The sequence below is a fragment of the Colletotrichum tamarilloi genome, assembly GCF_030869305.1.
Source record: "Colletotrichum tamarilloi strain Tom-12 chromosome Unknown Scaffold_38.1, whole genome shotgun sequence".
Taxonomy (NCBI): Eukaryota; Fungi; Ascomycota; class Sordariomycetes; order Glomerellales; family Glomerellaceae; genus Colletotrichum; species Colletotrichum tamarilloi.
Window position 1 is genome coordinate 43,582 of NW_026849421.1, and position 55,903 is coordinate 99,484.

General features: G+C 49.1%; 11 protein-coding genes across 11 annotated transcripts; 6 read left to right on the plus strand and 5 right to left on the minus strand.

Moving 5' to 3' along the window:
- Positions 1–10,406: 10,406 nt before the first annotated feature.
- Positions 10,407–12,329, plus strand: CTAM01_09503 (calcineurin-like phosphoesterase; the record flags this gene model as incomplete). Its single annotated transcript, XM_060525522.1, has 1 exon — positions 10,407–12,329. One exon carries the CDS (start codon positions 10,407–10,409, stop codon positions 12,327–12,329), a length of 1,923 nt encoding a protein of 640 aa, XP_060379768.1.
- A 3,683-nt stretch (positions 12,330–16,012) lies between these two features.
- Positions 16,013–17,884, plus strand: CTAM01_09504 (uncharacterized protein; the record flags this gene model as incomplete). Its single annotated transcript, XM_060525523.1, has 2 exons — positions 16,013–16,056; positions 16,105–17,884. The coding sequence occupies 2 exons, from the start codon at positions 16,013–16,015 to the stop codon at positions 17,882–17,884; spliced, it is 1,824 nt and encodes a 607-aa protein (XP_060379769.1).
- A 2,277-nt stretch (positions 17,885–20,161) lies between these two features.
- On the plus strand, positions 20,162–20,756 carry CTAM01_09505 (uncharacterized protein; the record flags this gene model as incomplete). The annotated part of the gene is made up of 2 exons (XM_060525524.1): positions 20,162–20,222; positions 20,302–20,756. The coding sequence occupies 2 exons, from the start codon at positions 20,162–20,164 to the stop codon at positions 20,754–20,756; spliced, it is 516 nt and encodes a 171-aa protein (XP_060379770.1).
- Positions 20,757–21,388: 632 nt separating this feature from the next.
- CTAM01_09506 (uncharacterized protein) lies at positions 21,389–22,407 on the minus strand (the record flags this gene model as incomplete). Its single annotated transcript, XM_060525525.1, has 2 exons — positions 21,389–22,291; positions 22,372–22,407. 2 exons carry the CDS (start codon positions 22,405–22,407, stop codon positions 21,389–21,391), a joined length of 939 nt encoding a protein of 312 aa, XP_060379771.1.
- Positions 22,408–23,402: 995 nt separating this feature from the next.
- On the plus strand, positions 23,403–23,963 carry CTAM01_09507 (uncharacterized protein; the record flags this gene model as incomplete). The annotated part of the gene is made up of 2 exons (XM_060525526.1): positions 23,403–23,591; positions 23,649–23,963. 2 exons carry the CDS (start codon positions 23,403–23,405, stop codon positions 23,961–23,963), a joined length of 504 nt encoding a protein of 167 aa, XP_060379772.1.
- A 1,567-nt stretch (positions 23,964–25,530) lies between these two features.
- CTAM01_09508 (short chain dehydrogenase) lies at positions 25,531–26,340 on the plus strand (the record flags this gene model as incomplete). The annotated part of the gene is made up of 1 exon (XM_060525527.1): positions 25,531–26,340. One exon carries the CDS (start codon positions 25,531–25,533, stop codon positions 26,338–26,340), a length of 810 nt encoding a protein of 269 aa, XP_060379773.1.
- A 1,148-nt stretch (positions 26,341–27,488) lies between these two features.
- On the minus strand, positions 27,489–30,636 carry CTAM01_09509 (uncharacterized protein; the record flags this gene model as incomplete). The annotated part of the gene is made up of 2 exons (XM_060525528.1): positions 27,489–30,311; positions 30,505–30,636. 2 exons carry the CDS (start codon positions 30,634–30,636, stop codon positions 27,489–27,491), a joined length of 2,955 nt encoding a protein of 984 aa, XP_060379774.1.
- A 1,703-nt stretch (positions 30,637–32,339) lies between these two features.
- Positions 32,340–36,505, minus strand: CTAM01_09510 (uncharacterized protein; the record flags this gene model as incomplete). Its single annotated transcript, XM_060525529.1, has 4 exons — positions 32,340–35,044; positions 35,097–35,315; positions 35,378–35,449; positions 35,512–36,505. The coding sequence occupies 4 exons, from the start codon at positions 36,503–36,505 to the stop codon at positions 32,340–32,342; spliced, it is 3,990 nt and encodes a 1,329-aa protein (XP_060379775.1).
- Positions 36,506–45,662: 9,157 nt separating this feature from the next.
- CTAM01_09511 (uncharacterized protein) lies at positions 45,663–46,715 on the plus strand (the record flags this gene model as incomplete). Its single annotated transcript, XM_060525530.1, has 2 exons — positions 45,663–46,020; positions 46,144–46,715. 2 exons carry the CDS (start codon positions 45,663–45,665, stop codon positions 46,713–46,715), a joined length of 930 nt encoding a protein of 309 aa, XP_060379776.1.
- A 2,688-nt stretch (positions 46,716–49,403) lies between these two features.
- CTAM01_09512 (uncharacterized protein) lies at positions 49,404–49,946 on the minus strand (the record flags this gene model as incomplete). The annotated part of the gene is made up of 1 exon (XM_060525531.1): positions 49,404–49,946. The coding sequence occupies one exon, from the start codon at positions 49,944–49,946 to the stop codon at positions 49,404–49,406; it is 543 nt and encodes a 180-aa protein (XP_060379777.1).
- A 299-nt stretch (positions 49,947–50,245) lies between these two features.
- On the minus strand, positions 50,246–51,928 carry CTAM01_09513 (uncharacterized protein; the record flags this gene model as incomplete). Its single annotated transcript, XM_060525532.1, has 4 exons — positions 50,246–50,889; positions 51,115–51,348; positions 51,413–51,586; positions 51,715–51,928. The coding sequence occupies 4 exons, from the start codon at positions 51,926–51,928 to the stop codon at positions 50,246–50,248; spliced, it is 1,266 nt and encodes a 421-aa protein (XP_060379778.1).
- Positions 51,929–55,903: the final 3,975 nt, after the last annotated feature.

The window sequence follows — 55,903 nt, forward strand, 5'->3', positions numbered from 1 at the left end:
AACGCCGAAGATAGGGTGAAATGTTGCTGAGGAAGGGAACGTGGAATTGAATACGAAGTATTGAGCTAGCCCAGGTAAAATGGGGGAAACGCGCCGTTGTTCAAGCTGCTGCGAATGTACAGGTGAGGCAACAACTCGCCGAAACGTAACTCAAGGGGCTATTCCACAGCTCGAGAGTCCGCTTGGATTAACGTTAATGCTACAGGGGGTCTTCGCCTTTCTTGAGGACTAAAAGCGCTATAATAGGTATAAGCGGAATGGTCGAACCTGGCCAAGACGTCGAGGAGGTATTTTCGGGAACTAGACCTATGGCATCACAGCATTTCCGGTAAGAAGATTGCGACACAGAGTGAGAAATGCAAGGGTGTCACATATGCCGTGTGGGGTTCTCGTATATTAGAGCATTACCCCAGATGGTTCGCATCAAACTACCCCGACTTCGGGTTATTAATCGAGCATAGAGAAATGACATGAGTGCCGAACCCAAAAGTACGTGCGCGCGCAAAGTTGAGAGGCCCCTCGACTACCTAAGTAGGAGGCAAGGCAGTGAAGAATCCTTAGTGAAAGCCAAGGGAGAAATCGACTAACTTTAGACCGAGATACTCACACTTCCCGAGTTAGACCTACTACTTTTCTCGTTTGTCTAAGAACCCCACTGCTGGAGACTCTTCGTACTGTCTATATTAATACCTGCACTAAGCCTAGCAGTATACGGCTTAAGAAACTCGCGTATACTAAAGTATTATAGCTAACTAGTTATGATAAAGTGTATCAATAAAAGTCAGGACTACGAAGCTAATAATAATATTGTTATTCTAGATAACTTTTTTGAACTATATTTTTTTGTTATTAAAAAAAAAGCTTTAATAATTAACTACAATTTTATTAAAAAGACTTTTCAATAAAAATAATTAAAAGTAATTATAAAATTTAATATAAAGTTAATTATTTTAAAAGGAGGTTATAAAAAGTATATTCTTAGAATTAATTTAAAATAACTTTAGATTTAATTTTATTCTAACAATAATTTTATTAGTCATTGTATATACTTATAAAAGTATTAATTAAGATGATTTTTAGGTACTTAGATTATAAAATATAAAGCTTTTTATATAGAGTAGGTTATTTACTAAGACGAATAACTTAATTAATTAATTTAATATAAAATAAAATAATTAGTATTTAGAAATATTAAATTAAGCTTTATAAATAGGTTAAATAATTATATTAATATAGTAGATTATTACGGCCTAACTAGTTGGGTACTAGCTAGCGTACTTATATAGTGTAGAATAGGGGATAATAATGCCGGAGTTATTATTATTGAAGTTTTGCTTTGTGCTATAGTTAGTTGCCCTGACCTGCTCGTAATATAGACTGTTAATATAGCTCGTAGTTATTATAATAGTAAATATAAAAATGAAAAAAATATTAATAGTATTTTATTTTAAAAGTATTAATTTAAATTAGTTAAGTTATTAATTATAAATATTATAAAAAGAAACTCGAGGTAGATCGGAACGCTATTATATTAGCCTAATTAACTAAAGACTTAATATAAAAAGAAAAAAAATAGAATAGTAAGTAAAAGTTAGCGAGCTAGCTTTTTAGGCCTAGTAGTTTAGCTTATTATATAATTACTAAGAGCTTAGTTTTATAGCCTAAAGCTAAGTTACGGGGTTTATAAGGCCCTAATACTTATTATTATAATATTACCCCCCCCTCTATACTAAAGGGCGCTATTTATAATATTAAAAAATAAATTTTTAAATTATTTTTTAATTTAGTAAATCTATAGCCGTAATTATTATTATTATATTATTATTATTTTATAGTAGCGGCGAGTTATTAATTATAGTAGTTTTTATTTATAAGTCTAAGTTTTATAGCGGGCCCTTAGTAATTAAGTATTAGTAATAAAACGCTTAGAGCGCTATTAATACGTATTAAAAGCTCTTTATATTATACCAAGTTAGATCTATATTATACCCTTTTTAATTTACTTAGTATTATAGCTTTCTTTTATATAAGTATAACTTAATAATTTTAGAGACTTTATACTTTAGTTTATTATTATTATTAATAATTAGTAATAGTAAGTTTTAGTTCTACTTAAGTAATAAGTTATTAGCGGCCTTCTTTAGCTTATTTAAGTAAAAGACCGGGTATACTTAGCTATTTATTAGTAATTTTATAATTTATATACTTCTTTAACTAACGCTAACGATAAGCTATAATCCGGCTTACGGTTATTATAACTTATTTATATTAGTAAACTTTTAGTACGAAATATTAATAAAAACCCGATTTCTTAGCTTTAGGTCGTTTAGGTATTAGTAATAGTTAGTATATTTTTTATATTATACTTAAGTAACTTTTATATTACCTTTAATAGTCTCTTAGGCCTCGTATATTTTTTAAATTATATACTATACGTCGGTACGGTTTAGTTTTTTTTTTATAAAGCTAAATTAGTAAGTTTATTTAAATTAGTTAAAAAAAAGCCGTAACTAACGGCTAAATTCTATTTTATATAGTAATAGCTCCGTAGTTTTACTAGGCTAAGTAATATAAATAAAATTAACTATAAGTAGTATATTACTTTAGTTATCTTAGTACTAGTTAACTAGTAATCTTAATTACTATAAGATATACTAATTTAGTGCTTTTATTTAGCCGTTTATTTATAGGTAGTTTATTATTAATAGTTATAGCTTAATTTTATAGATCTTATAAAGCTCCCCTTAGAAATTAGAGATAAATTAGGGGCCTCGGTCTAATATAATAGTCTTTAGTAAGCTAAAAATAGGTAGTACTTACTTATAAAATATTTAGTTTATATTTTTTATTATAGTAGTTTTATAATAAAGAACTAATATTACTTTTTTACTTAAGCGGTTTATTACTATTTAGATATTATTAAATCCTTTTTAATTAGTAAGGATAGTTATAAAGTTTATAGAAATATATTATTATAGGTAGTTAGGTACTAGGAGCGGTCTTAGCTCCCCTAGGGGCTTATTGCGCGGTTTTTATAATTAGTAATAACGTATATAATAAGCGAGCTACTTAGATAAGCGAGCTACCCACCTAACCGTAACTATATTATATTCATAATTAAAAAGTAGTACTTAAAAAAATAATTTAATTAAAACTATTTAGTATCCTCTTTTTTAGATATTTTTTTAGCGATTTAATATATTTATGTATTATAATTAGTATTTTTATAAATATTATATCGTTATTAACCTATTTTAGTCCTTAGCTAACGACTACTACTCTAATACGTTTTTTTTTTAATCTAGGTTATTACCTCTCTCTATAACTAAAAGTCTTTTTTATTAGCTACTATAAGACTTCTTCTTTATTTAAAACGTATTTTTTTAGCCCTCTTATATTAACTAAGTAGGTTATTCTTTTTTTAAAAGATTTAGTTCTCCGATTTTAATAAAATAATCTTATATATAAAACCTTGTGCCCTTTTTAATAAATATTTAATAGTTTCGATAATCGAAATTAGGGAGCTATTTTAATAATAAGCAATTCGATTTTTAATAAGTTACAACTATAATAATATTTTTATTAGGTTATTTAGTATTTAAAAAGTCTAGGCTAGTAGTATTATTAAGAGGGATCTTGGAGGCGTTAGAGTATATAACTTTATATTAAGCTTAAATAGTATACTTTTTATATTTAAAAATATAAGTCCGGCTCTTTTAAATCCTCTTTAAATATTTTTTTTTATAATCGCTTATATAAATACTTTATAAAACGTAAAGAAGAAGTCCTTTTTTATAATATAAGTATTATCCTATTATATCTTTTTTTTAATTTTTTAGCTATATACCGTTTTTAAAAGTTTAAAATATTTAATATTTAAGGGCTATAATAAATAAGACGAATGAGCCGGTATATAAAGGGTAACGATATTATTCTTTTTATAATATAACTTAAAATCCGTAGAGTAATAACTTTCGTATTTATTAATAATAAGGAGGCGATATCGACTTTTTATACGTAGTTTTATATATTATTTAAAGTGTTTTACCTAATCTAGGCCTTTTTTATTTATTATCTATCTATTTTTAAATATTACGATAACCTAATTACGTAGTAAACCGGATTCCGTATACTAAGTAAAGAAGTAATATTTACTTATAACGATAATATATAGCGGGATATTATAGCCCAACGAGCTAATAGCTTAGATAATTATAACTTATTTATAATTACTAGGCTATATTATTTTCGTATTTAAATACCTTTTAGTACTCGTTATAACTATTTTAAACATAATTTAGCTTATTATAAAACTAATCTTATTAAAGTTATAAATATCTAAGTTTATAATACTATATTTCGTAACTATATTTATTATAAACTAAAACTATACGTTTATCGCGTCTAAGTCTTCGTATTAGGCCCTTTTATAATTATACTTATAAAAAAACTATATCTAGAGCTATAGTTAGCGCTTAATAAAGTTAAAAACCTAGCGCTTTTTAATAGGGGGCGCGTTATAGTTAATAAGTAGTTAATTAGCTATATTTTTTATATTATTAAAGTAAGGAGGAAACGATTAGGAATCTAGGTCGAGAATATACTTAATTAGCTTCTTTTTTTTAAGCGTAGTTAATTTTTATAAGTTTAATATAATATCTTATTATATGAGTATACTTTTTAAATAGGTACTTAAGGTCCTAAGAGGGACTAAGTAGATCTTAGCTATTACTTAAATACTTAGTTTTAGGGTTTTTTTAATAGCTTAGATCGCTAAGTTTAACTAAGCTTTTTTAGTTTATAATATTATAATTATATTATAGCGTTGCGTAAAGTAGAAAGTAGAAAATAAGATAGTTGTAGTTAGGTAGGTAGCTTACTTATTTAAGCAGCTCGCTTATTATATACGTTAAGTATAATAGTTTTATATATATTAATAAGTATTTACTATTAGGCCCGGCTAGTAGTATTACTATTTAATTATTTTTATAACTTTATTATACCCTAGGTGGGCGAGGAGCTTTTATTTATAAACTTTATAGATAATTATAATATAGAGGTTCTTTTTTTTAGGTATTACGAGCTTCTTATTTATTATTAATAATCCGTTATTTTAAATAAATTAGCGCTTATGCCCTTTAGTAACTAGTACTTATATTAATATAAGGGACGCTATAATAGGGTTTTTATTAAGTTTTAAAATCTTTTTTATTAATAAGTACCTTTAGAGTTCGTTTTTAGCATAAGTAAGCCGATTATAAATTATAGTTAACTAACGGTAGTACTTAATAGTATTTATAGCTTTATTATAATATTAAGAAATAGTAATCTTAGTAATAAGAGGACTTAGGTTTTATTAGCCTTTTTTAATACTTATTAAGTACGAATATCCTCTATTTTTTATAATAGGGCGTTAGTTAGTACGTTTTTTTTTTTTAAGTAGTAATAAATTTAAAAGTTAAAATCTATTAGTATACTAACTTAGCGGGCTTATTATAGGTTAAATAGGCGCTTAGTTATAAAAAATAGTAGTAGTTAGTAATTTATAATAATATCGAACTTATATTTATAACTTATAAGCTTTGCGCGCTATTTTTTAAAGTATAATACTATTATTAGTATTTTTTATTATAAATAGTATAATTAAGCTCTACGCTACTTATAGTTTTTAAATAAAAAGTTACTAAGTATTATAGTTTATTATTTTCTTATTATTATAGTAATACTTCGGTATATACTAAATTAAAAATATTAGTTTCTAACTACGTTAGTAGCTTTAGCTTAAAGTAGTAAAAAATAGGCGCCGATATTAGTATTAGTTTTATAACTTTAAAAGCCGTTTTATAATTAGTACTAAAATTAAAAAGAACTTTTTTACTTATTAGTCTCATAAGGGGCCTAGCTAAGTAGCTATAATTTTTTATAAACCTCTTATAAAAGTTATAGAACCTAAAAAAGAACTAGATATTTTTAAGTAATATAAGTAGTTTTTAGTTTCTAACTATAAAGACCTTCTTTTTATTAAGCTATATACCCTTTATAAAAACTATAAAGCCTAGGTACTTCGTAGAAGTAATACTAAACTCGTACTTTTTAATATTTATTTATAAACTTACTTTTTATAAGCGGTTTAGTACTTTGATAACGTGCTCTTAGTACTAGAGGGGGTTATTAAAAAAGATTAGGATATTATTTATATACGCTATATAGAAGTTATTTAGGTATTTTATTAATATTTTATTTATATATTATTAATACGTAACTAGCCCATTATAAAGCCCGAAGGGTACTACTTTATACTTATATACCCCGTAATAAGTTTTAAACGTCGTTAAGTCTTTAGAAATTAGGTTAAAATAAATATTATAAAAAGCCTACTTAATATCTAGTTTAGTAAATACTTTTACCCTATTTAATTATACGAGGGTTTTATTAATAAGTAGTAATAAGTAGCGGTTTTTTTTTATAACCTTATTAAGTTTATAAAAGTCGATATAAAAGCGTAAATTACTATCGTACTTTTTTATAAATAACGTTAATAATATAAAAGGAGTATTACTTAGCTTAATAAATCCTTTTTATAAATATTTTAATAAATAAGCTCTTATAGCCTCTAGCTTTAGTATTAATTACTTATATAGAGGGTAGTAAGTTAGCTTCTTTTTATTATTATTTAAGAGTTCGATTTTATAATTTTATAGTTTATAAAGCGCTAGTATATCGCTAGTTATTTTATTAAAAATATCGGTCTAGGGCCGTAGGTATTTTAATAGGTTCGTTATTATAAAGTTATAAATAACTTAGTTATCGTTATATAGGGGGTCCGCTTCTTTTTTTTTATTTTTTATAATATAGTCTAATTTATAAAATAATATAGAGTTTATTTTAACGTCGTTTTATTATAGGTTCTTTTTAAATATAGGAGCGTTAATAAAGGTAATATTTATTTATATTATTACTAAGTATAGTTATTACTACTTAGCCCTCTTTACGGGGGTAATAATAATATTATTAAGGGCGCGTTCTATTTTTTTTATATTCTTAGCTTTATTTAACTACTATATTTAATAAGCTATCGTTTTTAATAGGCGTAGTAATATCTTAGTTAATATACCTTTTATTTATTATTATTAAAGCTTTTAGTTATAATAAGTTATATTTATTTTAAATAGGTTTTATTACTAATTAGCGTTAATTTAGTATTATATGTTAATAACTTTTAGGGTATATAGGTCTTTAATATTCTTAATGATAATAAAGGGCGTTTTTTATAATAATAGGTCCTTAAGCTATATTAGCTATTAGTAATAAATATTAGGGTTTACTTTATAGTATTTAAACTATTTTTACCCTAGGATTAGGTTATAGCGGCCCGTATTAAGCTAAAAAAGGGGTACTTTTAAAAAGACCCGTTAATTAATATATAAGTTAGTAGTTTATATTACGCTAGTATTATTTAATTACTCTTTATTAAACTTAGTAATAAGGATTAGGTATAGTAATTTATAAAATAGGGCTACGCAGAACTATTATAATAAAAAGGTTACGTAGTTATTTATAAATCCGTACTTATTAGCTCCCGTATTAAATAAAGCTTTTAAATAAATTTTATATTTATTAAATACTAATATAAGCTCTATTTTAAGGGGCTAGCCCCTTATAAGAGTTTATAAGTTTATTAAATTAATTACTAATTTTTTATTTTTTTTATATATATCCCCTAGTTAGGAGTTTATTTTTATTAAGGGGTTTAGTTTTCTAAACTTAACTTTATTTTAATAGAGCCCGCGGTAGTATTAATAATAGCTATAATAGTTTTTAGCTTTTTAAAGTAATTTTTAAAAATATATCCGGTATTATTATAAATAAAATAAATATTATTATTTTTAAGCTTTTAGTATAGGGCTTTAGGGATCGTTTTATAAGTAGAAGTACGACCTCGGTTTTATTTAGTATTACTAATACTTCTATTATTTTTATTATTTTTATTATTTTTACTTAAAGTTTAGTAAGTTTAGTTAGAAGTTTTAACTATATAGTCCTCTATAAAAAGAGGCTATATTACGTTAACTAACTACGTAACGTACTTAGTATATTTTTAAAAAGTAGCCGTATTATTTAAGTATTTTAATATAGCTTAATTATAAAAATATATAAATAGCTTATTATAAAAACAGCGCTTTTATTAAGATTTCAAAAGCTTATTAATACGTACGAACTTAGTAAATATAAAACGTTTTTAATAAACGTTTTTAAGCGTAATTATAAATACGTTTAGTTTATAATTAATATTATTTATAGTAATTAGGTTAGTATAAGCCGACTTAAGCTCGTAAAGTAATTACTTAGTTATAATAATCTTATTAAAAGTTAGTATTAGGTATATAAACTCCGTAGCGCTATTTTTAATTTTATTAATAATATATTTTAAATAGTACTTATTAATACTATAATTAGTATTTTTTAAGTATTTTATAATATACTAGAGCTAGTAATTAAACTTAAAGCTAGTATTATTATTAATAAAAATAAGTATATTAAGTATTTTTTAAAAACTATAGGGAACGGGATAAAACGAGGTTAGGGTAGTTTTGTAGCTACTCTACGTCTCTAAGTATACTAACTACTATTTTAGGGTACTAAGAGTAGTAGTATTTTAAATAGAGCTAGTTTAAAAGCCGTTTTTTAATTATTTTAGTTTCTTAGCTATAGCTATATTATTAACGTATATTTAAATAAGGGCTTTTTTTATAATACGGAGCTTTATAGTAATAATACATATAAAGTCGAGGTTTTTATAAGTTATTATATATAAGCACTTAGTATTATTACTTAGCTAGTTAATAATAAAAACTAAGACCTACTTTAATTAGTACTAAGTAATACGTATTTTTAGCTACTATTTAATCTATTTAAATAAGGTCTTTCTATTATTTTTAAAATATAGTTCCTAAATAAAGTTAATATTAACGTATTACTTAATATTTTTTTTAAAGAGGATATTATTATAAATATAAATAAGTAAAGTAAGCTAGTTAGCTACGTTATTAAGGTACGTTAGGTAATCGGCCTAAATAATAAAGAGTAAGAAGTGCTTTATTAACTAGTTAAATAACGTAACTTTAGGGTTAATTATTAAAAACTTAGTACCTTTATTAGGGCTTATAACGCTCTATTAGGACTCGTAAAAGTAGTAACTTTATTAAAAGCTGTTAATATAGAGAGAAATCTAGCTATTTTAGCTATATTTTTTAATTATTACGTTTAGTAAAGGGGGTATATATTTAGGGGGTATTAATTATATTACTTATATATAATTAATTTAGTTAGCTATTACTTAGCTCTCTCGTACGCTTTTTTAATAAGAATAACTAATTAATATAATAAGTAGTTAATTAATTAAAATATTATCGTTCTATTTTTAAAAAATAGTTAATTAAATAATATTAAGTAGTATTATAAAAAAAAAATTTAAAATAAATTAGAACGCTATTATATTAGTTTAATTAACTAAAGACTTAATATAAAAAAGAAAAAAATAGAATAATAAGTAAAAGCTAGCGAGCTAGCCCTTTAGGCCTAGTAGTCTAGCTCGTTACGTAATTACTAAGAGCTTAGCCTCGTAGCCTAAAGCTAAGCTACGGGGCCTATAGGGCCCTAATACCCACTACTATAATATAAACTTTATTATATTAATATATTATATAAAGGCTAAATATATAATAGAAACTAATTTTTTATAATTTATCTATTTATATAGCTATAAGGCTATTAATATAGTATGTAGTATAGTTTTATCTATGTGGCTATGCCCCTGCCTGTGGCTGTGGCTGTGGCTGTGGCTGTGGCTAGCCGCGGCTCACAGAATGAGGGAATGTCATCCGGACGGCGGACCTAACGTTAGCCGACGGGTACCTACTGGCCCAAGCTCAACTCCCATTCAGCCAGGTACGCACCTATGCAGGCCCGGGGATCGTTCCGGGCGCGTGAACCCGCACCCCCAGCTCTGCCATCTGGTACCATGACAGTTTCAGATACCTCCCAGCTCGTATCTGTTAGTCTTCTACCCCCCATTTCGCGCTCATCACTCCAGATAAGCGAGTGGCATCCTAACAAGAACCTTGAGAGATCGTCGCTGACGTAGCGGGTCAGGTTGTCTGGGGCACTCATCGGAGACAGCTTCAGGAAGCTCTCTATCTATCCGCAGCCGCACCTTCAGGCACCCGTGACCGTGACTCGCCAACGCATTACGTCAAACCGGTCTGGCCTCTCAGCATTCCCAGTCTCCTCTCCCGCAAGAAGGCGAAGCGAACGGGTTGTGGTTTTCTATCTCCCCGAGTTCCTCAGCTTCTTTCATTCTTCCTCCCATCAACCAAACCCGCCAACCATATACAAACACCACAGCCATGGCGAAACACCGATCATCACCACCCTCAGTCTTCACGGCCGCGGCCGCAGCGGCAGCCCTCTACCTCCCCCTCGCCTCAGCCGCCCAACCTGGCGCCGCCTCCCCTGTCCCCGCCCCGATGCGCGACCTAACCTGGGGCCAAATCAACTTCCTCCACACCACCGACATCCACGGCTGGCTCGGCGGCCACCTCCTCGAACCACAATACTCTGCCGACTGGGGCGACTATGTCTCCTTTGCCGAGCACATGCGCCGCAAGGCCGACGAGCAAGGCGTTGACCTCCTTGTCATCGATACGGGCGACCGCGTAGAGGGCAACGGCCTCTACGACGCCTCCTCCCCGAAAGGCCTCTTCACCTACGACATCTTCAAGGAGCAGACCGTCGACGTCATCTGCACGGGTAACCACGAGCTCTACCAGGCCGACGCCGCCCAGCGCGAGCACGACATCACGGTGCCGAATTACAGAGAAAACTACATTGCGAGTAACCTCGACTACATCGACCCAAAAACGGGCGACCGAGTCCCGCAGGCCAAGCGCTACCGCAAGTTCAAGACGAAGAATCAGGGGCTCAACGTTGTCGCTCTCGGCTTCCTTTTCGACTTCACGGGTAACGCCAACAACACGGTCGTCCAGCCGGTCGAGGACACGGTCAAGGAGGAATGGTTCAAGACGATGCTGCGCGAGGAGAAGCCCGACCTCTTTGTCGTCATCGGCCACGTTGGCCTGCGCATGCCCGAGTTCAAGGCCATCTTCACCGCCCTGCGCAAGGAGGCCTGGTTTGCGCCCATCGCCTTCTTTGGCGGCCACGCCCACGTCCGCGACGCGCTTTCCTTTGACAGAGAGGCGTACGCCATCGCCAGCGGTCGGTACGGCGAGACCATTGGGTGGATGTCCGTCAACAACGTCAAGAAGAAGTCAAAGTCGGCAGACGAGGTCTCGGACGAGGCGGCGGCATCAGTCTCCTTTACGAGAAAGTACATCGACAACAACCTGCTAGGCCTCTACCACCATACCGGCCTCAACGAGACAACCTTCCCGACAGAGCACGGCAAGAACGTCAGCAAGCTCATCACCAAAGCTCGCAAGGCCCTCGATCTGGACTACAAGTACGGCTGCGCGCCTCAGGACCTGTGGGTCAACCGCGCCGCCTATCCTGGCGATGACAGCATCTTCACCTGGCTCGAGACGCAGGTCCTCCCGGACGTGATCCACAAGGACGACAGGAAAGACGTGCCGCGCCTGGCCATCGTCAACACGGGCGGCCTCCGCTTCGACATCTTCAAGGGCGCCTTCACAAAGGACAGCACCTACATTGTCTCCCCCTTCACGAGCACCTTCAAGTACATCCCCGACGTGCCCTACCCCGTCGCCAAGCGCGTCATCGACCTCCTCAACAAGGCCGGCAAGATTTTCCAGGAGACGGCGGGCACGAGCGACGTCCGATTCATGAACATACCCGAGATGATGTACCCCAAGAACGACATGGTCATGCTTAAAACGGAGAAGAGCGCACAAACGGACGGCGAACCCCGCCGCCTGGAACTCCGCCACACGCCCGCCGACAACCAGCAACCTCTTTCCGACAGTGACGATGACGACAAGTCCAAGAAGCCGGACCTCATTGGCGGCTACACCACAAAGGACGACATCGGCACCGACGGCGACGACACGGAACACTCCCCCATCACCTTCTACGAGGTCCCCAACTGCATCCAGACGGAGATCGGCTTCCCCAAAGAGGGCGAGCCGGACAAGGTGGACCTCGTCTTCATCGACTTCATCCTGCAGTGGATCATTGTCGCGCTCAAGTTCAGCGGGGGCGAGTATAGCGAGAATGACGTGCTGAGCTGGTCCGACGAGACTCTGACGTACAAGATGGGCGAGTGGATCAAGGAGAACTGGAAGGGGGACTGTTAAATCAATCAAACCATTTAGAAGAGAAGACAAGGTCTTTCTTGGTTGGGTTGAGATTTTGTTTGCAATGTTTACTTGTCTAGATTGACATTGTGTTTTAAGCCTGAGGTAAATTGGGTCACTCGGTCGGAGTTTTTGCTTTGAAAGGGGTCTGAGACCCTCCTCGATATATTTGCTTTTCATGGGCGGGGGTTGCAAACAATATATGCTCTAGTCTAGACGAGACGAGACTTTATACTAGGATGTGTATAATGGCACAGAGAGAGAGAGATAGCCAGAGAGGGTGGTTACGGGCACGATTATAAGGTATGCCGCAAGGATGAATGGCAACAGAGGGAAATTCTTACACGGTAGACTAGCAATGATCAAGCATAAGACACATACTCACTTCTCACGTTGCGTCTGAACTAAAACCGAGTCAGAATCTCCTGTTCGCTGTGCTCGGTCGCATGTTTTCTGGGTACCTACTACGCTTAGTTCGCTGCTGTCGAGTGTGTCGACGGACCTGTCAGTGTCACTCACCTACCTGAAGGACGCAAAGCGAACCTCGTATCGGGTGCTCACCGGCAGATACGATCATCGTCCGGGCACTCCATCCTTTCTAGACGGCGGGAGTCTAAAGTGCATGTGGGCAACCACAATGGTAGCCCTCTGCGGCGAACCTCCTTTCCCTATCACCCCTTTGCATGCTTTCGTCGTCTGTCGTGTACTACTGTGGCGCACGGCAGAGGCCGCGAGATGAGGCAAGCCACGCAAGCCAAAAGGCGATTTCAAGATTGACAGAAATATGGTCGTGAGGAGCACCCAGACTCGAAACTTGGTCGGATCTGGATCTCTTCCCAGTAGCGTATGTAAGAGTTTTTCTTTCGGTCAACCTTTTTTCCGAAGCCCCTTCTCCAACCGACGATGGTCGAAGCCCGAGCGAAGTGCATTAGTTGTGGTTAGCTGGCGCGGGCCGACCTCTTGTGTTTTTTAGGGTGCAGGTGGCATCACGGGCGGCGACGCTATTGACAGAACTGTCAGCTGAAGCGCTGCGCAAAAGTTGGAACCGAAAAAACAGATGCAAAGTCGTCCGACTTAAGCCTGGTGGGTTTTCCTTCAGTATATGGGTGGTCGGGATCCAAGGGGGCGGGACATGGCGCGTCGTCCTATTCATGCGTTGTGCGTCTCCTCCCTAGATCTGGGCCCTGACCTATTTCTTATTCTGGTCTTGTTGTAGCCTGCATCAAGGATCCAAGATAAGGGACGGCATGAAGAAGAAGAAGCGCACTCTACCTTGGACTCTAGCGTGGTCTTAGTACCGCAAGGTAAATAATCTACGCATGTGCTGGTACCAGCATGTGGGGTGTTGTTCAAGAGAGACGAATGAATCAACTTCCAAGTCCGCCCTTAGCAGGGCGGCTGCCCGCGTAAGGAGCATTGTCGATCCGGTGGAGGGTTTCTTGTCCCTTGGATATGCCCACAGACTTCTGCAGGCAATACGAGAAAAAAGGTGTCGTGCTCGCCCGTAGATCTTCATTGAAGTTCGGACACGTTTTGACGTCGACGATCCACCTGTGACGGAGAGATTCTGATGTCACTTCCCTTGATAGGACGTGGATATGCTTTCCCACCTCGGCATCGAGTTCGTCGTTACGGAGAAAGGTTCCTCAGTGGTCGGGGGTTTACGCAGTATTTGGGCTTCTAGGGTGCCATCGGGCTCCATCGACTCCATGTTTGTTTCGTTTCGTCAATGGATCAACACGGCAGTGATGTATCAACCTGGCCTGGGGAACAAATAAGTTTCAAGGTCTTTCGTTGCTCGGATGGAGAAGCCGGCCCAGAAAGAGCATGCAAGCTAAAAAAGAGCTTCTTAGTCCAGGGACACAGGGGAAACCCCTTTTTCTGTGAGGTACGTACCGTTGGTTTGGCATCGCATCTCGTTTCTTCTGCATGGCCCTGGTGAAAATGCCTTCCCCTCTCTTACCCCCCTTGCCTAGGTATTGACCCCCCCGAATTAGCACCAAACATGATAAGCTTCGGGCAATCCAAGAATTTTAGGTACGGTGAGTATCTCGAGTAATGTACCTTTCAGTTGGCCGAACTCTGCAGAAATGCAGAACCCGCAGACATTAAATCTGCGGCCGGCGGTGGGCTAACGAAAGATTTTCGAATGAGAGAAGCCGTAGAAACTTCGAAAAAGAGATGAGTCCGCGGGTGTTGAATCTCGCAACACCCTTGATCCTGGACTCTATTGAGGTGGTATTTTCCGGGGGATTGCGTCTTATCAAACTGTATGATGCTTATCGTGGAACCTCCAAAGTGGCCCATCACGCGTTCTTGTCCAATGTCTTCGGGGTTGAAATCGCATAAGGGTCGTTATATCCTTTTTTTTTTTTCAGGGGTCTTGGCCGTCTCTCCCTTTGCAGGTCATCCGAACTTCGTCACAACTCGAGCCCGGCTTGGTGCGAGTGTGGGTGCGAATCTGGATGAAGTGCCTACGAACTCCTTGCAGCTGCAGCGAAAAGGATTCGTCCCCCCTTCTTCTTTTCCCCCCTTGAACCTCCTTCAGACGACCTCCCCCACTCGAGCTGTTGACGTGCGCGCGTGGAGGCCCTATCCCCGATAATATGAAGCTACGTCAAAGGGGGAAAAGTGCGAAATTGCACATACATTTGCCAATACGGCCACCAATTCCCAGCAGGAGGAACGTGTGCAGCATCGCTGTGTGTCGCGCTCTCACCGGGCTGCCGTTTCATTAAACACCAATCCAAAGAGGGAAAATGTGCCTGGGAGAGGGCCTGTTCTCATCTCCACACTGCAGTCGGTCGTGGTCCACCCTTCGTTGGCGACAGCGGCGACGTCGCAATAGCTCGGTCTGCTCCGGTTAAGGTCCCCATCGCAGGTTCGTTTCCTTAGACTTTTGTTTCCCGTCGTTCCTCGTCTCAGCCCTTCACAAACTTCCACCATCTCTTTACTCTTTCTCGACTCCTTGCTGGTGGCTATTGTAGACTTGTTTTGCAAGGGATCGATATCAGTCTCATCGCTCTTTATCACATACATCCCGCCAAGAAGAGACTCACCACACTTGTTGCTTTTCCGCTCAAAAACTCAAGCCCTCTCTCAACCTTGTCTCGATCCAGAATCCACTCCACCGGAGCTCTGCCCTGTCACTGATCTGGGCAGCTCGCCCATCCTGGCCTCCCTCTTCGGGACGTTATTACTGCTGGGCCCCTGATCTTGTGACGGATCAATTGCTTGGGGCCGCGAATAAGGATCGTCGCCCTTGTCCATCACCCAACGCTGCCTCCACAACTTGAGCACTTTCATTCGGAAAAGACGCGACATGGCACGTATGCAATAACCACTGCCGCTCTTCCTCTCTTTTCACGACACCATTGTTCCTGCTCGGTCGCCTTCTACGCCTCCGAGTGCTCGACGTTGGAGCCGTGGCAAGCACTTTTCACCAATTGTTCAATTCCCTCGAACTGGTTCTTCCTTCATTTCGCATAGCCATACTCGTTCGATTGTTGACCTGGACGTCTATTGCCGGGATTGGGCCCATTCTATCACTCTCTGTGCATAGCTCACAGCTTTTTTATGCCCTTCTTTTGTTCTGTATGCCCCTCACCAACCCCTCCATCTCGCTTCGAAGGTCGATCCGACTAACCAACGTAGTTTCTTGATACCCTCTTCATAACGCAACCATGGTGTCTTTTTTCGGGCTGAAACTCGGGGCCGATAAGAAAAAGTGCGCTCCCAGCCCTCTGTCCTGGATGTGCAAACTGACTTTGTGAAGGAAACCTGCTGAGAAGGCTGAGATGAAGCCTCAATGGAAGAAAATTGACCAAAACACGCTTGGTCAAGGGCAATTCTTCGGAAAAGATCTGGACCGTCCCATTCTCATCAACGGATCTCGCCCCGGCACAGCCATGTCGAATAAAAGTTTCGCCGCCAACTTCCGTCATCCGAATGCGCCGTACCTCAATGGCGGCTCATCTTCCCTAGTCGATCTGGGTGCACCCGCCGTCAAGGGTATTCGGCCTGTTGGATCTGAGGCAAACTTGAACATGCGTTGGAACAACACTTCTGTGACCAGCTTGAACAACATCGCATCTCCACCGATCATCACCGGTGGCAATGGATCAGGAAGCAGACCAGGAACACCAAACTCGACCCGGGCCAAGGCTTGGGTCAACCCTCTCGACGTTCACTTTGCTCGTGATGGTGCTGGCCCTAGGAGCGATGGAGCTCTCAGCCCGGCACCGAGTGCTGCACCAAGCGGTTATCACTCTCCGAACAATATATCGCCTCTGCCTACACCAACCGCAGCCAACGCACCTCGAAGCCCACTTGGGCAGTTCGAATTCAACCTGAACCCATCAGAGTCGTCGAAAGATGACAAACTGACTCCAGCTCCGTTGTCGCCCATCAAGGCCTTACCTTCGCCTCCTCAATCCATCAATGGTTCGCTCCCGCCATTGAGGACAGATCTCAGACCGAAGACAGCAGTCACTGCTGTTCGTGAAGCTCACAGGCCGCGGCCGGCCGCACTCCCGTCCCCAACCGCGTCGGCAGGACGTTCCAGCGACGAGGACCATTTCTATCCCAGGCCAATCATCCAGAATGTTGCCGCGAAGAGGGACACTCTCACTATCACCACCCCAAGAAGGCAGAGCTTCTCCATGGATATCGACAATGATCCTACCGGACTCGACTTTGGTATGGCGGAACGAGGACGAACACTAGAGCGGGAAAGCCCGATTATTCCGATAAGTCCTGTTATACCAGTTAGCCCACCACCAAGAAGCGCCAGGCGACCGCGCCCGCCAGAAATGAAAATCCTGCCGGAACCTCCCAGGAGCGCTGGCTTGCCGCCCCCCAGACCGCAGCAGGTACCATATGAAGGACCGCTGCGGAGTCCTGCCCGGCCTCTGGACGATTGGCCCCCTGCGAGACAGCGTCAGGATTCGGATGCTCGAGAAATGGTCTCTCCGACCAGAGACGGGGAGCGTGGCCAGTACGATAGCCGTGAACGACAAGGTCCAGAACTCAGAGAGAGGAAAGCCTCTGGTGGCCGATCTCGCGATGATCTTCCTTCCCCTCCACAGGGATACCTTGGACCCCCGCCGACCTCGAGACGGGTCGCGCCAGGTGAGGGCGAGCGGAACTACGGTGTCACACCTGCAAACCGTCGACAGCCTCCGCCGCCCGTCGAGCTTCAGCGCAAGGCGTCAAACCCGCAGCAATATCAGCCTCCTAGCTGGGATGATCGGGACGTCCACCACGGAAACTTCGCAATGGTGTCACCTCGCATGCAGTCGCCGCAGCCGCCCACGCCGAACAGCCTGATTCCCGAGGCCTCCAACGACGCGAACTGGCCGTTGCCGAGCCCGTTGGCAAGCCCAACGTTCGGAAGCCAGAGACCGCAGACACCGAAAGAAAAGGCAGAGGCTCAGCAAATGAGTCCACCTCCAGTGCTTCCTCCGCCTCGTGAGCGAGGTGACGCGAGACGGCCAGACTTTGGACTAAGGGCCCCGACTGGTATTGCAGATGAATTCCGAGTAGGGTTCATCTAGACTTCTAGGAAGGTGTTAGCAATTGGTGCATCCCATCACGCCGCCGCAGTACATAAGACACACCAAGAGACAGGGTACATCTCGGGAACCTGGAGTTTGAGGACGGAGGGCGGAATTGTTGCTTGGGTTTTTTTCCTTTGTTGGATCATTTAATGCTGGTTGGGGAAACAGAATGGCGAACGGAGCGATGTTTGACGTTGGAGTTTGGTTCCTGAGGTAGTCGTCAAATGATAATGTAATCATTCCAATTCAGGCCAGGACGGTCGTGGCTTCCATTTTCCAGTGCCATCTTAGGTACATCTAGGAACCTGAATTGAGGTACCTGCATTCGGTATTTTTTGACGGATCCCAAGGTGGAAGCACCGGCCGGGCGACAGGTAACTTACGGCATCTCGTCCCTTTCCGAGGGGCGTGGCTCCTTCCTGTTTTCCGTCACCACGCACTAGGGGTGCTGGGGTCAACCGTGAAGAGAGAACGATGGCAAGCTTGTAATTCTCAGAGAACTCGCTCTCTGATTGTCTCGTGCTAACGTGCACAGCAGAAGACATCGGACCGGCCTTATGAGACGCGAGCTTTCGGCCTCGTTTCTTCCCGACTTGACTGCGGGACTGCCAACCGCGGTGGGGCCACCATCGCTGGGATATCCACGCTAAGCGGTATATATAACCCCCAGGGGTTGAACTTTTACCAGCGGCGGACATAGCTCAGTTGGGAGAGCGTCAGACTGAAGTCAACTTCAATCACTTAATCTGAAGGTCGTGTGTTCAATCCACACTGGCCGCATGTTTCTTTTTGAGTTTTGTTCCTATTGACATCCAGATCGCTTTGTTTGTGATGGCCAGCAGCCAGCAAACAGGTTTTGAGTGGTAAAGTTTTGCATACGTTTTGTTTAATTTTCTTTCTCTCCCGTTTGCTCTGATGATAAATTGGCCGTTTTAGACTTCGTACCCGTTTGGCCCGTGCTCTTTGCCGGCAACGTCGTGAGCCTTCCTCACAGCGACATGGAACAGAATGAAATTGAGAATTTCTGCATTGCATCACAATCTCAGGAACAAATGGAAAACTAACGTACGGATATAACACGCTGTCCGTCATTCCGCTGTTTCTGGCAGCGGCATTTATGTGAAGTTTCACGCCTAGCCACTGAGAGAGCGTTCATGAGCGCAAACTCGTCATCCAGACCATTTCCTAACTAGCCCCGGCTTGCACGACATATTCCATTCGCATCTTCATACAAGCCAAGTCGAGATCTCTCAGACCCGCGACAAACCACAATAGGCGCCCCCGGGCAGCACCCACATTACGTGTAGATCGGACTACGCAACGCCTCTGGCTCAGCTGTCACAGCTCAGTCGAAACAGGGGAAAATGCGGGGGGCTAAGGAGCGAAGTAACGTCAGAGAACCGTGAGGCTCTCTCTCTCAAGAGTCAGTACTCCAGGAAGAGAGCTCTCTCTCCCCATTTTCCGCCTCTCCTCAGGAGCCAGCGCATCCGTGATTCGACTCCTTGCTCCCTCCCACCGCATCTGGAGGCCTGGGCGGCTCGGTAGACATGGGTTTCCAAAACATGTCCCGCTGCACGTTCAACACCCGGCCGACGGTGGGCGGGTCCGGGTTCGCCTTCTTTCTCCCCAGAAAAATAGCCATGAATTGAAGCTTATAGACGCCTCATCAAGGGGGTCCGACAAGGCTGGTCGCGTGAGGTTCGGTGGCTCTGGATTGGTTCGTTCAAATTGTTTGCCTTGTTACGGAGTACTTTTAAGGTATTCAAGGTTTTCCATCACACCCGGCCAGGGGAGATGAGGTAGGTGTCTCCATCCAACAGGGGGCGGAAGAAGAAGAAGAAACCCCATGCCCGTGTTTGAGATTTTCCGGACGACGGGCATGCCATCTAAACTTCCGATGTAGCGGAATGCTTGTCGTGGGTATTGGCCAAGATCGGATGTCTGACGCCCAGCCGTCTGGTCTCCTGGGCGTGAGCGATTGACGCTCTTGCTTGGGCTGGTGAACTTCTTGTTGGCCCGTCTGATGGGACAGCACTTGTGGGCGAAATGGACGGGAAGTATAAGGATCGGGACCATTCTTCGAGCTGAGCATGATCATTTCCTTTCCCTCCTCAGTCACTGTGTGATCCAAGTCGGTGCTCTCTTTCTTGTTTGTAACCTTCATTCCAGTGCTGTGCACTTTTTCGATTCGGCCAATCCCATCTTTATCCAACCTTCCTATTCTCCTCCTCCTTTTTTCCTAGGTATCTATAGGAAAGCGGCGCATATCTCAAGATGCGTTACACAACCATCACTCTCCTTGTTATTGGTCTTCTCACAGGCAATGCCTTGACTGGTAAGTCATTCGCTCAGCATTCCCCTATACATCCTCCTCTCAAGAGAGACTTTGCAAGACTGACATGGATTCCGTACAGCACCTGCTCCTCAATTCGGTGGCGGCGGCGGCGGCAACAGAGGTCAGAACGCCGGCCAAAACGGAGCCGGCAACAACGCCGGCAACAACAATGCCAATGCCGGCAACGCCAACGCCGGCCAGAACAACAATAACAACAACCAGGACAACGCCGCTGCGGACGATGCCGCGGCTGATGCCAACAATGGCAACGCGAACAACAATAACAACAATCAGAACAACCAGAACAATGGCAACAACAACAACAATAACAACCAGGACAACGCAAATGACAATGCGAACGCCGACGACAACGCCGATCAAGCAGCGGACGCCGACGCGGCGGCCGACTTTGTTGGCCTGGCTTGCACCGATGGAACTGGTGCTGGCGCTTGCCAAGCAGACGGCCAGTGCGATGTCAATGGCGACGTCAAGGTTGTCGCGGGTCAGTGTGGCCAGGCCGCTGCCGATGCCTAAAAGCAGGCGGTGTTACTATTATTGCGAGTAGCCAGGCGGTTAGTTAATGGAGGAGGTTTCTGTATATCGTATCGCAGCTCTCACATAGTGATCCTGAAATGCCAATAGTGTTGAATATAGATGTGGATTGGAAGAAAAGAAAGAGCTAACCACCGGTGTGGCTACATCTCTTGGTGCTCATGCTGGGAAATATTGGCGCTCATGTCGGGATTCGACCTCGCATACTTGTATGCGTTAAGTCTGTCGCCGAGCAGCTGGTTGGGGTATTTATTGATTGTTGACCATAAATCATTCCACCATCCAGCCGGTTTGTCCTGACCAGTCAACCTAGACGGACGCTTTCTGGCTGATGAGAGGAGTGGAATTGAGGGGACCCAAATGGGACTTCCTGTGTATATTCAGATGATGGAAGACGTGGGTTTCCAGACATCATCCCGCCTTTCTTCGGCCGCTCACTCGACACTGGCAGTATTCTCATGTTAATCTCGTTGAGCTGCAGTCAAGGGTGCTTCTGATTCGCACAATCTGGATGCCTTTAAATATGCTGATTCGAGAAGAGTGGTATTACAAGACTTGCGTCCCCGTCGTCTAAGTGAGTTTTGTTCTACATAGTGTACAATCTGAAAGCCTTTCTAGCTCAGATAAATCTTGATGGCCTCGTAACAGCCAATATACAACCCACCCCCAAAACCCGCCGCCAAAACCGTTACCGTGGCCCCTCTAAACAACCCTCGAACACCTTCTTTCAGGACAATCCCCCTGGCCACCGCAATCGGACCAATCTTTGCACGAGGAGAACTACTCGGCGTCTTTGGCGAACCGTTCTCGCCAGTCACGTCTCCGCCAGCCGCGAGCCTCATCCTCGTCTTGACGACATCGATAGGCACAAACAAACTCGACGACGCGCTGCCGGCGGCAGCAGCGCACAGTCCACTCGCGAGAACCTGCTGCGACGCACTCCTGTCCTCGGCCTTCCCCTCCCCTCCGAGGAAACGTTCCTTGAGAGTCTCGTAAAGACAAAACGTCAACGTGGTATTGGGCAAATCACTTGCCACAAGTGCCGTATACCCAGCCCACAACTTGGTCGGCTGCTTCGCGAAACGCCTCAACGTGTTCATCGTCGGAGACGTACCACTGCCCCCTCCCATTGACTGAGGAGAATCTCTCCGATACACCTGCGCATTCTGCTTCAACACCTCGGCAGGATTCGTAATAGCACAGCTAACAAGACTCGCCGCCGCGCCGCTCGCCCCGTACAAGACAGGCAACGGCACGCCAGCAAAACGGCCCTCCTCTTTGGCGCGCAGCGAGTAACCCTTGAGCCCCTCGTAAATCGTGAAGAAGGCCGCCGACGACGGTATGCTGGTGATGATGGTGGGGCCGAACCCCTGGTACAGCCCGAGGAAGAGCGTCCGGCTGACGGCGCCGTTGACGGATTTGTACTGCGTTGTGTACATTGGCGATTGCATCCGCGTGATGAGCGTGTCCATGGGATGAATGAGAAAGTCTACACTCAATGTGGCTCCCGCTGCGGCCTGCAAGTTTCTGTTAGTGAAGTCCTGTGATGGAAAGCTTCTGAAGGTTCTCAAAATGGCTGATTGCGGGATGAACTGACCGCGACGACCGCCTCCATCCCGATGGCAGACGACATTTTGGCCACCAAATGCTACAGAGCAATGAAGGGCCTCCTGTTTCATGAGAAGTTTCGATTGCGATGCATTTTTTTTTTTTTTGAATTACTTCTCCCCCCTCTGATGCACACGTGGTTTCTAGTCACCAAGTTAAAATCCGTAGCGCGCGTTGATAAAATCTTGACGTTTTTTGGTGCCTCAGTGTCTACAAGGCAGCGGTGCCCGAGGATTCCGCGCCACCCGCCTAAAATTCCAGGTCTGCCCTGGCACAATCAGCAATAGAACCAATTCAGGACATTGGTGATCGATGTGACGAATAAGTAAAAGCGCACACTCAGGACTGAGAATAGTAAAAACTATTTGTCCATTCACTGCCCACGAAAACAACTCATCGTCTGGTCCGTTTACCCCAGTCACGTATGCCTTTACCCGCTACTCACCGAGGACGGTATAATTCATTCGGGACGAAATGACTTAGTATGATGTCATCCCAAATACCGCGATACTCGCGAATGAGGGAGCTCAATTCTTTTTGAAAGAAGATAAGCCACAGGCAATTGGCAAGCTGAAGTTACTGGATGTGGTCAATCTCAGAATACTCATCCACTCCGCCGATAGCTTCGATTGGGGAACAGGAATCTCTTGGATTGCGTGTAGCCACAAATTGTTGGAAAGGACCACTTCTTTGCCGGTATGCAGGATCAAATTCTTGCACTCAATTGTCTTTGCCTGTATTGTCCAGATGAGCGGCTTTGATGATCAAAGGCCTTTCAACCAAAGGAACATGGGTAGATCAGTCGAACATTCATAACATGTGGTAACTAAACAATGGAAGTGATTCAGCAACAATGGTCTTGTCTTAGGTACGCATCCTTTAGTCTATATAATGCCTTTTTTCTTGCTCACTGAGATATCACTCTACATCTCAAACCATTAAAACCAACCAACCAACCCGCAGTGTGATAACGTGCACTACACAACTTGGTATCATAACAACCCCAGCTAAACAGAAACCATGTGCGGCATCAAACAAATCGTCGACCAGTGCAGAACCTGCTACGGCATCATCTCCAAAGAAGAGATCCCCACCATATGCCACAAGAGAACGTGGACATTGCCCGAAACCTTCGGACACGCAAAGGCATACTGTCCAGACCAAGGAAGGGTATACCTCGACAAGAAGCCAAGAATCAACCAGTGCCCGGTGTGTTACTGGGACTCATTAGATATCACAAAGGGGTTGGATATGTCCTGCCACCAGCGATTAGAGAGCAGTCTGGGCACTCGCTCGCTGTCGCACGGTCTGGACCAAACCCGGTCGACAAGCCCTTGGCAGAACACCAGTGTCCTCAATTTACCGGCTGAGAAGGAGCCAAAAAGCGTGGCTGGGAAGGTGAAGGGGTTCTTTGGTAAGTGTCTTTTCAAGGTGATTCCTGGGTTCGGTAGGTCCTCGCAGTCTCCTTCGTCTTGGGCGGCACTCGATCAATGGGAGGATATTTGTGGTGATGAGGGTATTACGGACAAGAAGAAGAAAAAGAAAAAGGATGCGTCTATACCAACAGTGACGAGGGTGTAAGTACTTTAGAAAAATGAGATGAATGCCTTGCCTCTTGTCACGCCATCTCTCTAGCACAAAAAGTAGAAGTCATTTTGCATTTCTCATTACAATACGGACAGGTGTATGACGTTTTCTGCTTGCATATCTGACGGCTAGCCTCCTCAAAAATCGAACTGACTCTGATCTCTCTGCCGGATGAGGTATTGTATGGACTCTGTGGAAGTGGTGCTCCAAACTATGATATGAAGTTGGCATCTCCTCACATGATCACCCAGACAGTCATTACATACTGTCCATCTATAATGAAGACCTGGTCACTGACCAAGGTGACGACCTGCATCGGTCCCAGATCGGCACCAGCGAGATCAACACACCCAATCATCAACCGCCAAGGCTCGCAAAGGGTGCGTTCGTCCCATCAAGCAGGCAAAGAGCCAGAACGACAAATCAATAAAGTGACGGGCTCGTGTAGTTGCAGATACACCGCGAATCTGTGATGGTAAACCCGAATACGAGATGTGAACAGGGGGTAATCCTCCGTATTCGCACCGACTTGCAACCATCGTGCACTCATGATTCAAATGCGCTACAACCTCATGGCTCCAGCGCAGAGCTGTGATCTGCAGCCAAAGGCCGTCATCCATGACCAGAATTGACCATCGCTTAGGAAATTGTCTGCCTAGAGTAGACGATAAGACAATGAGGTTCCTCAGACATCGATACTTAGCTCAAGAGGGGCATTGGCGACTGTGACCTACCCTGCGTCGAGCGTCGATTCTACCAAAAGTCCCATAGAAGCACATGGCAATGAAGAATTCATCCTCATGATGAGCACAGCGACATATGCAGCAAGTCAGGGTCAATGAACCGTGCCGCACGGGATGATCCCAGGCCATATACCCGGACCTTCTGGACCATAAGTAGTGGGGTGGAAGCGAACCGGGAAGCGGGGGGGATTTCCATGAAGATTTCGCAGGGAAGCTTCCATGAGATAGGGTAGGTAGTCCAACCATAAGCAAGAGAATATGACAAGAAAAACAAGACAAGCTAAATTCTTTTGCAGTCTTACGAATAAATGTACGGTCCCAAACCGAATACGATGGCACACCTCAAAGTCCCAGGGGTAAGAAGAGAAAGCGCCCTGGAGCGATCCACGGGCACGTCAACGGCGCCAAGGTCAGCGCCCAATCGAGACGTCTGTTTTCTACTTTCCCCCACCAAGGATCGCCCCGCAGCTGCCCCTCCTTCCCGTCTGACGATGCAGAGCTCTACATAAATGGCCCACGGCGGCGACCTTCAATGACGCACGTGGAGGAGCTCTCACTCATTAGATTTCGAGAGCCTCTAAGACATCCTCACTCACTCTCACTTTCACTCTCACTTACAACTCACTCACGACTCACGACTCAATCACGCAATCGACCTCACCACTTTATCAATCTTATCTAAGCTTAAAACTTTTGCCAAAGTCAAACCAGCAGAACCAAACCTTCAAGGTCTCATCCCGCAATCTATCCGCACTCGGGCCAAGCCCCTCTCCTCTCTCAACCAAACACAGACACCTGTCACACAACTCACACACACAATGGCGACCCGCCTCCCCGGCACGACCGTAATCGTCACCGGCTCCGGCGGCGGCCTAGGCAAAGCCATCGCCGAAGCCTACCTCGTCGCCGGCGCCAACGTCGTGATCTCCGACATCAACGAGGACCGCGTCGCCGCCGTCACCTCGGAATACCGCGACACCTACGCCGGCAAGCTCCACGGCATCGTCGTCGACGTCACCTCCGAAGACTCCGTCCAGTCCCTCATCAAGGGCACCGTAGAACGCTTCGGCCGCCTCGACGTCGTCGTCAACAACGCCGGCGTCATGGACAAGTTCGACCCCGCCGGCGACTGCACAAAGGAGACCTGGGACCGCGTCCTCGCCATCAACCTCACGGGCCCCTTCCTGACGACAAAGTACGCCGTCAACCAGTTCCTCGCCCAGGGCGGCGCCAGCGGCAGCGGCGGGCCCGCGGGCCTGATTGTCAATATCGGCTCCAACGCCAGCTACCGCGGCCTCGCTTCCGGCATCGCCTACACGGCGTCCAAGCACGGCGTCATGGCCGTCACCAAGAACACGGCGGGCTTCTACGGCGACAAGGGCATCTACTCGGTCGCGCTGCTGCTCGGCGGCATGGACACCACCAACATCATGGACGCCTTCGCCGAGGGCGTCAACCAGGCCGGCATGGCCAAGGTCACGGCGGGCATGCCCGAGTACAAGCGCGGCGAGACGGGGCTGGACCCGGCTGCTGTGGCAAAGTACTGCGTCTTCTTGACGGATAAGGATATCGCGTCGTCGGCGAACGGGAGTTGTGTCGTTCTCAACAGGAACTGGCCGCACGCCTGAGCCTGGCTTCTCATCGTTGAGGTTTGAGGAAGAAGGGGGATCGCGGATGGGAAAAGAGTCACGAGCATTGCTCATAAGCTTGTGATTGATGAGATGGCAGAGCAGCTTGAAGTAACCTAGATATAGGAAATGATACCTTATGAATGTTATTTATGATTACCAAACACCATCATCTGTGCTGGATCAATTGGCGTGTCATCGAGACCATTAGGGCTTCGACTCAAGTGTTTGTCCAAGCAAAAAAGTCTGATGGTGCTGTTCGCTCAGGCAGACTTCAATCACATTGGGACCATGACGATCAAATCACTTCAGAAGCGAGTAAGTAGCCATGGTAAAAAGGTCAAAAAGAACGCGATCCTTACAAGGACAAAACACAAGATGCGGCCAGTGTGGATTGAACACACGACCTTCAGATTAAGTGATTGAAGTTGACTTCAGTCTGACGCTCTCCCAACTGAGCTATGTCCGCCACGATCTTCGAGAAAGCGGGGCCGGTTGAGAGATTAGGTTGTCTTGCGCAGCGGGGCGCGCTCGCCGTCCGCGAAATTTCTGCCTTCGGAGACATCATTGGCAAATTCGATGGTCCCTGAGATGTCGTGAGAATGTGAAAACACGAAGTCCGAAAGAAACAAAGCCAAAAATGCTATTGCCAGTGCGGCACAACACAAAGACTCTGGAAAAGGGTAAGGGGAGTAAATGGCACCAAGAATTGAGGGGTACCACCCATCTGAGCTTCTAGGCCACTTCCATGGTCAACCTTATTCTGAACGGAATAACAGCTGGTCAGGCGACGCCGCCTCCCATCTGGAGAAAAACCACAGTCAGAAAGTGAGGAACAGTTGCGGGAACTCCAACTTTGTCTCGAGAGAACCTATCACCATCCTGGAACCGGCGGGTAGACGATCGTCTACTATCCCGACTAGAAAGGCATCTTGGTGGAATACGGGGGATTCTATCCGTACGAGCTGCCTTTTTCTACCTCTCGTAAGCTTCGTCCTAAACCACTTCCTATCTCTGCAATTCCATTTGCTAAGATGATTTTCCCAGGATGAGACTGAAATATTACCGTAATCAGATGAAGAAACTCCACGCTTAATGCACATACCAGTATCCCTGCTTCAAACCCAGTACCCACGATGGAAAGCCACTCACCCATCCCCTGGCAAAAGACCAATTCTCCTATCCCGCTCGTCCCTCAGATGCTTATCCTCTCCCTCCAACAACATCTTCTCCTCCACAAACGCGGCGTCACTAGTCCGGAACTTTTCCCTCATCACCCCTTTCTCCGTCATTATATCAGACCCGGACCCGGGCTCTAAAGGCTCTAACTGCAGCCGCTTTGGCGAAGAAGGCGACGTCTCCTGGGCAGGCGAGACCATCACCTCAGGCGGCCACAATATCCGCCTCGCCTCATCCTCGCTCAACACCTCGCCCTCGTCCTCTGAGCTCTCATCAAACGCAGAAACGTCGCCGCCGCCGCCGCCTCCCCCACGCCCAGGTCCAGGCGACGAAGGAACCGCCAAGAATACATCCGTAACAGTCTCATCCTGCGTTCGAACCAGCCGGCCATCCAAACCATCGTCAGAGACAACATGTTGAACGGCCTCCGCCTCCGCCTTCATAGCGTCAGCATCCCCCTTGGGCACCTTATTCTCCCCCGCCGCGACGACATCCATAGAAGTCAACTTCATCAACGTCCTCAACCTCGCGTCCCCGACGAACCGCCCCATCAAGACCTCCTCGTTCTCCCGAAACGTCTCATAAAATCTCCGATTCACCAGCGCCGCCGCACGCAGGTCCTCCACACTCTCCACGCACCTCTCCAAAATCAACAACCGTACCGCGTCAGACCTCTCGAGGACCTTGCCCTGTTCCTGGTCCTGCTTTTGCCCCCGTTCCTGTTCCAGCAGCTCCTGGATTCCCTGCTGCCCAAGCTGCAGATCAACCTTCTTCCCGTCAGAAAAACTCCTCAACCCCCTATGTAAAACAGCCTGCGGCTGCGTAGACCGGTGCCGCGATAGCCCCCACCCGTGAGCCCGTCCACTGACATCATGCAACGTCAACCCAGACACGCTATTGTAAATATCATTAATCGCGGCGCGGAACGCCGGTGCGGGATCGCATACCCCGCCCTTGTGAACCGCCAGCGGCGGACTGGCAATGGTCCGCAACAGATCGACGAGCTGTGCCAGACTTCGACGAGGTGGTGAGTATTGCTGCTGCTGGGAGCCAGCTGCCAGGTGTCCGAGAACCGACGAGTTCATGATGGTGGGCAGAAGCTCCAGCTCGCCGTAAACGAGCATCAGCCAGCCCAGATTCGTCGCGTCGCAGCTGTGACTTCCCTTGGGACACCTGGGCGTGCTGGTGAACATCAAGGCCGGGTTGGCAGACGTATTCGTCGCGGGCGTGGACGCTACCTCAACGGAAGACGAATCCGAGCCCGGTGGCGGAACAGCACGACAAGGCGGCCTCAGATACTCCCGAATCGTACTCACGCAACACTCCTCAACCTGCGCCATCTTCGCCCCCCTCACCCCCCAAATCTTCTCCTTGATCCTCCTCGGCCACGCCACGTGCATCCCCTCCAACTCGTCCTCGTCCACAAGATTCAAAATCACCGTCTTGGACATGCGCGTAAACAGCTGCCGGAACCCAAAAGCATAGCTAATCAGCAACCAACCCCGCGGCATCGCCTCGCTGCCCCGGTGAATCCACTGCGGCAGCCAGCGGTGCTCGACAAACAGCTCCAGCGGCGACGTGCACCGGTACCGCAGGCACACCTCCGCGATGGCGACCAGCTGCTCGAAAGTCACCTCGCGCGGCACTTTATCGTTGTGCATGTGCGCCGCGTGCAGGAGGATCGTGAGCGCCTGCTCGCGGTCGCCTTCGCGCTGCGGCATGCGGTAGAGCTTCGCTTCGGTGCCGTCGGGGCAGATATACGCCGTCGGCGGCGGCGCGAGCTGGTCCGTCAGGTCCTCGTCGTCGTGGACCTCAATGTGCGCGTGCTCGGTGAACATCCTCTCAAAGACGGGCGACGTCTCGGCCAGCAAAAACGACGAGACGCGGTATCGTAGCACGGGCACCGCTTCCGCTTCCGCTTCCGCCCCGTTTTCGGCGCCAATATTCGCAAACTCGAGAACGGCGTCCCCGCGCGGTGCGACGGCGAGCTCCTTCACCGGCCTCTCGTCCGTGACGCCCGATTCGCCTAGTTGCAGAACCCGCGTCACCTCGACGAGATCCTGCTTCACCCGATCATGGTTCCTGAAGCGTATGTCGTAGAGCGGAAAAAAGTCCGGACTGGGCGAGAACGTCTTGATGATGCTCGCCCTCCTCATCTGCTGGATCGCAGCGGCGCGGAAGACTTTATCCTGGAAGAGCGACTTCACCATGCTCAGCGTGGCATCGGGCTCGTAACTTCGATATGTCTCTGACAGCGAGAGCTCGAGCGCTTCCACCAGCGACTCGATGCACCCCTTCCAGTCGCGGACGGCAGACAGGCAAATCTCACGCATCGGACGTGAACCTGCGCTCTGGCCGGTCGTCACTTCCGAGAGACTCCTCCCGCTAAACGAAGACCGAGTCAATATCGACGCAGGGCTCTGCGGCACCTCAAGCGACGACTCCCGTGACGGTCCCCGACCTCCCTCCGCCCACGCCGCCGTTGCCGCTCCGGTCGCCTGCCCCGGCGGCCCGGGCGATGGTGTGGACTTGCGCAACAGGGCCCGACACAAGGCTACATGATCCTTGACTTTGGCGTATTCCTTGTACGCGGCATCGGCGTCCTTGCTCGCGAGCGTCGAGCCGACGCGTTGCGTCAACTGTTGAATCTGACGAAGTTGGACGTCCGACTCATTCACGGTGCCGCTGCCGCTGCCGCTGCCGTAGCCCCCGCCGGCGGAGCTGGACCCATGGGACGAAACAGGTCCCCGGTCAATCGGATCCCCGCCGCCAAACTCAAAATCGCCAAGTCTCTGTTCATGTAGTGTAAGCGGCGTCCGACAGCTCGAGCGTCTCATCGCCATTGCAAAACGTCACAGAGGGAGCGGTGCAGTGAACCGGTGGGTTCAGTGGTTGAGAAAGAAAGGAGAAGGAGGAGAAAGAGAACGTGCAGTAGTGTGGGAACTTTCCCCCCCGAGGGGTTTGTGGAGATTTCCAAAAACTCACCGTACTGCTAGACCTACTACCATCGTCCTTTGCCGAGCTGATGCTCGATATCTTGCGGAGCGCATTGCTCAACCGCCGAATCTTGGGAGACGTGGGCGAGGCAACATCGCTCCGGCTGCGTTGGCGAACCATCACTCAATCCCAAGCTGCTGCGACCCAGATGCAATGCGATGTGGCAGCGGCAGGGGAGAACGGCGGTCCGAACCAAGGATACGCGAAAACGCAGGGATCACTCATTTCCCAAACATCCAGCGACCTTTGGTGAGGGGGATGACGGAATCAGAGGAACTCGCAGTCTAACGTTGATACGTTGTCGCTCAGTGTACCTAGTATAGTATCCGTATACTTGGGAGACAGACACGGGACGGACTGCTTTCCGGTTCTCAGAAACAATCAAAATGGCAGCGAAACGGGACGGTCTTCAAACTGCGTTTCATGGGGCCACAGATGAATGGCTTCTGCCTGGGCGAGGGAAATAAGCAGCTGCATCCTTGGGGACAAGGGATACCTTAGGAGGGGGCAAAATACGAGGACGTTTTGGGGGCCAGCCGGCCGGCCAGGCCACGTTGGGAATTTTGCCTTTTGCGGTTTGCCTGCTTAGCAGGGGCCGCGGTGGCATTGTCATTGCCCTGGGACTCTTTGGAGAGCACCGGCCACCTGAAATAAGGCTGATTGCGGGGTTCAAACCACTGCATCCCGATGACGTAATCTTGCGTCGCTTCCTGAGACCCTTATCCTGGGTTGCACAACTTACCTGACAACACCTCAAATGGCGATGGCTTCAAATGGCATCTGAAAATGGCTGTACAGAGTCAGACAAAGTTCATCACTTGCAATCATCCCTGAGACTGACTGACTGACTGGCGGCCTGATCTTCACATCAAGGAACGTCACCCGCACGTACTCCTGCAAAGTGCTATGAAATAATGGCCTTTTTTTTTAAACGCTTCCCGTCTATCTGCTTACATTGACACTGATCATTGATGTCTTTTTTCCACTCCTTTCCTTTGATGCGGTCATGCTGGCTTCCTCTGTCATCTCTCTTCAGAGACAGGTGCCCAACCATTCCCTGCCGGGTATTTCATGACAATCGAAGCCGTCCTAAATACAGCCCTTGTTCCGTTATCATCCACACACCGTCTTGCTTCCTCTCCATGTACCCTATCCCCCATGGTATGACTTTGTTGACAAAAGGAAACTTGATAACGCATGCCTAACCGTGACCCATTTCGAAGACCGTTGCTGCAGATGCAATGAGACAAATAATAAACCCTGCCGCCCAATATAACGCAACAGTGTTCCCCCTTTGGAGAGCCTCGATAGGGGGGAACGAACAAAAAGACGATTGAGGCATAGCAATGCTCTCTCCAATTTCCATGTTTGAGCCAATACCGTCTCGCTGAACTGGCATTCCTCCCCGTGCAATTCTTCAACGTGTTGCTGTCTGCAGATCCTCATGCCCATTTGCTGATCTGATATTTGTTTGCTTTGGCCAGTTGTGGTGGCCACCATCGAACAGGACTTGACCACTATAAGTCTACCTGGTGAACGGTGTTCGTCGCCGTACTAACTCGATTCCCGAGGCCCCGCTCACCACCTCCAGGCCGCGAGGGCATTGCAGAATGCCTGCTACGACTAATGACCAAACTCATTGCTCTAATCCAGAAGCAGAGTGTCCAATACTTGTGCGTTGCCAAAGTTTGCAATAGGATAGCCCTTCCGCTTCTGCAGAGGCCACTCGTCTCGCCTGTGCCCTATCCAAGAAAGCACGAGTAGCTTTCTGCCGTGCAGTGATAACCGCAGTCGTGTGCAATTGCGACGTGTTTCTCATGCCCTTAGCCGCCCTTCCGGTCTGCGTCGTGCTTGGGTGGCTGCTCGCTAGAGGCAGATCCGCCGTGATTCTTCGTGTCAGCACCCTTTTTGCGGCCCTTTGTGGCCTTCTGCCATGAGCTCTCAGGGCCGTGGCTTTCGCTTTTGGCACTGCGTGTATGGCCATTCTCTCGAACGCCATTAACCCTTGGGGAATGGACCTGAGCCTGACCGGAGCTGTGTGACTGCGCCTGAGCCTGTGTTGTCGCTTGGGATGAGCGCTGGTTGGCCGTCGAGGATCGCTTCGGCGAATGAGTAGATGCATGCCCTTGCTTGGATTCCTTTCCAGCCGAGCCCTTGGTGTCGTTCGGTCGGTGTCCTGAGCCAGAAGGCTCGGCGTGAGCCTTCGGTGCTGAGCTTTGGGAAGCTGGCGGAAGCTGATCAACTCTTGATGCAAAGTCATTCTTTCTCACAACTGTCGGTGAAGGAGATCTGGTCTCGTTGATTGGCGACAGGTGCTGTGCGTCAATGCTCAACTGGTGGCCATTCATCCTATTTTCTCGAGTTGCGAGATCAAGTGGCGCTATTACTCCACTTTGCTGTCTCGATAGCGCTCTCTGGCGAAGGGATGGCTGCATGCCATTTGCGATGTCTGGATATGGTTGCGATTGCACTTGAGCTTGCGGTGACCAAGCATACTGATTCATCGACATGAGTGCAATCCTGTCACGGAATGAAGCGTCGTCGATCGCCTGGGACGCAGGCTGCTGGGGTGCAGAAACAGAAGTTGGTGAAGCCGAGGCAGTCGCATTGGTGGTCGACGATGGCGTGGTAGTACCGTTAACAATCACCGGAGTCCGCTCAGACACGGGAATCTGAGCTGATTCAGACCTTGGAAAAGCCTGGCCGTCCAACTGATCTGAGGTGTATCCGGTGATGCCGAGACCTTGAACTTGCAGCGTGTTTTCCTGAGACGAGCGGCCTTGATCGTCAGTTGGGTTTGATTCCGTTGAAACCACGGCAGGATTGTGACGTTGCGATGGCGTCGAACTCGTGCGAAGAGATGATCCAGTGCCGTTGACTATCAAAGGCCGCGAGGCTGCTCGAGGACCGTTCGTACTGCCAGACGCAACCACCGGAGCGGATGCTACCGAGCTACCTCCGCTAGAGAACGCCCGGGCATGGCCAAGGGGAGACGGTGAACGAGATGTTCTTCGCATTCTGCGGTCCAGGATAGTCTGCGGAACCTCGGTTGACAACCTACGCCGTCCCTGGGCTGGCTGGGTCGTGTCCGCAAAGGCTATGGCGTTGGGCGCTACTTGGGAGTGCGCCGGACTGGAGGCATCTGAAACGTAGTAACCCAAATAAGCTCCTTCGTCAGAGGCAGGCGAATCGCTCGCTGGGGCCTGGGAGGCTTCGTCGTACTCGACGTCGCTTGGAACGCCGTTCGAGACCGGGATTCCGTTCACTTGCCGAGTGGGATTTAAATTGGTATTAACCGACGCGCTGTTTCCTGTATAAGCCTGATTGTGCTGTGCTGTAGGAGCAGAGCGGGAGGCAGGCTGTGACTGCGACCTTAGTGAGCTTCCGGAAGTCGAGGCGCCCGACTCTGTTGTTGCTGACGATCTTTGAAGGCCTCTTCGATATTCTGGCGTGCTAGTCGCCACTGTCGCCGGCGAAGAGGGATAGGCGAAGCTGGACTGGCCGTAATACGCCGCCATGGGTACTCCGTACATGCTGTACCAATCTTGAGGGCCAGCGATGGGGGCACTCAGGGGCGGATTGTCAAAGGAGTTGGTCCTGGACCGTTCTGGACCCTGCTGCGTAGCTGAAGAGGACCCCTGCATCCTCTGAGCAGCGTGCATTTGGGCAGCCATCTGAGCCTGGACTTGCTGATAAACCTGGGATTGAGTATAGAGCTGGAACCGAATGTTATTTTCTTGCTGAACCTGGGCGGCCATGGCTGCACCTACAAGCGCGGGATATTGCTGGTGGGACTGTGCCTGTTGCGCGTACCACGCAAGATCCTGGGGAGTCATAGCCACTTGGGGCATGTACATGGTGTTGGTGTCGTAAGCGACGCTGGACGAAGCTCTCCTGTTCGAGTTTGCATTCCGCTGGAAGTTATTCGAGTGTCGACCTCCACGGAAGTTTCCACGGCCTCTACCGGAGTGCTGCTGAGAAGAGCTGCGGATCATGACCGGCCTCGAAGTATTTGGAGGGCGCTGGAACACCGGTGTCTCTTCTTTGGGGTAGACGTATTGTTCGCAGCATTCACCCAGTTTCCCTTCTGAGATGAGGTCAAACGCTCGTCGTAACTCCAGATGAAGTCCACGGAACGAGTACTCATCCGCAGTGTTGCCCAGGTTGCGAGCGGTGTTGAATGGCTCCTCCACACACAAATGGTTATTTATGCCAATGTGCCATCCCTTTTCCATTCGCGTTGCCTTCCGTCCAAGACGAATTGATATAACGTACTTATCGTAGTCGAACTCGTGTGCGTAGAAGCGGAAGAACTGGAACAAGAGCTCACCCAAAGACGCCTCATTCTTCGCGCCGAATCCGCTCAGTTTTTCCAAGTCATCAGCGAATGCGCTCTCGGGCCCGCCGTTCTTAGGGAGCCGCTGATGCTGGCGCTGGTGAAGGGAGGGAAGCACTGGCGGGTCGCGAAGCTGGAGAAATCCAATAATGAGGCAGATCCACGTGTAAGAACTGAGAGTACCACCAAACGCTGTTCCGATCAGTAAAATGTGCGAAGAGTCAAGGGGGTATTTAACCCATACCAGCATCGTTTACAATCCTCTGCCGTGTCCAGTACTTGATAACCATGGCCAAGGGCCGCACTCGAGGATCGATCTCGACGTATGTTCGGACCATTCTCGTGTTCTCCAACGCCAGAGTATTGTTCACATTCATGTCGCAAGCGAGGCCGAGCTCGGGGTCCCAGATCTTGACGATGGGAACTTTGGCGCCTGAGATGCAGACGACCTTTTCCATGCCCTCTGTAGTAGTTCGTGTCAGAAGTCTTGTTGTTAGATTCCTGTGCAAGAAATGGTTTACGTACTCTTCGCAAGCAATGCTGCAATCGTGCAGACATACTCCAAGTCCTTCCAAGGCGTTGTAATGCAGATATCAACTATGGAGACAGTTAGCACTGCATCCCCAAGCGCCAGCCCAGTGTTAAGAGAGCCCACGAACCATCAGCGTCGTCCGAGCAAAGTAAGTTGCCTGAGGAGCCAAAGAGATGCACGCGAATGTCATTTCCAGGCCATTCCTCGTTAAACATCTTCTCCAGCTTGACGACGAGCTTTTGACGGTTTTCTTCAACTTTGTCAGTCGGTCGTAACCTGTCGTACAACTCCCGCATATCTGTGGTCAGCTTCGTCTCCACATCTTCCGACAGCTTGCTCTTGATCTTGTCGAGGCTGGTCTTATCCAGCTTGTCGCTTCCTATGCTGTAGGGCATACGCCTCTTCGAATTGATCTGAGAAGTCTCATATTTGCAGCCGCCAAGCCGGGGAGGGAGGGGTCGTAATGAGGGAAGGTTGCTGTTGGTCTCTGAGTAGGCAGAGCGAGGAGAGTGATTGTTTGTGGCGGTTGGCGAAGGTTCCCGCGACTCGAACGAGAAGTTTCTAGCATGTTGTTGGGGAGTCGAGGGCATGGAGTTGGAATGAGACTGTCCATTGCCGGTCCTGGCTGCAGGGCGTGCAGGGAGTGGATGTGAAAGCTCCGGTTGTTGCTGCGATGACTGCTGCATCTTGGACGGAGCGTCCTTGCCTGTTATGACAGCGCGATCGCCTTTGTCTTTAGTCTGCACGGCTCTATTCCCATGGCCTCCTTGGGAACCCTTGGTTGAGGAGATTTCCTTGTTTGAGACCTTGGAGGTTGATCTGGACCGAGGGGCCGCCTGGATCTGAGGGGTAGCCACCGTCGCCTGAGGAAGCGCTTGAGGTTGGTGCAAGCCGCCTCCTCGTCCCGGTGAGACGAGATTGGTGTAGTGTAGCAACTGCGCTTGGTAGACTGAGGCTTGTTGCGGAAAGAGCAAGGGCCAGAAGTCTAGCTGGGCCGGAACGCGAGAGGAAGCGTCGCCGAAGTAGGAACCCGAAGTAGACGATGATATCGTGGGGGCTTGGATCCAAGGAGACGTTGGATATGTATGCTTGGATTCAGTTGTGGCAGCTCGACTTTCCATGGAGCGAGTCCTGGCTCAGCTTCCGTGACGAGGACGAGCGGAATGAGTCGGGCGCGAGCGCAGGGCGACGAGAGAGGGAGATCGTTGAAGATCTGGCAGCAGGAGCCTATTCGTCGCGGGTAGAGCAGAGTCGAGTATGCAGAGGGTATCAAGAGTATCGAAAGGGTAGTATAAGGGCTGAATTGGGCGCGGTCGAGTGGGAGGCGAGCGCTGTTCAGAGTGGTCGAGTCTCCTTCTTTTTTCTCCCAAAATTGAGTCTTTGGCGCAGACGGAGAGGGAATTTGGGAGGGAAAGAGGGTCGGGGTTTTTGTGATAGCCGCTGCTAAGGCAAGTAAAGGGCTGCTAGAGGAACGCGAACGAGCCGAAAGTATTCATGAAGTTTCGCAGACTCGGTCTGGTGTAGTCGGTGCGAGGAGGGATTGCTGAGGTAGAGAGCACACTCCTCTCTGCGTGTGGTCGTGTCGTGGAGGTGGTGCTCTTGGGGGGAAGAGAGAGAATGTCGTCGACGGCAGGAGGCGAAAGGAAAGGGTGTGGAGTTTAGATCGGGGACGTTGGCCCAAAAGCGACAGGACTCGGGGGGCCCTCGGGCGGTGGACCGCGAAATAACGCTGGGGGGAGGAAGGGTCTAAGGGGGTGGTGCGCACTGCGTGTAGTTGCTGCCACGGGATTCTGCGAGGAATTGTGATGTTGAAGGTCTGTGAATCTGGTAAGCAACAAAGGAGCAAAATAACCAGCAACAGACAGGAGACAGTGAGGTAAAGGAGGATAGAGACAAGAAGGACAATTCTCAGAGGAGTGAGAGAAGTGAATGATGTCCCGGAAGAGCAAGAGCGAAGGAAAGTGTGAAGGGGAGCGTTTCGTTTGGGGGTGCAAGGAAGGGAAGGTACCTCAATCCAGGGAAGGTACCGGGGGTGGGGAGAGGGTACCTTAGCAGCGAGTGGTGCAAGTACTCTTTACGCGAAAATCAGAGTGCGGCACTGGGTGTGTTTGGGGGGTACTTTTCTTAGGTAAGTGAGAAGGTACCTTGCCTCTGGCTGGGCGATGATTGAGGAGAGCAGGGTGAGATGAGGTTCCTGAAGCGGCAAGGCCAATATCGGAAAAGTAAGGTAAGGCAAGGCAAGGTAAGGCGATGTCAGGTAGAGGTAAGGTAGGGACAGGTCCATGTTTCCGTACCTTATGAATCGAGAGCCAGTCGAGTGAAAGCGTGGTGGTGTCGAGGACTCACTCGTCTGCGAATACAGCGAGGAGAGAGGAAGCCAGTGTGTGTGTGTGTATGTGCGCGTGTATCCGCAGATGCGTGCCGCAGCGATTTGAGAATCGCACACACTGTGCAATGAGAGGAGCGCTTCGACTTGTGGAAATAAAGTAAGCTGAGCAAGAAGCAGAGGTACTTCTTCAGAATCAGGGAGCGGGCAGTGAGTAAGAGCAAGGTAAGGTATGAGTGAGTGAGGCCGCAGTTCACTGAGGACTGCATCAGAGTCAGTCTCAGTCCCGGTCCTGCTGGTTCCACTTCAGTCGCGGTTGCAGTCCCGGTTCTTCCTCCCAGACTCTGCAAGATCCAATTCAGCGTTTAATGATTTCACCGAGGAGGAGAGTTGGACAATGCAAAGTGAAGTGATGCTGAGGTTCGGCGAGGCACGGTGCGTGGTGTGCGGCGGGTAGTTCTGGTGTAGTATGTGTGGTCACTGTGCCTGTCTGTGGAGGTTTGGCGGCACAATTCCTGCGACAGTTCCATCTGATTGCTGGTTTGGCTTAGTGGTCTCGTCTGGTGTGGCCCCGGCGCACTTTAAGAGGAGGGGAACATTAAATAAGGCGTGGCAGGGCAGCAGCACTTGACAAGTTGAACATCCCATCACATCAGCATCACCAACAATAGCCAACTCGCCGGAGTAACTGGACGAACAATGATTGCCGGTCCAACCATAGTTTCCGAGTAGGAATATGGTTGCATACCCAGTGAGCAGTACCAAGTCGGACCGGTCACATCCAACTTGCTGCGAGGCAGAATAGAATTGCCTGTCTGTTGGAATACCTAAAGGTCAAGAGATCAAAAACATTGGATGTTGAATACTTCGATACCTCCTCAGGTACGCCAAGGTACCTACTGCAGTGCCCAGGTGCCTTACCTTAAGGTAGGTTGGAGAGCGTATCACCTCAGACATGAGAACTGCCTTAGTCGAGGACAGGAAGGGAAGGAAAGCACCGCATCGTATCTTGCACCTTCCTTCCTCGCCAAAGCCATATCATGACGCAGCAACGGCTATTGGAGGCAATGAGAACCAGGCATTTGGTTCTTGAATTGCTTCACGGGCTTGCTTCTTTCCTGTGCTTCGAATTGCCGACTCTAGATCCTTCTCTTCCGTCTGTCATTCCCTCATTCAGTCGACATGGCCATGGTAGTGGTCAACGCCAGGGACAAGGTACCTAAGATACCTAAGTAGGTACTTCTCAATCTACCTACTTAGGCCAGATCAGTTGCAGCTGCAGCTACCTTACTCTGTAGACACCTTGAGGGGTTCATTCACTAGTCGTCACGCCGCCTTCCCTTTTTCCCCTTCTCTACCTTATGATATGTGGTACAGATTGGTAGGCAATCTTGATAACATAGGAATTACATTACCGACCCGAGTAAGGAGTGCTCGAGGGGGGTCACTTTGGTCACATCCCTTTACTGCGGAGGATGAAAAGCTACGACCACAGGTTGTACCATGTTCGACCCACAGTGCGTGCACGGAGCGCGCGGGCAAATCGCAAGAGCACCAGCTCAAGTGGGGAAGACGACACACGCTTCACACGCTGTGTACATTTTTGGTGGAGGAGAATGCACATGCGGGAAAGAGACCCCATGAAGAGAGAGGCGGGAGAGAGACGCTGAGGATTCAATAGGGGAGGGGTCATTTCGCGGTCTTCGCGGCCTCGCGGAAGTCAGGGCTGGCCGCTTGACCCCATTCCCACCCTCGCATTGCCACTTGCATTATCCGCCCACGACTTTCTGCCCAGCACCTACCGTGCTTTCCCAAGGTACTTACGGACAGATTTGGCGCCTTGAAATTACTTCCCATTGCTTGCTCCCTCGGCGTGTGGGATGCGTCGGCATGGTACGGAGTACAGGTGGTTAGGTAGTGAGCGGCCAGACTCCAGACTCCAGACCCAGATTACCTACCTTAGGCGCAGACGTACCTAGTCCCCAAGATGGGCAAAGTACTTGCAGCTACCGCTCCGCGAGTCCGTACCAACGTCGTGGTGTAAAACGGGCTACAGGCAGGGGTTAAGGGGTTAGACAGGCGCCACACACCCCTCCGACCACCGCTTGTCACTTGCTGCTTGGCTCCTGACGGGCCTTTCCTCTGTTGGGATATGACGTCGCAGAAACCGCCAGCCTGTGGCTTGTCTTGGATTTTGGCGTTCTGGCCGGCACTAATTACTTTTCTGAGTGTGCGTGTGTGCGTGTGCTTGTGTATGCGAATATTAGGTATGCGTGTGTATATGTGTGTGTCTGTTGTGTCGTGTTGTGCCGTGTTAGATTGGACACTACTCCCTGGTATCCAGCACTATGTAATTATTTGTGGTCCGCAAACCGAGGCAAGAAAGCTGGAGAGAAACCTGGAAAGAAAGTAGCATTTATGCGTATGCTCTCTGTGGCTCGGCAGCTGTCTCCCGTAGTGGGGGAATTCGCCCTAACATTGGATAAATTCCTGATCTATGACATAAGATACTGTACCTACCTAGGTAGGTAGCCGTAGTTTCTTTACTTCCACTGAATATCTCCCTTCTATCTGTGTCCCACCTGCTATCTGACTAAGGTCGGTACCTCAGTGATGGTCTGAAGGTAGATGTGCCCCAATGTATATTATCTTAGTAAGCGTGCAGACAAGCAAAGCCCCGCTTAGAAGCACTCAAGCCAATATTCCACTGTGAGGGATTTGGCAAAGTCATTTGGGAGCGTGGATGGGCAATTGAGCCCTGTCTTCCTCATGTCACCCTGCCTCCCCGTGGAAGGGGGAAGGAACTTTCTGGGACCGGAGCATGTGCTTGCCCGCTTGCCCAGGTATCCGTACCTGCTACCTACCTTACTCCGTACCGTACCTGCTTGCCTGCGCTGCAGCTGCTCCTGCGCCTGCGCTGCAAGCTTGGAAGCTTGGAAGCCTGCACCTCCCCTCCCCTTGCCCTGCCATGCACGTTTCGACCGCGACCGCGCCTTCCAGCTTGGACGTACTTGCCCAGACATGGTGAAGAATGAGAGCAATGTCTCGAACAGAAAGAAGACCATCCATTTTTACATAGTAAGGTATTTAGGTACTCCGTACTCGATATTACCTACTTGAACTTCGTATCAACAACGGAGAAATCAAACCCACATTCTAGACGCTCGCTTGATTTCCGAACGTCAGGCCTGACGGCGTGCACCTCCCTTTTTTTTGGCCCGCCTCGTGTTGTCGTTCATCTTGTCTTGTCTCGCGTCCTGTCGCTTGCTCACTCCCTCTTATTTTATTTCCTAACGGATATTTCCATTTTCCATTGCTCCCACCTCCCCTGCCGGCATCATCTATTTCCACCACCTTAAAATTATCAGGGTCCCGATACTATGGCCACCTGAATATCTTTCTAGGAACCCAGCAGCTAGTGGGGTCTCTCCGTACGCATCCTGGCTTCAAGAGAAACAGCAGCGTCTGCCGCCACAGCCTGCAGACAACTCGAGGGCTTGTCAAGACTCGAGGAGCCTACTAGAGGCCTGTTGGCAACCCATTTCGACGACCCCCGATGCCATGGGCCCCAAACCGTCCTAAGTCGAGCCAACAATGGGCCAGAATCACCAACGCGCTTCCCAAAGCCCGGTCGTGTTTTCGCGTTGCCGGTCTCCGCAACTCACCCCGTCTTCCACTTCCTCGACCGCTTTCTCGTCTTTCTCTGGTCGCTCCTGATCCAATTCGTCTCGGACCCTCCCTCTCCCCGGTCGACCCCTTCTCCGTGCGTCTCGCCCATCCCCCATGGCCTGCCATCGCTACTATAAGCCCCAAGATCCGGTATGAGGGAGCCTCGTCCTTTCCGATACCCGTTCGCCGATCCAGTCATACGCCGAAGCTTCCCCGCCAGACCACGCCATAACACCACACGGCTGCTCCAGTATTTCTTCTCAGCGAGTCGGTCAATTCAGGCGGTCTTACAATACCGACGCCGCCGCCCGGAACACCAAAACCGCACCAGGAACGTCAAAATTCGCGTCAGCGACGACACCTGAGGTGGCACAGGAGAGCACAAGCAACAGCAGCACCTTTTGGGGCTGACCCTTGGCTTTCCTCAGCTGAAGAAGGATTCGGCCCTCCTCCGACCGAATCCCCCAGTGACTAAGACTTCGGAATACGCTCGAGTGCCCCTCCCTGTCGAGCCGTCCATCAGCTATTCGCCCGTCTACGTCGCCTCCTCGGCGGTTTAGTACAGCGACCCAAACCCTCTGAGAGGGTCGTCACATTGCTCCGTCACGGCGCCTAGCAAACCTCCCTCTCCTTTCGAGTATACTGCCCAATCCAGAGGCCACGGATCAAAACCTTGAGATGTGGCAGTGTGCACGCGCTCACCTAGGTACTTTGTCGGTTCAACGAGATGCTCTAATTCTCCGGTGATGGGCTACTAGAGGTGAGACATTCGCTCAGCTTCGAATGAGCAAGCCAGAGTATCGCCGCGCCCGCTCATCACAACACTTGGCATCACGAGAATTAATCACAGCTAGAGGTAACGCACAACATCTATAGACCCGAACTGCCGTTAAACCTCATTCTGTTCGAAGTTGAAACCCCCCTACAATGTTACTTCCTCCGCTGTGTATTGGTCGGGACGGCCCTTTAGCTTTGCGGCTGGCTGGCAAGCCACTTATACACATCCGTGGCCATGTGGCTCCAGGTTAGAGAAGGGCTGGGAAGCGGCCACAATCCGTGAACGGGCGAGCAACCAGGGCGAAATGTCTCTGAGAGATGCTAGATCGAGAAGCGGCCGAAGCTTGCGGCTGGATTACTTGTCCTCGTCCAGTCTTCCCGCCTGGACTAAGACAATGACCTTCTCTCAATGCATCGCCACTACTTCCAGCCGATCTATCGTTCACATCTTCAAGTCACACACATTTTTTACGTACAAGAGACTGGCAGCTCACTTGGTATCCAACCCGCACACAGCATCGCCAACTAAGGTGTCAATCGGACATTGTATACCACCGCCACTGCTAATGACCTGAGATGGGGGCCCTGTCTTACCTCGACTGTAACTGCAAACAGTTAACGAAGACCTCTTGGTCGAGACTTCCCGTTCAACACTTACATCCGCGAGTCGAACGTTGCTATGATGGAACATGCTACTTGTTGTCACGTCGTTATGTCTTTGCGCTAATGTCTTACTCTACTAATTTGCTAAGGCTACTTGATAGTTCTCCCGTTTTCAACCAGAACTTAAAGTTAAGCACTTGCCGGCAACCCCAATGCCCTACAATGAAAGGTGGAGAGGGCCCAGGACATCACAAATGTATCCGTATCGAGAGAGCCAAATAGTCCTCCTCAGGCTGAACTCCTGACCAAACTTTGCGGCTGAATTGCGCAACGTGGCTGCTGTTCATCTCACAAGCTTACCTGACCGGTTGCCATCGCCGACGTCATTGCTTCGACTCGAACGGTATTCAATGCACGCATTGATGCAGCCTATGGCTGCTCAAACCATCACTTTAGTTGAGTCGCAGAGAGGGACGGAATAAGCTAGACGTGCGCTCGTCATTGGTTAGGACCCAGGAACATCCATTACGCTTCAAGCCCACCTCTTTCCAACGACTACGTACACGGATGTCTCCATGAGCTAGAGTGATGAGAGTGTTCTGCAGGCGCCCGACCGAGCGGGATCTGTGTGATGAGAAGCAGAGGTGCACTCGCGGCTACTCGTTCCCAGATGCAGTGCAACCCTCCGTCGGATGGCTCCCACCGCGGGGCGCAGGAGACATACGTATTCTACCATTGGGCTTCTACGCAGCATTGTGCGGAGCTGACCTGGTAACCGCAAGTGCCATCTTTGGTCGCTTTTCGAGAATAGCATCGGCAGTCCGGCTCGGACTGCCAGCTCCGAGTTGGGGTTTCCCACCTTTCCCTACCCGGCAACACGAGCCAGAGGCAGTTGTCCACGTTCATACAAGGCTCCCGGAGCAAAGAGACAGACATCAGAGAACGGCCACGTTTTACGTAGCGTCAGCCAGAATGTTTCCTACGAGGGACAGACGGCTTCCAGACCGGGCAAAGATGAATCTTCCTAGCACTCGGGAGAAACCTGCAACAGTCTAGACTCTCAGCCACCCGCACCGCCATGCCGCTGTATACAAGGTTTGTCAACTGAGACCTCCCGCCAACTCAACTGTCTTTACGATACGTCCGCAAATAAATCGTACGGCGGTAGACGATCCGTGAACGCTTCCCGCTTCCCACATTCCTCCCGCCGCTTTCCTTGAATCTAGGGGTGCCCAGATCGACGTCAGTTCCACCAATCTGCTGTTTGGACCGAATTCTCCTTGTCGAACGGGGCAAGTTCCAAAAGCTCCGGTTCACCCAAACATTGGGCTTCTCCGGATCTTGGCACATTTCTTTCGGCTTCAACTTGCCGGCGGTCCTTCGATGATTTTAATGCTGGAAATGAAGCGACCACCGTCAAGTTGTATGATGATTTCGAAGTTCAAGAGACGCCGCGTTCGTGGTTGCCATGAGTTCACCTCAGGTCCGGTAAAGCGATGACATTCACTTTAGACCTCCATGCAACCTCCCTGCTGTTCAAGCGGACCATTACAGATGGACGGCATCATGTTTCAACTGTTGGTTCCTGTCTCTTTCAGAGACTCTCCCCGGTCAGTGGAACTGTGGCAAGCCGGTGGTCAAAAATTTCCATGACATCTTCGATGGCTGTAGCGTCAATGGCACTGTCTCCGCAAGGCTCCGTCCAAATTCCTCCATGGCCGTTAGGATACTATCAACTCACTTGCGAGTTACTAGGCTATCGCGATGCGGTCAATTTGCAGGGAGTCCGCAGGTCGCTATCGTCATTTAGAGTTCGGTGAGCTGTATCGAGCGGTTCAAGTGAGTTGTGCCTCGATTAATATGCAAATGTTTCGACGGGGATTGGCCATCCAGGAATGCGGGCGCGCGTTCCAGCAAGGTCGGCACCCCCTCGGACCTCGGATCGCAGACTCTACAAGACTCAGTCATATTTGGTCTCTCTTTTGGGTTATGAAAGTTTGGCTCGATTTGGGGCATCCAGCCTGCCTCAAGGAATGGCAAGAAGAAACAGAGCCGAGTGATCTCGTTCCCTAAGATTCCTTGCAAAGGCTCTCCGAAATCCGGCGATCCAGAACCAACGGTCTCTCGGTCTGAAATCTCCTTCGTCCATTTCAAGGCAAGATCCCGCATCTTTAAGTAGAAGCGAAACAAATGTCTGTTCTATTCGAGTCTCTTGTTTCTTTCCTCGGGAGAGGCACAGGGCGCGGAAAATCAGAGGGCCCGATCTTCTTCAACCCTGGGAAAACACCAGGCTGAAGATCAACCGTCCAGGTCCCCAATGCAGCGATAAAAACCATCGGAGAGGAACCTCCTCCCAATCAGGGGTTCTCTGAAGGTCAGGTCAAGCCAAGCCGACAGACGGCTTCAGCCTCGCGACGTGATTCTCCCCATGGTTCGACCAGGAGCTCAGGGCGCTCGCTAAGCAAACATGCGACGCGCCCTGTATCGAAAGTTTCAGGAAAGTTCCTCAGAGCTTCTCGCCGTTCCCCCCTCCCACCAGTTTCTCAAAGGTGGTCTTTTTGGGGATGCCACCAGCCGCCTTGCGCATGCCGGTCATGTTTCTATCCTCTTCCTTTCCCTCTTCTCACTGCCTCTCTCTGCCATCTACGTAAAGTCAATCTTGCATTTGCATTACATCTGCACGCCGTCTCAAGCCAGTTGATCCTTGCCCGCTTATTGCTTCTTTTCCCGCACCGCCTGTTCCTGCAAGCCGTTTCCCGCAGAAGGCGTTGCTTTGCCTGAGACGTCTTTAGTCTTGGAAACAGAGATACATACTATCGATCGCATTGCTGTTACCCACACGCAGCGCGCGCACCCACCCACCCATACACATACACACATATCAAAAGAAAAGATCGATCACCATGCTATCGAGCTTGACAACCAAGATCGCCCTGAGGAAGGTGGGCCTGAACAGCAAGAGCTTCGACTTCAGTGGCGTCGGCGGCGGTTCGACAGACGCGAAGAGCAGCAAGAAGGGTTCCAATGCGGGCCTCGACGACGACGCGGCGGACGGGAACGCGGGGGGCTGGCCGGCGTGGATGTCGATGAAGTCGTTGCCCATCACCGTCGCGCCGTGGTTCTCCCCGCCGCCCCCGCCGGTCCCCATCGGCGAGGTCCCGAAGATTGGTGAACTCGCCCCGCTGGACCGCGATAGGCAGCTCGAGTTTGGCCGTGGTCGTCCTGTCCTCGTTGTCTTTTTACGCTGCGTCGGTTGTGCTTGTACGTTTGTGGACCTCGTTATCTCGTCCCCCCTTCACCTTTCGGCTGTTACGTGATGTGGCACAACGATGCCTTTTCTTCAAGAAGCCTCACCGTGACTAACATCTGCCTGTTCCCACACAGTCGCCCAGAAGACCTTCCTTGCCCTACGGGACCTGGCCAACAAACACGCCCGCACCCTAACCTGCATAGCGGTCTCCCACTCCTCCCAGGCCGCGACCAACAAGTGGATCGACATGCTCGGCGGCGCCTGGAACGTACAAATTGTCGTTGACGAGGACCGCGCCATCTACGCCGCCTGGGGCCTGGGGCTGGGCAATGTGTGGTACGTCTTCAACCCGACGAGCCAGGTCCAGGGCTGGAAGGAGAAAGGGTGGTTGGGGGAGAAGGTGGCCGGGGCGATTCAGCGGACGGGCGGTGCTTCTGCTGAGAACGCCGCGTATACCGCTGCGAACTTGAGGAAGCAGCCTCCGCCGATGGAGAGACGGGGCACGGGGATGAGCGGTGCTTCGGCTGTGAGCGTTGGTGGTGGGGAGGACGTGGAGGGAGGGGCGAGTACGGTTATGGGGAATAAGTGGCAGACTGCTGGGGCGTTTGCTGTTGATGGGCGGGGGACTGTTGTTTGGGGTGGCAAGGCTTTGAGGGCTGATGATCCCATGGATTTGGAGATGGGGGCTAAGGTCTTGGGGGTGTAGACGGAGGAGTTCACATGGAGACGGTTGTCCCTCAGATGGGACTGGCTGAGGTATGTAGGTACGGTGGTAAGGCGTTTTTATAAAAGGTTTCGGACGGAAAGGGTGGCGTACTGATTGGCTTTGATAGCGCGGTTTGGGTATGCAATGAGATTGTTCAAGATTAGCAATTTTTTCAGATGACGTGGTTGTTCTTCCAACTGTTGGGCTTTGGGGCCGATTGGCTGAGGTTGTGTAGTATTCGCCCTCTACCGATAAAGGCATATCCTCGTAAGGCGATGAGCGGGAAGATTGTGTGCAAACTTTCCTTCTCGTTGGCATTCAGCAGCTGGTTCACAGGAAGGATATCGATGATGAACCAATCGGTCCGTGGTCTGTACTGTTGGCTGTTGGAACAGTGATCTCCCTCCCAACTTCGGACAGGCTAACGGAAGTTGAAGTAGAAGAAGTACAGCAAGAACAGCGTTCGAAAGAATTTGCCCGGTGAACAGCTTAGATATTAATGCCGCAAACGGGTTAAGCTCCGTTGTGGGATGCGTTGCCAGTGGTAATGTTGATGGCGACACAGGGCCATCGCGTCTCACTCTTTGCATATTGATCAACACATGCGCGAATGGTGAGATGTGGGAAATGTAGGAGGAGGGGTCTATAGTCCATAGTCATGATCAAATTCCGAGTCCGTCGTATTAGGTCGTGTTGGACGTCTCATCCTATGAGTCCTTGGGTTTTGTTTGCCTTCCAACACGCTGTGACCTGGTTCTCGGACAAAAATGAACAACTCTTCGTCTCCAATAGCGGGCCTTTTCTTCTACTTCCTTGTAAGTCGAACTCAACGAGAACCCATATCGTGAAGCTGAGTACGTAAGTAGGGTATTGCCTGTTGGTGGGCGTCCTCTCTCCTCATAAGTAATTCCCGGAACCAAACAACACATCCTCAACAAAGCCGACGAAACGCGGCTTGCCCTCCAAGAACGTCAATGAACTTGCAAAGGATACACCTGAGTAGCTGTTGGGGGGGGATGAGATTGATGGTAAGTAGTACATGGTGAAGGCCGCATGTACCGAGACCCGAGACCCGTTGGCTGTTGGTCGTTGGCAAGGCCGCCCAGACCCGACCCGACCTCTTTTAGTCTTCAACACCCCCGCCCCGCCCCGTTCGTCCCGCCCCACGGTGCCATCCTCCGGCGCGGCCCGGGGGTCCCACATACCCGGTTTCCCGACGTCTTTGTTGTCAATTTTGGTTCCGACATTGGATGTTGGATGGTGACGGTGGCCGTTTCTTTGGTGACTGCGTCCATTTGAGGTTGAAGAGAAAAAAGGATAAGCCTTGCATTGGATTGACAGAATCGGAGCGGGCGTCCGAGTATCACTCTAACCCGTAATATGAAGTACAAAATCCATAGCTTTCTTTCAGTTTTGGTGGACATTGATCTGAGGAAGAAGGACTATGTCATTATAAACTTCTGATAAGCGGCAATTCAATAAATCAAGATGAACCATCTCAACAGACCCTCTCAAGTCAAGAATAACATACACCTTGGAAGCCTCTCACCTTACCCGTACATCTCCAACAGCTCCCATCCATACCTACCTGCCTTAAGCTCCGCATAATATATCCCCATTCCCAATATCAATAACAAGCAGCACGTAAAGCATCCCACCCCTTCAACAATCAATCCAAAACCACACACACACACACACCACGAAACCATTGAAACTCGCCCCCAATTCTCTTCTTCCCCCCAAATAAAGAATAACCCCCCGACGAACCGAGCGCCGCGGCCATCCCCCCCTTCCAGAAAAACGGTTCAAACGGGCGGAAGCGGCAACGGAACCTCCCGCAAGCCACCGGCCCGGACCCTTTCACCCAATACCCCCTTTAACCCTTCAAGGCTTCACCCAATGAGTAACCACCTCCTCCCACGGACCATGTACCCGTGGCAATCACACACACACACACACACACACACCAAGGTAGCAAATAAGAACAGCAGAAGCACATCATCATCATCATCACACTTCAATAGTCCGAGCGCACTCATCACGATGGAAGGAATGCCCATTTCCCAGCAAATCTCTACTAGGCCGTCGGGCCGGAAACTTACCCCCGTAATCCCCTCGCCTTACTGTCTCCAGCACGCTAGACAACGTTCACCCCCGGTCCATCACACCTTGTCACCCATCATTGGGGGGGGGGTTTAGTGAAAGCGAAAATATCAACTACCGGCTGTTACTCCGTAGATCTTAATACCCTTTTCCCTTTCCCCATCATTTAGTTTGTGACCTTCCCTCACGTTTTCCTCTGGCAAAGTTACTAACAGACTCAAGGTTCGGGCCTATCCGAACCAAAAGAGGGCTCTACACTAGACCTTTGAGGATTATGCTCTCCCGTCACTCCTTGCTCTCCAGCAAATCATCAACTTTAGCATACGAGCACGAACATTCAGAGGCCAAACAAAACTTGGGGGGAGACCAAAATCCATGTGTTTTTCATTAGGTTGCTGCTCTATCCTGAGCGAAGCGTGCGTGCCAAAGCAAAACTATGAAGAAAGAACAGTCCCATCCGATCCGTCTCCAACGCAAACCCATGTTCATGATCTAATCCGCATCTTTCCCGACCAAAACCCCCTCTCTTGATGCGGTCAAGTTTCCCTCTTCTTTTCCGTGTCGAAAAAGAATCACGAAACCTCATTATAGCCCTGACCGTCCCGGTGTCCCAGAAGCAGTCAAGGGCTGGAAAGGCAAGTGAAGAACTCCTGCGGCGCAACCTTCCGGTGTGGAAACCCCCCGTAGCAGAAAGACAAGGAAAAACGGATCCCCCCCAAAGTAAGAATCCAGAAACACCCCGATTCCCCAAATCCCTGATTTTTTGTGTGATTTTTTTCGCCGTGTGAAAAGAAGAGTCGTCTTGTGTGCTTTGTACCAACTCCCCGGATGTGTGTTTCCCAGTCCCAACCCATTCGAGTCAAACCAGATGTCGGAATCCACGCCCACGCCGTATTGTATGCTTGCAATTCGAATCATAGGTTGCCCTCCGACGCTTTTGGCACCCGAATCATTCCATGCCCAGCCCGAACGGACATCTGCCCAAAAGAACAGAAAAATGAATCGCCCTGCTCCGTGTTCACAGTCGCCTGAATTTCCCAGATCACCCGAAACAGTTCCTTCACGCTGTGATCTCCCTGCCAACACCCTAAACAACTGCTGGCCCCCTCTTTCGTGTTCATTTGACATGCATCTCCTTTTACCCCGTAGCAATACTGTTCGACTCCGAGGTTGCAGGATTCGGCCCCTGCTTATGGTGTAAAAAGAAAACTCCTCAAAAGATGCCGAAAGACACCCTCACTCCGAGTACCGTGTCGAGACCGAGGTATATATCAAGTTTTCCGTGACCGTGGAAAATCAATCGATGTTGAAATCAAGCTGAAACCCCACCCGCGCAAACCTCCTAACCATCATTCTCTTCCTGTTCAATTCCATAATTGCGCCAACGTTTCCAAAAGACGTGATGCGGTTCAAGGCGTCGAGTTCTTCTAGCCCCAGACGCTCGCGGGAGGCTGGCTCAGGCCGGAAGACTGGGGGCCCCACACCCCATTTCCACGGCCCCAACCGCCAGGGGATGCCAATGGAGTGGTAGATCTCTTCGAGGACGGGTTCGAGGCTCCAGCCTGGTTTCCTGAAGGTCGGGTGCCAATGGGAGCAACGGTCTGGCCCGATTTGGCTCCAGCCGGAAGCTCCTGACGCGGCGGGGAGCCGCCAGGCGAAGAGTTGTTGGTGCGGGCCGCAGCCTGGTTGACCGCGGACTCGAACGCACTCTTGTTGTTGCTCGGAGCGTTAGGCTGAGGGCTGGCAATGCTGCCACCACGCGAGCCTTGTTCGCCCGGGGGTCCAGCAATGGGCCCGGGACCAGCATCAGTAGCCGAAACGGGAGTGTGAGCATCACCGTGAGGAGGCGGGCCGCGAGCCGGATCGTAGGTCAAGGGAGATTGACCACGCAGGCTGGAGGGGCCGCTGTGGGTCGGGACACCAGTGCGCACGACTCCGTTCTCGTCAACATAACCTGCCTTCTCAGCAAACGGACCCTCGCCGTACAAGGCGCTCCGCTGACGAGCAATCAAGTCGCGAGTCTCCTCCTCGGACATGGCCTTGGCACCGTAGGGGATGTCAGAAACGACGGCTGCGCGCACAGTTGATTAGCATGGCTTCCTCCGAAATCTCTCGGTATTACGGGGAAGGGATGGACGAAGGATCTTTCAGGATAGCATCTTTCGACAGTGACATGACGGGGCAGCAGGATGCGCATGATGGTGAAACCCCTCGGCCTGAATTATCTATTTTTCTGCTTTGCTGGTTCCCCCCTGGCATATGGAGTATGTGTGCTATACAGAAGAGGGCGGCCTACTTCGTTGGTATTGCTGCTCAGTGTGCAGGTTTCGCAGTTCCCGCTCCCGTTGGGCGGCCATCCTTCTCTTGGCCTGCATCATCTGTTCCGCGTCGTTGGAGCCTCGGGAGGGCTGGTGGCGCTGGGAGGCGTAAAAGTTCTGGAGGTTCGAGTTGGGGTGGCCTCGGGCATCATCGAACTGGTTCATCGAGTGCGGTCTGGGTCCGGGACCGGCTCCGGCTCCCATGCGTCCGGCTGCGCGTTACAAGTTAGTATCGGGAAGGCTGCGGTGATGCCCGCCAGTTGCGGGCAGACTTACTGAAGTCGAGGGATTTTCTGGCGGGACCATGACCGGCGGGACCCATCTTGGGACCACCAGGGGTTGGGTACTCACGTCCGCGACCGCCCATGCCGTATGACTTCCCGCCCTTGGCGAGATTCTCGTACGCACGATCAACCTCTGTAGGCCTAGCAGTCAGTGTCCGCACCACATCTATAGTAATTATCTCGTCAGCCTTGCTCTTCCTGCGCACGGCACACTGTAGGCGCGGGTAGACGATGGACAGACGCCCGCGCCATGATATTGGATTGCCGCGCGCCGAAGATTTCGAGATGACCTACCCTCGAATTGGTAGAAGAATGCGAAGTCGTCCTGGGGCGTTGGGCCGCTGGCACCTGTTGGCGAGAACCTCGAGTCAATTCCGGCGTCTGGTTTTGCGATTTGGTGCTGTTGCGACAACTGGGCCGACTCACCAGCACGGGCAGGAGGCGCTTGGTGTTCCCAGTTGTTCTGGCCGGGATTGGACCATTGCGGGTTGTTCTCGTAATAGGACATGGTGATGCTTGTGGTTGAGGGAGATGAAACCCGGTTGGCCACAGTTGTTGTCTGAGAGGTCGAGATGAAAGTGCCGCGCGAAAAAGGCCGGTCGAGAGATTTCTGATCCTTTCTGGAAGAAGGGAAAAATCAGTTCAGGTCTTCTCAAGGCGATGTTCGAGACCAGAGGCGCGGTTGAGAAGCCTCAGGGGGAACGGTGTCGCAAAGGGATGGGTTGAAAGACGGCGCCGCAGTGTCAGGGAAGAGGCCAACGGGAAAGACAGGGAAAATAAATTTTTGGGTATGGGCGGCGGCGCGGTTAAATGTCTCGCGGCTTTTTTTGCGCAGGGGTTGTAGCGGACTGACAGGGAAACCACTCACCAAAGGGGAAAAGAGGGACGGGGTTTGTTCCTCGAAGTTGTTGCGCGGGCTCGAGTCAACGATCAACGGGTACGAAAGCAGGCGAGAGGTAGAGCAAAGAAAGACTCTTTTTTTGTTGGCCAGAGATGCGCAAGATGAATTTCCTTTGCAGCGGAGTTTGGTGTGAGGGCACTCGTTTCGAGGTGGCGGTCGTCGGCTGGTGCGGTTTGAGGTGATGGAGAGAAATCAGGCGAATGCTCCAAGACGGAGAAGAGCAAAGAGGTATGCGGGAAACGAGACGACGGCGAACTGGCGGGTCGAATCGGACGTATGGGTTAGTAGGTGGGTGGGTGGATGTGTGTGTGAGGTGGTCTGGGTATTAGAAGGTAGCGTCCGGGTCGGACAACCTAAGGTACCTAGGTAGAGTGATGCTGGTAACTATGTATCTTTCTCTCTCTCTCTCTCTCTCTCTCTCTCTCTCTCTCTCTCTCTCTCTCTCTCTCTCTCTCTCTGGTGTTCAAGGCCTGTGCCTTGGCTTGACTTCGGACCGTGGCAAGGCGATGTGGGACTCGAGGCAGTGAGAAGAAGTCGAGCAGTCATTGCCAGCAGAGCAGGCAGGGCAGGGAGGAAGTCACAGAGAGAATGATGATGATGACTTTTTGCGTTTGCTAGTGCAGCCAGTCCCGGGGTGGCAGGATCAAAAGAGGCGAGCGTGGAAAATGAAATCAAAAATACAAAAATACATGAGAAAAAATGAGTGGGAGACCCAAATGTGAGAGGGAGGAGCAGAAGCAGTAGGGACTTGGAAAGGTACTTCGTACGGGGGCAGCACAGCCAAGCCGATGCGGAAGGAAGGCCCAGTTCCAGTTGGCAGTCGCGCAGTGGGTGGTGGTCTGGTGGAGGAGGACACAGGAGGAAGTGGTAGGCTCAGGTTGTCTCTGTATCCGTACGAGGTACTGTGACTTGCAACTTGTAACTTGCACCTGCACTTGGGGGAGTTCGGCAGCGACAAGTTTCCAGCCAAGCACCAGAAGTGGAGGAGGAGGAAGGAGAATACCAATGTGAGGTAAGGCAGTCTTGGGTACCTTGGGGGCACACCGGGGCAGCAGCGACTGCGAGGAGACGAGGCAGGGATGGACGGTGGAGGATGGGGGTGGAGGGGCGAAGGAGATGGAAGTCGAGGAAGGTGCCAACTGGATACCGTATTTTACTTCATTACTGTGTACGGAGCACACTAGCACTGCACCGACGAGGGAGGCACCCGGCGCACAACCCGCACATGCCCTTGACCGTCTAACACTTTTACATGTCGGAGCATCAAATTTCTATGTGCTGGGCGGGCACTCTGTATTCCTAGGTAAGTGCGGACGTATCTGCCAAAGGTATCATACGTTATCTGTCCTACGTACCTAGGTAGGTACCTAACTCGAGGTGCCTTGCTTCACCTTAGGTCGTGGAAGGTTTCTGCCTTGGGTACCTTGCCTTGTTGCGGATATGCAACAAGTAGAAGGAGCGAAGGGGGAGGGCCGGGGAGGAAGGGTGTGAGGTGCACCTCCTCAACATGCTGGGTGGGAAAGACCAACTGCGACTGCAACTGCAAACTGCAACGGCGACTAGGACACCGACTGGGAATCTGGGACCAAGGGGGGCCAGGGACGAGAGACGACATTGGACACTGCACTTTGAGCAACGGGACGCTAGCGCAAGAACTTGACGGGAACTCCATCGCTGAGAAGGAGGAGGACGGGGTGGGGGTGGCCGAACCGGAGGAAGGTACCGGTACACTCTGCCTTCAAGAACGTGCCTGCCTTCAACTGTCCAACGGGAGGTTAGGTAGGTAAAACTCTGTACCTTTCGAAAGCACTTACCTTACCTTTCTTCACCTAGGATTGACAGTCAATAGATTTCCTACCATCGTCACTTTTCCCTAACAGATCTTCTTTTTTCCTCAATCCCATGAGTCTGAAGTATCATGTCCGGCCGACCACATCAAGCACAACAAACTGTTCGAGGCCGACCGCCCTTCTACTTAGGTACTGGACCAAGTCTACGCGCTTACCTCGAATTCCTGCGAAGCTTCTCCCTTCCACTCCGTGCCTGAAGTTGGAATTCCCAATACTGGGCGAGGGAGCCTGCCGCGACACTGTCGAGTCGAGACGTCAATTTGAGACGAGACACCAGAAGAGGCAATGTACCTGTCATCAGGGACTGAAGCTGGATGGTACGCCTCCACTGGGCAGACTCCAAATATCTTCACTTGATACTTGCCGTCTCACTGTCCATGTAAGCATTTGGCAGCGCTTACTCAACAGCCAACAGCCTTCATTAATATCCACAAGTCGGCTCTCCCTTTGGCGAGCAGCCGGTCCGCCGCAACGTCTCGATGTTCGTCGATGCACGTCGATGCTCGAACAAATTTCCAAGTTGCAGGGCATGCATCAGGACTGCGTGGAAGCTGCATGGCTGTAAGGATATGCAAGTAAGGTGAGGTATTGACCTCCTCCTCGGAACATGTATCTCAGTGGACGTGAGTGAATGGGAGGGGAGGCAGAAGACGGGGGCATGTCGACGTAGAAACAAGCCGAGGGAGCTTGTGGATGGTATCCGTCCAGTATCTTTTCGAAAAGTGGTCTGCCAGGCTGCCCCTACCATTCAGCATCATCCGGAACCTATTAAGGTAGGAATTGGAACGGATAGCTTATGTGATAAAGGCCATGTCATCGTCGGCGGTCGCCCGCCTGCACCTGCACCTGCACCTGTAGGTCGTCGCATGCGGTCTCGGGGATAATTAACATTTGGGAAATCGCGTGGGTAAGCACAGCAAGACGCCATCCATCAGTTGAACGTACCTAATCTCTGGGGCTCCAACTTGCCAGACTTGCTAAGTTGTTCCAGTGCTCCTGCTCCATCCCATCCCGTCAATGATCAGGCTTCAGCAAGCTTCCAAGCCAGGCGGGCCGGGGTCGGCAGGCGACCCACTCGATATTGGAGAAGCAGGAGAAGGAGATTGGCATCTCGAGATGAAAAGAGGAACATGCATACTTCTTTGTAAGGTACCATCTCGCCAGCCCTATCTCTCCTTCTCTTGCCGTTGAATCCGCTGGGACCGTCTCCAGGTTTCTAAAAGGAAGACGAGACAGCTGCTCGTGAAGTTGCCAGTTTCCGGTTCTTCGTGATGAGGTCAGCAGAAGAGGAAAAAAGGAAGGAGAACGACAGAAAGACAGAGGAAGGTAGCCCGGTACGTAGTTCCCCGTCGAAATCTCCATTGTTGCGTTAGCGCCGTTTCGACTGCACGGTATCAGTACTTGTATGTGTCTTGGGTTCCCGCCCGCGCCGTTCGTTCTTCTTCCCGAGCATTTCCATGTTCCGTCTCTCATTCCATGTCGCGTCTTTCCTCGCCCTCGTCCTTCTCCCGCCCCTTGAATTCTCAACATTGGGATTCCAGAGAAAATGTCGCCAGACCTAGGCCTGGAAAGGTGTCCTTGTATCCGGTGTTTACGAAGTCCTGGTACTAGACGAGAACCGCGGAAAGCGAGCGTCACAAATCTCACATGCTTGCTGTGCCTCTCGGAATCTTGCACAGCACCAGGACCGACTCCTCAGCGTCACTATTGAAGCAAGCACCACGCAGACAAT